The sequence below is a fragment of the Ambystoma mexicanum genome, chromosome 1p (genome assembly GCF_040938575.1).
Source record: "Ambystoma mexicanum isolate Mex_15411 chromosome 1p, UKY_AmexF1_1, whole genome shotgun sequence".
Taxonomy (NCBI): domain Eukaryota; kingdom Metazoa; phylum Chordata; class Amphibia; order Caudata; family Ambystomatidae; genus Ambystoma; species Ambystoma mexicanum.
In genome coordinates, this window is record NC_090921.1 from 1,281,696,083 (window position 1) to 1,281,768,171 (window position 72,089).

Below are 72,089 nucleotides of genomic sequence, written 5' to 3' on the forward strand. Positions count from 1 at the left end.
TATGTGGTCTCTGAGTTATTGGCTATTAGCATTGGCAGAATGGAGACATTGGGCTTCATTATAAGTTTGGCGGTCTGGAAATAAGGGTGCCGATAGCAATGTACCGGCACCCTTTCCGGACTACGAATCTGCTGGCAGGGGCACAGTACTCCCGGCAGGCCTGACCTGCCGGGATTTCATGCCCCTACAGGCAGTGCTTTCACTGAAAAAACGGCACCATTACCGTTCCGCCGGCGCTTAGGATATCCCAGTGGCACCAGAATGTCAGGCGGCTGAAACAGTGTTACGGGTCGGAGGAAGTCCGCCACCTACCGGCAGGTTCGAGCACCAACTTCACAATGAGACCCCTTATCTCATGGGGGTAAGACATACTATCAACATTTATACAGATAATAAACATTTGAAACATTTGAAGTCAGCAAAGAAATTCAGTGCATGACATTTGCGGCGTTGGTCTCAATATTTCACTGGTTATGATTACATTATTATGTATCATCCTGGAAAGTGTAACGGAAAGGTAGACGAGTTATCAAGGTACCATTGTACCCTTAGAAAGGATTGTAGGGGCAGTAGATGAAGTAATGGTGGAAGCAATAAGGCAAAGTATGACTCAGAAAGAGAAGGAGAAATTGTGCGCTCCGGACAATACTCGCTATATTAGGGAGGGTCTGCCTTATTAAGGTCTGTAAATTTACGTTCTCACATTGGACACACAAAATCAGATCATCAAATGGTTTAATGAGGAGCCACTAGCACGGAATCCTGGAATTCAGAAAACAGTGCATAACATACAGTGGTATTATTGGTGACCTGGGTTCATACAGATGGTGAAGAAACATGCACAAGGTTGTGAGATATGCGCACATAATAAGGCTATACATCAAGTACAAGCAGGATTATTAGAACCATTGCTTTCCCCATAGGAACCATAGGTGGATATATCTATGGATTGTGTGACTAGTTGCCTAATGTGCAAGGGTATGACACAATTTTAGTGGTGATGGATTATCTCACGAAAATGGCTCATTTTTTTACCCTGTAAAGTAATTCCTACTGCAGGGCGATTGGCAGAATTATTCATGGATAATATTGAAAAATTACATTGCTTGCCAACATCAGTAGTGTCTAACAGGGGGGTGCAGTTTACTTCTAGATTTTGGAAAGCCTTCTGCCATCAATTGGGCATCTGAATTAAGCTTTCAACAAGTTATCATCCGCAGAGAGATGGGCAGACAGAGCAGGTTAATCAATCTATGGAACATTATTTGAGATGTTTGATAGCCCAACCTGAGAGCAATTAGTTAGACAAATTATGGATTGCATAGTCATGTTATGACAACAAAGATCATGGGTCTTTGCACATGTTGTATTTCTTTTGTGTATATGAACGTTATCTGAGAATATTGCTGGATAAATTAACAGAAGTGACAATTGTATCGTACAGTGCAGGAAAAGGCATGGAAATTTAACTGGGTTAGCCGAAGGTTCATAAAAATTAGAAGAAGCTAAAAAAGCAGACAGGAAGTATACGGCCAGTAAAAGAAGGAGCCCTTCTGAATATAAAGTGGGGGATAAGGCCTGGCTGTCTTCTAATAATTTAAGATTGAAAGGGGCAAAAGTTACAACAGCGTTATGTGGGACTTTGTTCAGTGATTGATGTGTTGAAACCTAATGTGGTACGATTGCAATTAACTAAAAGCATGAGACTTCATCCAGTGTTTCATGTGTCAGTGTTGAAACCCGCTGATAAGAATGTCAAGACCCAGGCACCACCTGCTTGTAAGAGAGAGGAACATGATGAATATGAAGTGCAAATAAGTTTGGATTCAGAATGGAGAAGTCGGTCTTGTGATACTATATGGATTAGGTGGGTTATGGGGCTGGGGACCGATCATGGGAGCCATCGACCAATGCTAATGCACCAGTGAAAGTTCGGCAATTTCATAGGCGTTGTCCTGGTCAGCCTTAGCCTGGAAGAGGGGCCACTGTCAGGCATGCCAGCGTCAGAGTTGTTTTGAGCAAAGGGAAGTTTCGACTCCGACAAAGGAGTATAACTGCCAGAGGGCCTTGGGTGTGTGTGAGCATGCGCAACTGCCAGCAGGGGTTAAAAGAAGCCAGGGCCCAGTCACAGGTGCTTGTGATTAACACCACGGCATGTGTGAGCTGGCCTCTTTCATGGGGACCCAGGCACAGCAGTAAAGTGTGCAGGATAATTTCTCCTGGCTAACGAATGCTGTGGCGGTGAATAGCAGGATACGCAGCAGCATGCTGAGTAACGCAGACCCTACTTCAGCCTCGGAACTCACTCGCGGATTCAGCAGCAACAGATAAGTGCTTCTGAATTTGGATGTTATTCGTATGAAGTAACACAAGCAGTGGAGAATGTTTGTTTAGTCTTGTATGTTTGTTTTTAGTGCTTGGAGTACGGCCATGAATGACCAGTGAATGGACACAAGTTGATACAAGTGGAATAGCACAAATGAACATTAAGTGAATCCATGTTACATGAGACAAATGAAGAGCACGGAGCACGCTTATCACAGTGATGTTGTGCAGAGCATTGTAGTGTCATAAGTTCAGCAAGAAATTGAGTGAACTAGAGCATTGACTACATGTGAAAGTCAATATGTCAGGAATTGTACATGCAATGTGGTGAATTTGTACATGCAATGTGGGGAATACATGTGTACACTAACATGGGTGAATTCAGGAACATGTACATGTTGGTTTTCTAAGTATATGTACCAGGTGAAGTATTCAAGAGTACTTTCCATCATGTGTTCGAGGAGTGGAAGGTAGCATATGTTTATGAAGACTACAAGAATGCAGTGTTGATAGATTTTTTTCCTAACACCTCCTTCCTATCCAGAACCTCTTCCTAATCCTATTTCCAGTGTTCCTAACTTCCTGTGCCTATCCATAACCTCTACCTAACCTTTTGCCCCCATTGGTTGCCTCTAAGTGGCCTGTTTAATTAAAGTGGGCCCTCCGTGCCAACCAAGGTGGGAGGGTCTTGCTCATGCGGCTTCTGTGGTTAGCTTGACAGTGTGGATTGCACTCGTGACAGTGTCGCATAACCTTAATCCTTCAACTGTAGATACTAAAGTCAGGGGACACTGTTACAAGTGCTAATCCCCTATGACCCAGCTACACCCCTTCTTGGCCCTCCCTTTCCACCACCCCAAGACTCGACAATCCCACATTTATATCCTTCCCCTCTACCCTATTTTCCAGCTCTCACAAAGTAGGGCCTGATATAAGGTCTACCATCTGATAGCTTTCGCATGTCAAGCTCCACTGTTCATCGTACTAGTGCAGACCCCTTTCTTCACGTTGACCCAGTCATGGTTCATTGGAATACTCTGCTATGAGCACCCCCCACAGCATCCTGCATGTCAGCAACGCTCAAGCCATCAACTGCCCTTTGCTGCATCACCAGGGTCCCGTCCGGCTTCACAAGGACCTTGCTGTTTCTTTCTTTCCTCAGGACTCCCAATGGCTGTCCACTGTCACCTCTCCTTTTGGGGGAGATGTTCCACATTGTTCTGCCTACTGTTCTCTTTTTGTAGGTGACCCATGGTGTCCAACCAGTCCCACACTTCTTCTGGGCTATTAAAAAAGAAGGACCTGTTGTTTGTTAGAACCTTGAGCGTGGCCGGATAGAACATCATATATATGAGGTTCATATCTCTGTTTCCTTTTTGCTGCAACACAGCACATTATTTGCTGCTGAACCTCTTGGGTGAAGTCAGGGAATATTAGTATTCTGGCGCTGCCAATCTCATACACCTTGTCTCTAGCGTCCTGGGGCATCACATTCCGGTCCTGAAAATTGAGCAGCCGGGCAGATACCGCTTGAGGTTTTCCTACCAGGGACCGGGTGCCCATTCTTAATCGTAAACCATTTCAACAAACCTTTTCCATCCATCTTTTCCGCGATGAGCTTCTCAACATAGAGTTCCATGCTGCGCCCCTTATCTCCTTCGGCGATTCCCAGAATACGAATGTCAGATCTTCTAGAGCAGCCCTCGGCATCCTTCACCTTTGCCACCAGGACATGTGTGGACGCCACCAGCAGGGACACCACCACCCCCACTGATTACATCTTGGCCTCCAGCAAGGAGCAGAATCTTGTATAGCTGCCCTGACCTGCTCAAGCGATATTGTGGTTGCCTTAGCACCTTAATTGCAGGCTCGCCTTGTAGCAGCTGGGGCGTCCCAGCCTTTCAATTTTTTCCTCTCATGAAGCTGTACAAGCTCAATCTGCCCCCTCCATTCACAGTTCTGATGTATCCTGCAGTGGTGTGATCTCCCCGATATACGTGAATCTTGTCACAGAAGATCAGGTATTCTTGTCCCAACCACCCAATCTATGTTGCCAGTCTCGTCTCCTGTGGCCCTCACTTCTCTGTGCCTGACTGGTGTGGTCTACTCCTGTAATTGTCTCCTTCCAAGATGCACTGCCCCGTGGCTTGGTTGTGTATCTCCACTGTAGCCAGCCGGTGGCCCTCTCCTCAGTATTAGTTGATGATTTAAATGGGACATGGATCTTTTAGCAGCTACTTGAAATACAATCTCTTCAGGCTTCTTCTTCTTCAGGCCACCCATATTCAATGGGGCACATTCGATGAAAGGTGGAGGCAGCAAGGCAGGCAGAGGTCTTTGGAAACGGAAGGAGATGGGGTTCAAGATTCCAATTGATGACTCATCCTGTGGGCAAATCTAGGAGGGTGTGCTTCCAGGAAGGCTTCGAGTAGGCGCTGTCTTGCACTCGTGGTCCCACTTCAGCTCTGCCACTTCTCACCTTGCAGTGTCTGCTCTAGTCGTAGCTATACCGATGCAGCCCTTCTCTGCTCGTCGTCTTCTGGATATCTTCCTAATGCGGGGCCCGGCCGGCCTCCCATTGGCCAGTACCACAACGGCACTGTGTATCGGAATCCAGCACTGGAGGGAGAGCAGGGGACCCCTCTGCCCCTCCATGGTCTGTGCCTTTCTTCCTCCGACTGCCTCCTGCAGACCTCTCACTGTGTCAGCAGCAGGTGCCTTCTCTCAGCCAGGTAGTGTCCCGGGACCGATCATGGACTGTCCCGCCCCTCTTCACCGGTGCGGCGGTCCTCCGTTACAATGGCTGTCAGTGGAGGGGGTTCGTCATAAGGTCACCCCGGCTTCTCGGCTGGTCTCTGGACGCTGGGGCCTCTCTTGCCCTGCACGATCTGTGCACCTTCGAAAATCTCGGCCAGCTGAGGCAGTTCTTCAGGACCCCCCGGTCTGTCATTACTGCTTCATACTGGACTTTGGGACACGCAACCCGATCGGCAGACAGTATCCCCAACTGCCCATATCAATGAGGGGCCTTGGTGGGGATATGGCAGGATTTATGTGGGTCAGTGCAATACCTGCCTAACCTCCGGATGTAGCCTGTAGACTCAGGGTTTTTACGCTCTGCTCCGGGTCTCTGGGGAAGAGTGTGGAGTCTCTGGGTTTTCGCTGCAGCACTAGAGTTGATGCAGCTCTGGGGCTCGAACAGCTGGAGCAGTCAACCTTGAAGCGACTGTGGCAGCCCTTGCCGCACCTGCATGCCTGAAAACTCAGAAAAGGGTGTTTTTTAATTTGTAAATCATGGGGGTCTGTTTCTGTGATTTTCTATTTAAGGGTTACTTTTATTTGTTCCTGCCAGGGAAGAGTTGATCAAGGGCTTCATAAAATGTTAAAGAGATGTCTCAGCAGGACTATCCAGGCTGCAGGTATTTTCCCCACATTCTCTTTGTTTCTTTTAAGTAACCCATTTGGCACATCTTTTTGCAGCCATTAACAGACAAGTTATGTTATGTTATTTTGCATTTATATAGCGCCTTATGTACCATTGGTATGATCTCAAGGGGCTGGTAGGTTGAACCCCCTCGGGAACCGAAGTTCAAGTCAGTAGAGGGAGAGAGAGATAGTCATAAGGTGCGTGTGAGCACCAGATATGTGTGCAGCAGGTGTGGTATAGTGTGATAGCTGATTCTTAGCGGTAGGTGTGGTGGTTGGGACATCAAGAGTATGTTTTTGTTCTAGCAGGTTGTTATCCAGACCGATTCTGGCTGTGTTAGGCCTGAGGAGAACACCTAGGATAGAGGGTGCGTAACCAGCTGTGTTTAGTTAGGATGATGGGCTGTATGAGGCAAGTGATGGTATGAGAACAGCTATACCGAATGGTGTCATAGTATCGCTGTGTTCTAGTTGAGTGGTGGTGTAAAGAAGAGAGTAAGTGTGGAGATGTGATATGGTGGGTTACCTTAGGTGCTTGAGATCGAGCACGCTCCAATAGTTCCATGCACTCCAACCGTTTCATGCACTCCAACTGTTCCATGCACTCCTACCGTTCCATGCACTCCGACCGTTCCATTCACTCCGTTTTATGCACTCCAACCATTCTATGCACTCCAACCATTCTATGCACTTCGATTGTTCCACCCACTTCACCGGTTCCACCCACTTCACCCGTTCCACCCACTTCACTTGTTCCATCCACCTACTTCATCCGTTCATCCACCTACTTCATAATTTCTACCCACTTCAACCGTTTCGTCCAAAGACTTCTTTCGTTTCACCCATTTCACCCGTTCTACCCACTCCACCCATTCCACCCACTCCACCCGTTCCACCCAGTCCACCCGTTCCACCCAGTTCATCCGTTCCACCCACATACTTCCCCGTTCCAACCCCATACTTTGTCCGTTCCATCCACATACTTCACCCGTTCCATCCTTATACTTCACCCGTTCCATCCACATATTTCACCCGTTCATCCACATATTTCACCCGTTCCATCCACGTACTTCACTCGTTCCATCCACATACTTCACCTGTTCCATCCACATACTTCACCCGTTCCATCTATCCATTTCCCCCGATTCATTCACATACTTCACCAGTTCCATCCATCCACTTCATCCGTTCCATCGATCCACTTCACTTGTTCCATCCACATACTTCACCCGTTCCATCCACATACTTCACCCGTTCCATCCACATACTTCACCCGTTCCATCCTCCCATTTTCTCTGTTCCTTCCACATTATTCACATGTTCCTTCCACATACTTCACGCATTCCTTCCACATACTTCACCCGTTCCATCCATATACTTCACCCGTTCCATAAACCCACTTTCTCCGTTCCATTTACCTACTTCATCCGCTCCTTCCACATACTTCACCTGTTCCATTCACCCACTTCCCCCGATTCCATCCACCCATTTTGCCCGATCCATCCACATACTTCATCCTTTTCATCCAGATACTTCACCCGTTCGACCCAGTTCATCCGTTCGACCCAGTCCATCCGTTCCACCCAGGTCATCCGTTCCACTCAGTTCATCCGTTCCACTGTCATACTTCACCCGTTCCATTCAACATACTTGACCTGTTCCGTCCATCTACATCACCCGTTCCTTCGACCTACATCACCAGTTCCTTCCACTTACATCACCTGTTCTGTCACATACATCACCCGTTAGCTCCACACTCTATGCCCGCTCCACACTCTACGCCCGCTCCACACTCTACACCCGTTCCAGACCCTACATCTGCTCCACAACCTACATCTGTTCAACACCCTACATCCCCTCCACGCTGTCATCCACTCCACATCCTACATCCCCATCACACCCTACATCCGCATCACACCCTACATCCGCATCACACGCTACATCTGGTCCACGCTCTCATCTGCTCCACGCTCTCATCCTCTCCGCGCTCTGATCCGCTCTACGCTCTCATCTGCTCTACGCACTTCATCCTCTCCACCGACATTCATCCACTCCACTGACTTCATCCACTCCACCGACTTCATCTGCTCCACCGACTTCATCTGCTCCACTCACTTCATCCATTCATCATGCATTATCGGTTCAACTAATGTCATTTGTCGCAGGCACTCGATCCGTCCCATGTTCTCCATCTGTCCCATGCACTGCACCCGTCTCATGCACTTGAATTGTCTATTCTACTTGTTCTATTTATACCATGCACTCTTACATTCCATGCCATCAATCTGTTTCATGCACTCTACCAGTTCTGTGTAGTCTGTGCACTCATCCGTATCATGTATTCGTCTTTCTATCCTCTCCACTTTATTCCTCTCATCCATTTTGTTCTTCTCGTCCATTACATTCATTTCATCCGTTTCATTAATTTCAACCTCTTTACTGCTTTCATACAATGTATTCCTTTTATCCACTTCACTGTTTTGATCCACTTTACTCATTCTATTCTGTTTGTCCTTTTTAGTTTACATTAGAGGTTATTAGTTTTCGATTTTTCGCTTGGTTCTTGATGTTGGATTGTTAATTATGGTATTGTTATTTATGGTCTAGTAGTTTGGGTTAGTTGAATTGCTGTTATCCACTGTATTCCTCTCGTCCACTTTGATCCTCTTGTCCATTACATTTATTTCGTCCATTTCATTAATTTCAACCACTTTACTGCTCTCATACAACTTATTCTTTTTATCCACTTCACTGCTTTGATCCTTTTTTCTCATTCTATTTTGTTTGTCCTTTTTAGTTTACCTTAGGGTTATTAGTTTTCGATTTCTTGCTCGGATCACGATGCTGGATTGTTATTTATGATCTAGCATTTTGGGCTAATGTCATTGAGTTGCTGTTTTCCAGTTTGAGTTAGGGGTCGGTTTTAGGGGATGAGCCATGTTTTCAGTAATTTGCGGAAAGACATGAGGTCCTCAGTGAGTCGGATGTTGGGTGGGAGTGTGTTTCACAGTGTGGGGGCCAAGGCTGAGAACGATGATCCACCTAACCAGACTGAGTTTGTTTTTGGTATGACTAGGAGGCCGGCTGAGCTTGATCTTAGAGTATGTGCAGGGTGATAGGATTTTAGTTTGTCTTGAATATATGGAGGTCCGGTTTTATGCAGTGCTCGGTGAGAAATGCATAAGGTTTTGAAGGTCACCCTTCGGGCAACCGGCAGCCAGTGCAGAGTTTTGAGGGCTGGGAGATGTGGTCTCTTGGGCCAAGCGCTAGTAGCAGTTTGGTTGCAGCGTTTTGTGCTCTTTGTAGTTAAGTCAGTTTGTATGTGTGCACTCCGAGGTAGAGGGGGTTAGCACAGTCCAGTCTTGATATAACAATTGATTGGACCGCAGAGAGTCTGTTGGGAAAGGAGAGGCATGGAAAAATGCACCTAAGAGTTTTAAGGTGGTAGTGGCAGGACTTTAAGACGTTTTTTACTGAGCTAGAGGGTGTTGGTGAGTTGCCCATGGTAGATGGCCAGGGTAGTGGGTGTGGAAGAAGTTTGGTGTTGCCACATAACATGATTTCGGTTTTGGATGGGTTTAGTAGGAGGTGTTTTGTTGTCATCCAGAGATCTATGTCGAGGAGGCAGGAAGCGAGGTCAGGTTTGCAGTTGGATTTTGAGTTCAGGAGTTTTAGAATTAGTTGAGTGTCATCAGCGTAGTTGTAGCACAGGATGTTGTGTGAATGAATTATTCATGGGAGGGTGGCCAGTTAGAAGTTAAACAGAAGGGCTGATAGGCTGGGAGGAATCAGTGGAGAGTAGGGTTTTTTGGTTCCTACTATTGAGGAAGGATGCTATCCATTTGAGAGCGGTTCCACAAATTCCTAGGCAGTGGATGCGGTCAAGGAGGATTGAGTGGTTGATTGTGTCGAAGGCAGCGGATAGGCCAAGAAGGTTTAATGCAGCGCATCCCGCAGAATCTGCCATGTTTTTAAGGTCATCCCAGATTGAGGTTAGGGTTGTTTTGGTTCCGTGTCGGGCTCTGAAACCTGATTGAGCGGGGTCTAGGAGATTGTTGGCTTTGACAAAGGTATTTAATTGGGAGTAGGTGGTTCGGTCAACGAGTTTGGCAAGGAATCTGGTGTTTGAGATGGGGCGGTAGTTTTTGGGCTCGAGAGGGTCGAGAGAAGCTTTTTTTATGAGAGGTTTGACATGAACGGTTTTGAATGCGTCGGGAAAAATTCCTGAGGAAAGGGAGTCATTTATGATGGTTCATGTGTGTTCTTCTGCGCAGGTAGATGCGAACATTTCTTTGAGGGTTGTGGCTGGGCAAGGGTCCATTTCAGGCTTGTGTGTGGGAATGGCCCATTTCTCTGTCAAGCCACAGGTCACTGGGGCGAGCTGCTTAGCATTTAAAAGCTAAAACCAAAAAAGTGATGGGTAGAAGGTTTTGAATGAATCTGAACCACCGGCAATGTTCTGGGCAACCTTCCACTCCATAGTTTTTTAGCCAAATCAGTCAGGTACTGCCACCAATGGGAACAGTGTTGCCCGAACTGCTGGTCCAGGTCCCCTCTGCACAGAAACACAAGCAACCCCAGACATGTTTCGGCCATCGGCCATGTTGGGCCTCCTCAGTGAGGTGCAGCTTGGTTCCCTACGCCGCAGCAGGCAAGGGACCCACGTCTGGGTATAACCTCTCATATAGGGAGACAAACTAAAACCAAAAAAGTGATGGGTGGAAGGTTTTGAACGAATCTGAACCACTGGCATTGCTCTCGGCAACCTTCCACACTACCGTTTTTTAACCAGTCTGCGCCATTGCAAAAGGGGTCCAGACACATGTAAATCCATCAGGTACTGCCACCAGTGGTAGCAGCCCTGCCCAAACCGCTGGGCCAGGTCCCCTCTTTAAAGAAACACAAGCAACCCCAGGCATGTTTCGGCATTTAAAAGCCCAACAATCTGCATCTACGCTAAAGTAAATACCTGACTAACAATGCATACTAGTCTGTGCCGTGGATGCTTGGTTGACGTGAAAACAGTGTTTTTACCTTTTATGAGGCATTGCATATTTTGTTTACGTCCTGCATAACAAGATGTATGCGCGTGAAATGACTGAACTGCATTCTGATACTCGTTATAACGGGAAACCAGGGGTATGTTCCCAAAATCAACTTAAAGAGTCTGAAAGGCGGTCTCCGAATGGAATGGTGTCTGGGTGCGCATTTCAAAATGATGTTTGGAGGCCCCCTTGCGTACAGCTGAGAAGACCTGTATGCACATGTTAGCAAAAATTTCTTTATCTGGATTAGTGTAAGGTTTCCAAATGTTGTAAAAATGGTAAATGAGTTTTTTGAGGGCAGTTTTATTTGAAACAGTTTTGTCTACATAGCCACAACAACAAAGAAACACATAAACCGCACCAACAGCACACAAGGTCTTGCATCGATCCGATATTCACACCAAAGCTCAGTGCACGGTGAAACCCGAACTGAAGCTGCCAACAGCACATGGGCGTAATTTTAGGGGGAGACGGGGGTGTTTGTCCCCCCCCAACTTTCATGGCACACGATTTTGTGAGCATTCATTTGAATGGAGCATTTTTTTTCAGATGACATGTCCCCCCCCAACATTTTCAGCAACATTACTCCACTGCAACAGCATAACACTTTTCTCACCTTCCTATTCCCTCTTCACCAGACTAACCCACCCCATCTTCTTGTTTGCAGATCCGCCTGAGCGACTGGTGCACGGTACAAATACCTTTAACGTTAACATACTCCATCAAACATTCAACATAGTTTACCTTTTTGCCTTGTGGGCGTAGCCTTGTGTAAATGGGCGGAGTCTTTCATGGTTTTTTTATTTTCAAATGTAGACAGGTTTGGTCAGTGCCTTTGTGTTTCGGTATAGAAGCTTGTTCGGAGAAAATCCACCTTGGGAGTTCGGGGGAAAAATTGCTATCTTTTCCCCGCATTCGCATGGAATAGTTGTGTAAGCCCGATAGCTTTCACGCGGCGTGGTAGTGCCTTCTTAGTCTGCATAGTTCCCGCTCACTAAAGATCACCTGTACGTGCCATGGGAACGTAACGTGGTGAAGATAAATACCGAGATATGGGCGTGCGTTAGATTCCATGGAGCGTATCGTGTAAGGGACGTGCCGCAAGGTCCGTTTTTCTAATGGGAACTAGCCACGCCCTCGAGGATGGGTGCTAGTGAGAATGGCCACGCGGAGTGTGTTTTGTGTGGTTAGAAGGGGTGCGGGATGATGTTGCGCGGAACCGGGGGAAAGCGTTGGACCGAAGGGTCCGCACTTGCACCAGTGCCGGGGTGGTGGTAGATGTCAGGGCGTGAACCTTAATTATGGTGTCGGTGGGCAGGCAGGGACACTACCGGCACAGAAGGGTGAGCACTGAACAATTCAGGTGTACAAAAGCAGTCTACCTTTAAATCCCGTTGTAGTGAATTGGCTGGATCTGCCCGTTTGAAGGGACCGTTCTTGAATGTTTGTTTTGGCTGGTTCCGCCCCTCTCCAAGCAGCTCTCACCTGCTAAACCCCCTACCTGCCCATATAAGCCAATAGGCTTTCACCACCAACAGCCGACTTGGATGTTTTCACCCTATCTGGGGGCACGGCTTTGAGTCTTAAGTACATGCCCAATGCAAGTACTTGAGGAAAGAAGGCTTCTAGTAATGCTTACCATCACCTGCTTCCCTATCGAAAGGGAGCCTCGCCCCTCTTGATGATGTAAAAGAAAGTCCGCTCCAGTTCACAGCACACATCTGTGGCTTGGTTATGGTTTGAAATGCTTTTAGAAGTTTCGATGTTCGGCCCCTCTAGCAGAATACCTATCATGCCTGCATTACCTACTGGTAATCTTCATTGCTCCTAGTCCTATTCTTCCTTGTACTGGTACTTGCGTGACCACTTAAGTCCTGGCACACGGCAGAGGAACGTGGAGGCAATAACTTTTTTCTCCTTCGGAGAAGGTGTCCTTCCGGCTTTATTTCGGGGTATATTTGTTCATTGGCTCAAGTCAAGGGTAGAAAGTGTTTTTTGTTTTTCCTTCTTATCGAAGGACTAGATTGATTTTTGTGTTCCATTTGGCCCATGAGACTAATTTTGTTTCTGGACCAAAACCATCCACTTTCTGTATTTTTAAATCACTGATTGGTAAATTCGCCCGTTTGTAGTGACAGATGGTGACCTTAGCCATCTGCTCAATATGGTAACCTCATGCAATTTCCTCATCGTAAGATATACTCTTTTTAAATAAAATAATTGGCATTTTATTATTAATGCCAGCGAGTGGTTTCTAAGCGCGGGTTTGGGATTTCAGCCTCTGGTTTGTTGTCTTGATTCCAAGACAAACGAGTTGCCCCTGAGCTATCCTTCCTTCGAAAAAAAAATCTCTTCTACTGATGTAGAAGGCCAAGTCTCAATGGCCAGTGTTTCTTGGGCATCCATCTTAAATGTGTTGTGCATGAACTGGACCCCAGCGTGTCTAGGCATTTTGACAACCTATTTCAATGAAATGGTATTCAAAGTGTAAAATACAGAATTGATTATCTTAAGTGCGAGAGAAATTGGGAATGTGAATCTTTTTACAAGGTCAGTGTAAATCTTTCCATGGATATGTCCTTTCTTTATATCGTCTAAGTAAAAATTCCAACAAGTAACAGTGGCTGGAAACGCCTCCTTGTAAAAGCAGTACTACATACCACTGTTGAATTGGTCCTGCCCAATGAGACTTTAGTTTCTGCCTTTTTTTTTTTGGAACTTACATTGTAAGTAATGTGTACCCTAAAATGAACCTAACGGCAATGTTATGACGGCCCCTACAACAGAATCATTGTGTATATTACTTGGTGCAGCGCTAAGCCTGGCTGCTTGAGCAACCGTGTTGGAAGGAAAGGCTATTCTTTGGCTGCCAATCGTCACAAAAAACGGTGTCAAAGAATCTTTTTTAACAAAGTATTCTTTTTTTTATTGAACAGGCTTCTGGAAGCATAACTAATATAATAGTTAAAATGTTGATGCATAGAAATTGAACCCCAGACGCTGTTGCAGGCATATTCGTAGCCAATGCCTCAAATCTCAGCAGCCATATGGTAATGCTAGCAATTTGTCTACTAAGAAATGGTGTGTTGTGTGGGTGGGGGAGAATTGCATGTTTTTAAAAATATATATATTCTATTTGGCAAGTAGCTTGCAGCTTGAACCCCCATCTCCTCCTGGTAATATCCCCGATCTAGTTGGGTATCAAAGCCAAATATAAGCTTTAGATGGGGCCTGCCCACTGTTTCATGCCTTTTCCATTTTTTTTTTATATTTTATTTTTTTACCAGTTCCTTTGCCTTCACAAACATTGCTTGGTTTGTGTGGGCGTCCAGAGAAATGTTGCTCAACAGTATTAAATGTGTACACGGCCAGCTAACCATGATTTCATGTGCTCCAGTCCTTGATGTCGGACCCATGTTGGGTTCAAATTTCCGTATCTGATTATTCAATATCCAGTTATAATTTGGAGAGCACCACTTTTAAATGCCTAGAGAACCCCTGCCAGTCCATAGGATGCTTCTAGTTGGATGGAGGTTTGGAATGCCAACAGGCGATGTGGTGTTGCTTTTTTGTTTTGAATAAATGATTGCATGGTAGACTTCACATAAAGGTGATCTACTTGGATTTGAAAGCACCCAATGAAGGTTGAATTTGTTACATTTGCAGGGCACAACAGTCTGATCACTGCTGTAGTAGTCTCTTTATCCTGTTTACTATGCAAAGGAACACTTGCTATGTTGCCTGTGAAATTAGCTGTGTGAGTAAAGTAACTTCTCAAATAACGTTTTTTTTTCTTCTCAGATTACCATTTGGTGAAGATGAGTACCATGGCAGACAACCACAAGGAGAGCTGGGACTCTCTTGTCCTCGCAGCCGAACACTACCGCCGGCAAACAGGCAATGACTTTGTTTTAATGACTGCTTACAAACCAAAACTTCAATCTACCTTTGCCTATACGTCCCATGGCAGTGGAGCCCTTTCTGATGCTGCACAACGCTATATAGAAGATATCGCTGTAGTGCACAAGACCACTGTGCTGACCAATCCTGTCGCCATACAACGGGCAAACCAAGAGTCTGCAGGAACAGACAAAGATTCCTACTCTAAGAGCTATCCCTCAATCTATGGCAGAGGCGGATTCTCATCTGACGATGACACTTGCAAGCCTGAAACCTGGCTCTCTGACTACACCATGGAGCCTAAAGTCATTCCGGATGGATCTGAGGAAGAGAATAAGACCAAACTGTCAAAGACTGGAGGTGTAGCAAACCCTACTGATTCAACCGGTAAGTAAGGACACTGCTTCATTTTGCTAAAGTAATTGCAAGAAATGTTCTTGCTACAGTGTAGTATAACCATTTTCCTTCTAGTCTTTGGCAATAGTCTGTAAAATTGTTCTGCACAACAGCTGATGGCTGACAACTGGCCTTGCCACATAGATGCATTGCTGCCGATATTTCCCATTTGAGTTTCCAAGTGTGTTCCTGTCCATCTCAATACTGCACGTCCGGCAAACCATTTATTGGCTGTGGTGATTAGTTTGTGTCCTGATGGCACTATGCAAATCCCTATTGTCAACTTGCCCTAAAGGCTGCTGCAGTGTCGGTGTGGGTTTTAGAAAAGTCGAAAGTCAAGCTGCAGCATTCCTACTGTGTCAAGTTAAAGTTGACTTATAGTGCATTTGTAAAATGTGCAGGCTTATTATCCAACCACTGAATGGGTGTATGATTTTGGTAATGTAAGTTTTGGTAGGACAGCACCCTCTGTCGTTGATGTTCATTTTTCGAGGAAGGGACAAATATTTGGTGTAAACAGTGGGTAGCTTTAGTGCAAAGACACTCTCAAACCTGTTCCGGAGGGCAGGGGTCCAGATCAATTGACAGTTGTATGAACCCGCAGTTAGTCCTGTTTCTCAGTTTGTGGTTATCTTTTGAGGTTTTTGCACAGCTTGTGATTAATGGGAAATTATTAGTTTTAATTTAGCACAGGACGCTAGTCTCAGCATGGATATTGATTCTGTCGTTTGATTGGGGGTGCAGAGGTTAAACTGGAGGACAGACACAGCATTTCAGTGTGTTGGATGCTATATTCAGGAAATCCGGGCAGATACGTTCCCATTCCTAAGGTAACTTTCACTATCTAATTGCTGACGGGTGGAAGTATTTGGTGGGCTTGGGAGTCGGAAGCAGAACAGGTCTAGGTTTCTACCCATCCATTTGTCACAGGCCACACCACGGGTTGTGCCCCATGAGATGGAAGCTGGCACCTGCAGGATCTATATCTGTATGTGTGAATACACTGGTGCAATGATCACTGGTCTAGTATCTTCCCTCCCACCCTGACCAGAAGGGCACCATTCCAGTCACTGCTCCTCCTAATGTGTCCGGTGGGAATGGGACACTCCTAAATCCTTTGCTGACTGGGGCATTTCTAAGTCCTATGCTGATTCTGTCATGGCAGAATAATTCTCAAAATAAAACTAACCTTTTCAACAGCTGCATCTGTGTGGGTGTGAAATGGAAACTCGGGGGTGCCCTGCCGTGTCTGTCAAGAATAGAAGCTGACTTGGTTCTTATTTGGTGGATTTCCAAGATGGCAGTTTAGTGTGGAAAATGAAGGCGATCCACAATGCTGCGGTTAGGTTTGGAGCTACTTTGAATAGCATATTGGTGAATTATTCCTCCCATCAGGTTTAGCAACCAGATCCTGATAACTTAACCCATGTGCTGCTTGCCCAGCACCACCTCACTTGCCATTGGTTGCTAGTAGTGAGAACTTGCGTACAATTTCGTTACATGATCCTGGTGCAACATACTTCCTGTTATGAGGGCCATAATACAGAGTGTTGGTATCATATTTGTATTTTGTCACTTGTAACCCAGTACTGCATTTGGAGAGTATCTTAAATAACCAGCATGAAACATTCTTGCTGAAGATGATCACTGAATACCACATAATGCTTCAGCACCCCACTTCCATGCAGCTATGGCTTTTTTTTTTTTTTTTTTTTTTTTTTTTTTTTTAGGGCGAGTGGCTTGTCTAATAGTCGACCAATGCATTGGAACTTGCAGCCTGACCAATGGAGGTGATCATTGGAGCTACATGCTTCCTTGTCAAGATCTTTTACTGGGCTCTTTAGAGTCCTGTGTGCTAGTACATTGCTGTATGGTTGTAAAATGTTTTTAAATGATGCACTCCAGTAACCTGTGGTCGAATGGTGGTAAAAACCATTATGCACGTTCCACAAATAACTGCAAATAAGTTATTGGGGTTGGAAAGTCTTCAGTCACTTAGTTGTGGGTGAAGACCTACCAGATGGAAAGCAGGTGTGGCTTGTATTGGCTCGACTGGGAGTACCAGATTGAGTTGGGGGAGGACTCTGAGATTATTTTCTGAGGGGACCTAGTTTCTTACCTCCAAACCATCTTTCCAAGCATACCTCCCTTTTTACCACGACGGACCTTGGATGGTACAGCAGTACATCTGGTTTGTAATTGACTGTACACCATCCACCCTTAACCTCTGAATGCAAATGATCGTCACATCTAGTGTTCCTAAACTGCTTGACCAAGCTATATAATCGCATCTGAATACATACTTTCTCTATTTAGGGGAGCTGCTTTCACCACTAACCTGCCCACATGCATGCGCAAATGTGGATGGGTTTTGTGTTTAGTTAGTAAAGGAACCTTACACGAACAATACATCCTAAAGACCAAACAATGCATCAAATACGTTTTCAGCAACAGCAGCTATTCAAGATCATTTAAAAAAAAAAAAAAAGTTAATGTGAAACTGCTAAACACAATGAGATCTGACTTCTGGAATTATTTGAGACCAGAACACTGCTGGGTCAAACGGCCTTAGGACGGAGACGGGAAAGGAGATAATAAACTCGCAGTTCAAGTACATGGGCAGATCAATGTTAAATGATCTAAGGATTCAATCGCTCCCTCGTCCATGCAGAGTCTGCTAGTCTTATCCCTATCAAAACTCCTAGGCAGCAAACTTGGACTAAATTTTAAGAACGTAGTTCTACACACAGCCACAGGAAACTTTAGCACATGTGACTCTAAACCGAGTATTTAGACACCGTTTCTGGTGTAGAAATCAAATTATTCTCTCCAAATGATTGACTACTTGTTGATCCAGGAAGGTAAAGCAATCAATCGAATGATTAAGATTCAACAGCTTAGCCTTAGCCTGATTTTCATCTACCCACACCGGAAGACTGGTTGTTTTATTACTCTTTTCCTATGCACTAAGTTTACAGAATAAAGAAATTGCTTGCAGGATTTTGGCAATGTTTTCATCTCAATCTACAGCTGGCTTCATGGACAGGAGACCAAGCTCATGCCTAATAGCAGCCGTAACACACAGGCCTAAGGCATTACGCCAAACCATGCCCTCTCAATTGGGATGAAGAGTAACAATTTAATGTCATATAACCTAAGCTGACATAATCTTAACCTTATAAGTAACGACCAGTGACAAAGAAAATGGTCCCAATGTATATGCTGCAACTGCACTAAGAATACCCTGCACTTCCCCTTCTGATCTAAACGGGCAGTTTTGAATCTCCCACTATACAGTGAAACCCAGATAAACAAATCTTGTTTCACAGGAATACCCTTTACCCTCCACACAAGAGGAACAATTCTTCCTCCTACTGACCGTGCAAATCCATAAACTAATAACTTATCCAGAGTGCTGTAATCCCACCAGTCAAGTCCAGTATAATTAAATCAGCGTAAAGTAAATACAAGGACTGAAGCCCTATCCTCTGTGGAAAAGACCTCTCCCAGTCACCCAAGTCGGAGAGATGCAGGTTAAAGAGCGTTTGAGCCAACATGCACCCTTGTCTGAATCCATGATGCATGCATATCTGCTCCAAGCGCCTCTGGAATTCAAACTAACCTAGAAACTCATGTTGGTGTGAAGGAACACTAAAATGTCCAACAAATTGCTTTGAATACGCTATGCTTTTAGCTTCGACTGCTGCATTTGGATCTAAGTGGATGTAAAGGGGTTTATGGTTAAGACTGCTATGACTGTGTAACATGGAAAGAATGACTCCATTTACGGAAGGGCCCAAACCACCTGGAAAACCTAACTGATTGGGGTCCAGGAGACTTGCACTCCTAATCAATTCATTCAGGCACTCTTCAGACACTTGAGGCAAAGATCTTGAGTAAAGGAGCATGTGTCGCTCTCGACCTGCCACCCTTCTTATACATTGGGACAAATAGCCTTCCACTGTGGATTTCTCAGGTTTGGGAATGCTTTATTTACCCCAATTCCACATGATCCCTTAATCAACATAATAAACCATGTTGTGAAACTGAAATTCATGGGATTGTTGCTTGTCTGAAATAGCAAGGTCTCCTAATCCAGTGTTATAGTGTGGGAACCCCTCTACTGACGACCACGGGACAAATGCCCTGTTCTATCGATTTTCTTCCACTCTGCATGGTCTACAGCCATGTTTTAGCTCACTGCACCCTCCTTCAGAGAGGGAAATATCATTCAGATATCTGTTTGTCCCCCACTAGGGCCAGCACTGAAATGCTTGGCAATTCTCATCAGCCACCCCAGACACATGTTTCAGCCTGTCTGACGTTTATCAGTGAGGTGGAGCTGTGCCTCTCTAAGCACAGTGAGCAAGGGCTCCTTGTCTGAAATACCCTGGGGTACTTGTGTGGGGGAGGGGGCAGGGTCTACAACCACATTTGAGTTCACTGCAACCTTCAGAGGAGAAATATACATTTGCATACATGTCTTTGTTCCACAAGGGCAGTGTAGCACTGAAATGCTGTAATCCAGTGTCTTTCATTGTGCATGGCCTCCAACCCTGTAAGCAAGGCTGCTCTGTACAGTGGTGAACCTGCCTCTGGCTACTGGATAGGAAGGGGTGTCAAAGGTTTGCCAAGATTTGAAAACCTCCTGTTGGTTCAGGCACTGTCGTCTTGGCTGTCTGAACTGTTTCACCACGATCACCAGTTTGGGGGTTCCCTTGCCTGTGTCTTGGGACCCATGTGACTAGTCTCAAGTAATGCACCCTGTACTGTCCATGTCCATTACTGCAAGTCTGCTGCCCCATCCTTTCCACTAGACACATTTACTACTTCCAGCGCTTAGGCATCTGCATTGAAGTGATTCAACAGTGACTTCATGTTTTGGCATGGAAGGGGCAGAACCCAGGCTTATCAAATTGAAATCTCGAAATGTGCCCCTACCTCATTGCTTCTCAGACCTGCCCTTTCAACGCTAAAGGCACAACAAAACTTGCATGCAACTGCCTATAAACCTTCACTACAGATCTGACCTACTCTTCTACAACCTGGGGGCACTCTTCATCACTTGCACCTTATTGCTACAGCATATGCCACCCACATTATTTGTAATGCGCGCCAGACCCAAGGGTTAACCGGGCGCAGTGAGAATATGCAAAGCTTTCAATGTTACATGGAATTACAAGGTTACATCATTTACAATGGTAGCGAGAAAAGTATGTACAAATTTAGCAGGATGCAGATCTGATCAAAGTTTAAGGCACTGCTGTCGAGCGAAGCAGTAAGTTTGTTACTATAATTTACATTTATGGTATATCTCTAATACATATATACAGTTCAGATAAAGTAGCACAACAAAGGTGTCTAGCAATACATTACATATTTTTGTCATTGAGGTGTTTGATAAGATTCATTCTATATGAGAAAGGTTGGTCTGTTAAGTTGTGTGGCAGGGCATTCCACCATTTTAGCAGCTAGCACAGGGAAACTGATGCCGCCAATTTTAGCAAGTTTAAATCTAGGTAATACCAGGCAGTTGGAGTTGGGGGTTCTTGTAGGTCTACTAGAGACTTTTCTTTTTATTTTGTCCATCAGGTAGCTGGGAGCAGCGTTATTGAGAGCTTTGTGCATCAAGGAGATCATTTTTAAGTGGATTTTGTTGTCGGTGGAGAGCCATTTATATTGGTGTCTGATGGAGGAGATATGTTCCCTTTATTTATGCCTAGAGCAGCTCTTGGGTCATTGTTTTGTAGGATTTGTAACCTTTTGGTGATAGTTTTGTTGGCACCACTGTAAAGGGCATTACAATAATCAAGTTGGGATAATGAGGCTCTCGCTAGGATCATGCAATTATCCTTAGATAAGAAGTGCTTACCTGCTCTTATTAATTTACAGGTATATGCTGTGGTGGACGCTAAGGAGTTAACTTGTTTCGTGAAAGACATAGTGGAATCCAGATAGAAACCTAGTGTTTTTACTTCCCTCGGAACCTTAATGCTATTGCCGTCTGTTAAACATGGAGTAGTCCTTGCCTAACTTGTTGATATTGGCCGGCGTACCCAGGTTAATCAGCTCAGTCTTACCATCATTCAGGCAGAGGCCATGGGATGCCATCCATGCCTGAATAATAAGGTACACCCTATTCACCAACCGCCTGTCCTTACTGTGATCCCCAGAAAGCGGGAGGAGACTGTATCATCTGCATAATTAGTGTAGGTGATACCTAGAAGGTCCAGATCATCGAAGAGAGGTTTATATGTTGTATAAGGAGACGCAAGATCCTTGAGGGACTCCGCAAGGGATTGGTGAAGGGTCGGCTGCTGCCGAAGGGGAGAAGACTCTCCTTGTTCTCTCGCTCAAAGGATTCAATCCATTTAGTGGCATGGGTGGAGAAGTGTGCAGCAGTGTCCAAGTGTTTGCAAAGGACCTTGTGGTCCACTAAATCGAAAGCAGCTGAGAGATCAAGTAGGAGTGCTGCCTTACCTTGATCTCTCAATTCATCTATTTGGGTCTTTAAATCAATGAGGGCAGTTTCAGTTCGTTGGAGTGGACGGAAGCCATTGTCTAGCTCCCAATAGATTATGTAATTCAAGGTCTTTGACTTTGTGTATAGGCAACTTTGTCTAGTATTTTCAGTAAGAAAGGTACTGTAGTAATGGGCCGGTAGTTGGTGTGGGATAAGGGGGTCTAGAGTCCGCTTCTTGAGGAGCGGGAGCACCCATGATTGTTTGGTTAGCCGGGATGTTACCTGTGGTGAAGGAGGCATTTATCAGTTTGGAAATGAACGGTGAGAGGTCTCTGGCAGCGTCTTTTATTAGTTGTGCTGGGCAGATGTCACCTTTGCAATTGGAGGGTTTGAGAGAGAGGATGGTTTTCTCTACCTAAGGTAGTTTTAGTGAAGGAGAATTTGTTGGTAGTCATTGTCATTAAACCTTCCAAATAAGCCGCCACTTAAAGATTCTTTTTTTTAGTTGGATTTTGTTTTGCAGCATGGTATTTTATTTTCTAGGGCAGTTTAGATATCTGTAAACCAAGTCTGGTCCTTAATACAGGTGTCTGGTGTGGCAATGGGAGAAGTTCTTTCAGAATGGAGAAGAGTTCCATCATGCTTGAGTTAGAGTTGGCAATGCGATAGCAGATTTAATTTTTGTAGTGCTGAGAGATTAGTTAAATTAACTTTGTTCTCCTCAGTTGGACAGTTTCCAGTCTGATACACATTTTCTTTTTGTTAAACGTAAGGCTTTGAGTTCTGGCGTGAACCATTTGTTTAAATGTGCCTTAGGTTTGCTTGTTGGGCGACTTTGTCCATAGTAGTATGCATGATGCTATTGTATTCATGGACCAATGCACTAGGGTCGAGGTTGTCTGGCAGAGCATTCAAGGTTGGAAGGATCAGGGAAATATTATCCACTGTCATTCTTTTTATTTCTTGTGGGGCAGGATGGAGCCGCCTGTAAGGTTCGAGTAGATGGTTTGGTGGTTAGTAGGTTAAAGGACACCAGAGTGGTCGGTCCAGGAATGGGGCGTAATAGAGACGACTACGGCCATACAGTTGGAATCAGTGATCCAGTCAAGTATTCTACCCTTCACATGGGTAGGGTTGTTTAACTTTTTGGGTTAGTCCTAAGGTGTTAAGGGTATTGGCAATAGTTGATGCATGAACATCTGCTTGGTCGTTGAAGCCAAGATTAAAGTCCCCTAGTACCAGCAGTTGTGATGTAGTTTTGATATTGTTGGACCTAAGGCTGTGCAAATCCTCCTCAAAGGTTCCAAGAGGACCTGGTGGTCTGTAGATTAGGTGAATGGATAGAGTTTGGGTATTTATGGGGATTTTCGCAGTGAGGGTTTCACAAGATTGCAGAGTTGTGGCAGGGGCTAATCTTAATGAGTTTGTTTTGGATATAATGGCGATTCCACCTCCACTGGAACCTTCTCGGTCTTGCCTGGATATGGTATAACCATCGGGAATGGCCAACATAATTGATGGACCTGCCGCATTGTGTAACCAGGTCTTGTTTATAGCAAAGTTTAGATTGGCTTCTATAATTAAATCAGCAAGGTCGATGGGCATGTGCCACTAAGGATCTTACATTAAGGAGTGCTCCCTTAAAGGAATGTCCTTCAGAATCCATTTTAGTTAGGATAGTATTTGATGGGTTAGTATTTGTCTTGTGCTTGTAAGTTTGGATGTTTATAGGGAATGAGGAAGATTGGGACCATTACATATCCTGGTATGTTGGAATTTCCTTGTGCGCTTTATAGCGGGATGGAATCTTCTGGAAGGTTCATAAAGTTTGAGTCTGGCACGTAATTTGAGGTTTCTATCGTGAGTTGGAATAGGCTGAGAGGTATAGGCTAGTTGGCCTGGTGCATAGGGCTAGTATGGCCAGAGTAGTTGAGTACCTTGGGAGTAATGGGTGGGAGAGAGGGCGCAAGAACTGACTTGCATAGGGGGATTTCAGTATGGCACTTCTGGGGGCATAAAGCGTGGCCATGACCATTATAGTATAGATATTGAGTAAGCATGACATAGTGCAAAGCTATCACTGGTGACTAGCAGTGCCACTTAGTATGAGCAGGCTAAGATTTTTTTTTTTAAGGTGTTGTCTAACACTGCATTCCTTGATGAAACATGACCACAGCCAGTGAACCACACCTAGCCTCTCGTGTTTTCAGTGGCCTGGGAACATTAGCGACCAAGAAACTAAATCAACTTCCCTTGATTCTCCCCCCCCCCCGCCCCAGTCCTAAAACATGAAACTGCTTTACTGAGCCCTTACTTTCTACATTGCAGTTGCAAAATCTCTTGCTGTGAAAATGCCTCCTGCTTCTACCAGTGCACTAAAAGGAAAATCTTGGATTTTTTTTTCTCCCCCCTTCAAGAACCACCACACGACTGCCTATAAAAACTTTGCATCTCCTTTAATAACTTCCCTATAAGAAACATTCAACTCACATTGGAAAAATAAATCGCCACCTTACACAACCACACCCTTAAGGTGGATGTTAGTGCATGGGCGTTAGCTGCGGAATTGAGAGCAGGGAATAATTGTTTTCCTGTCCACCACACATATGCTTGGATACCAGCAAGTCACTTTACCTGCTTTAGCTTCAAGGTACTTTGACCAAAGTTCAGATGCTTGAATAGGCATACATCATAACTCTGCTCCACTGTAGCCCTATTGCATTCTCCCACATCAGCATCTAACCAGACTATAGTAATCATATCTTGGGCTCTTCCCTATGAATAACACTCCCAAGTTTCTTAGCTAAACAAATAGAAAGCAGATTGGCACACAGGAACTAGGTACTTCAAACCTTTGCCCATCAACCACTTTTTTCGCATCTGCCTCTCCCTTCTTACAGAGCAGAGTGCAAGGCCACCAATAGAGGCGGAAGGGTGCTATACAAGACCGCTTGTATTGCATTAATTGCATGCACCAACTATGGGGTACAGAGTACATAAAGTGCTTAAGCCACAATCCGAAATGGTGTAAAACACACTACCAGTTGTAATGGACTGGCCTCTGGTAAGTCAATTTATGTGGCTATTCGTTGCTGCTACGGTCTTGCTTGCCACAAAGTACACTGACATCTCCTCTTTCTCAACCGTACACTGAATGACAAACCTTGAACGCAGGTAAGCCATGATTCACACATACTGTTAGATTATATCTTATACAGCTGTTCCCAAAAGGCATACATAAATGACCAAACTGCAACAGAAATAAATCAAGACGGTAATTAAAGAATGTATCCCCATTGGGGCAAACGCCCTAATCTTCCCAGAAGTGGCTACAAAACCCTGAAGACAGCCAGGCAGAGAACGGCAGCCAACAGGCCTGGAGCAAAGCCTCCCCTTTGAGCCTGACCTTTTCAACTGCATTTTAAGCCCTCTGCAAAGGCGGGGTGGCATTTTTCTCGACTTCTGGTCTGAGTCCCTGTGCGTTGGCCGGATTGACCTACAGTAACCTCAAGGAGCAGAGATCTTACCTTTCTCAAAACCGCAAAGAAAACTCTAACTAATCCTCAACTTTGACAGTGTCCATGGCAACTTTGTCAGGTACCAGCCTCCACCTGCGGATCTGTCTTTTCGCGCATCATGTCCTTAGATGCGCAATGTAAACTAACATAAACAACAAATAACGTTGAAAACCTCTTTTCCAGTAAGATAATGCTAACAATGCTGAAAATCTGTGTACAGTTAAAGGTAAGTGCAGCTTTTACTGGGGCAATGTCCATTATGTCTCTGAGCGCACCAGAATGCACTGCGCACCAGTCCCATATTTATCTACAAGCCACCCTTGGACATTTGGCTTCCATAGCCCAGGTTCTGAAACCGACAAAGCATCTTAAGTTGGGAATGCATTGAATACAACAGCAACTAGCAATTGTAATTAGTATTGCACAAATGCAAGCAAAGGCTAATGTAGTGTCCACCAATATCTGATCCATGAAAATGGCCAATTCCCATTTTTGAAAATGGCTTTCAATGGATTGTGAATGATCACTCAAATTAACACATACCTTAACCCAGGTTATGTTTCAGCAACAGTCAATGGCAGCTCGATTTTGCAAAGCTGCTTTTCTAATTTTGCTATCAAGAAGCAACTCTAACGCTTGAGGTGTTATGGGAGTCCTTTCACTACTAAACATGCTAACTTGATTAAAGATGAATAGCCCCAGCAGCTAAACCCATACTTAATAGGCCAGCACTAACCTTGGCCTCTAACAAATGCACATGTGAATTGCAAGTTGGGGATAGCCCTACAGATTCAAAGGTTGATCTTTTGTTTCAATATACTGCTGGGTGTAAAGAAAACCTCATTATTCCTAATCATGTTGAGGCACATGGACCTCCAGCAGTTAGCTGGAATGTACGTGTATGTGATATTGCACCACGAAAAAAAGCAATCCTGTTCGAAATTTCACATGATTCAGATGACTGGCAGCTACCACTTTGTAGTTACAGGTCATAGTATTTTGTACATTGGTACATGTGCTTGGAACCTGTGCACACAACTTCCTCTGACAGTTTAGTTCATCTGTTGGCATTTGGCAATTTCTTTCGGCTCACAGGTCATACAATAGCTAACATTGCCTTCATTTGTTGGTTTTCTCCTTTTGCAATGCTTTCTTGGCAAAACTTTCAATACTCGTAAACTACAAATGACTGCGTACATCGGAATCCTGTACTGAAGAATCATAATGCATGACCCCAAATGTGCCTCATGATCGGAGCTGGCATTGGCATTGCTACAGGTAGTCCATGCTGATGCATGCCAGGCAGAAATGTGAGATTGTTCTCCATTTGGGCATTCATCAGCGAATAATTCTGCCACCCTAAGGACATCTCTTGCACAGCTGACATCCATGTAGTCTGTATTTGAATTAACGTGACTTTTGCATTCCACAAATCCCGTTCTTCCGCGTGGCTGGGTTTTTGGCATCTGATGAGAAATGTCCAAAATCAGCCAGTCTCCCATGGATAACTGGCACAGATGTGACATTTCGCAAGTTGTTGCAGCATGCTTTTGGATTCTTCCGAACAGTCTAGTTAGTCCCACAATTACACAAGCCAGACACGGGCTCTACAAAGCAAACCCAGAAAATAGGTTGGTGTTGATGATCACTCTCTTGTAACATTTGTCTGTGGGCACATCTCTCCTTGCCAGGCTCCATTACTAAGACTACTTAGTCCTTGCCAGATGCAATGACCTCTGCGGGTACTCGTGGGCCACTTGGTCTTTTGACCCACACTTTTGCACCCGGTACCATGCTGTCTAAAGAGCTGAAACCACAAACCCCACGAGTAGTTGTGGGGGCCAGGGGAGGCCTTACTCCTTTCTGACAATCAACAACTTGTATAATCAATTGGGCTACTCAATCTCTTAGGTATCTGTAACACTTGGTCTCCACTGAATTACTGGATTTCTCCTTGGTAGTCTGCCTCTATGCCCCCTCCTAGCAAATTAATGCCTTTCAGTGCGAATCCAAGATTTAGGGGCAATCCGTCCCATATGTTCTGGTGGAATCTGTACTCCAATCCTGTTTAAATCACCATTATCCCACTTGGTTCTAACCTGATCTCATGAATAGTCTACCCCTGCTGATTCTGGGATTGCTCAGTAGGGAGCTAAAGCACCCAGTTTAATTTTTCAGTACATGTTGGGTTGAATCTGTGAAGCAGGGGTCATTAATCACAGCAGTGTGGTCTTGTGGTTATTCACTGGTCTATTATTCAACACCTGTGCTGCATCAAACACTGGCTCATGCCAGCCTACTAAACTGCCATTGCCTGATTTGCACAGCTGCTCTTTAAACTTCATTCTCTCAATCAAACCCAATGCTTCTGGCTGTTAAGTGATGTGGTATACCCACTCAATGCTCTTTTCCTTACCAAATCCCTCAATCTACATGCATTTAAAGTGTCAGCCGTTGTCACTCTGAATTTGCAAGGGTACACCATAATACAGCATAATCTGATTTCACAACTTAATGGTGTTCAGTTGTGTAGCATGTTTACACATCAATATCATCAAATATCCAGAGTATGTATCCACAATGGTTCGTGCATATTAACAGATTTTGCTGATTGGCATAGGACCAATATCATCAATCTGCCAAAATTGACTGGTAACTTTCCTCTTTGCAACTTGCTCTGGACAATCTGAGGGATGGGTCTATGCTATTGGGGTTGACACACTGGACATTGCAAAATTGTTTTCACTACCTCTGAAGGGCTACTGATCCCTTGAGCTTGTGCCCACCTGAGTAGCTTTTTCTCCAAGGTGCCCACATTTCTAGTGCGCCCGCTTAGCTAGACCCTCCATATCGCACTGCGCCTTTGCGTCCACAGATGAAACTGAATAAAACCAACATTTTAATGAGTCTGAGGCACAATATGCAGCTACATGATAGTGACTTCCCTTTGTGAGCATTTCCACAATATCTTGTCAGTTCTTTTACCCACAACTCTTTTGCGTGAATTTTCCATCCATTCTTTTGCTATGTTGGCAGCCACACCGCCAACCCATTCACCATCGACCATGAATCTGTGTACAAATGACATTGACCAGTGGTCTCTTGTTTCAAAGCTTCGTAAACTGCATAGTTCTTCAAACTGACTGCTCGTTACTTTCCCTGATGTAGTCCATCTTGTTTCTGGGATTGTTTGACGCAGCTTTCCAATATCGCTCAGTTCCCGCATAGCGAGCCGAGCTATCCATAAACCAGGCATGCTGTTGTCCGCTCTGTCAGATCTCCACAAGGTACTTCCCATTTCTTGGGAGACTCACATATTTCAGTCCTTTCCTGTGGTATGTAATCTGTGGGCCAATTCGTCATGTAGTTACGCAACGCCACCCTTTCCTGATTTAGCCATGTCTTGAATGTACCATTTCCACTTGATTATACTGGCTTCTTGACCGTGTCCTATTCTGTCTTCAGAGCTCGACGCCCATGGCATAATCTGGATTTTGGGCCTGATCAAATTTGCGGAGTATCAGAAAGAGCCCAATAGCATGCCAGTACCTGCCTCTCAAATGGAGTGTATTTGTTACCAGCCCTGGGCAACTTAAGAATCCAGAATCCCAATGTAACAAGTTTTCTGTCCTGTTTCTGCCACACTCCAGTTAGCATAAATGTCTTGTGCAGACCCATTTGACTCTACTTTGCCTTCCTTCAATTGCTACAAATTTAGCACCTGGTGCACTGTTTTGCCAACTCGAATGCCGCACACACTGAAATTTCTTGTGTCACTTTATAATGGGGGTAATGGGGAGGTGAGGGCAGTATCTGCCCTAGATGGGATGTGCTGTTTCCAGATCCTAAATGGCCATACCTATGAGCTGCTGAGCTTGTGTTGTGTTCATCGGAGTGGTGAACTTCCTGTTGTGCTTTCAGCACCTTCTCTCAATGCCACTAAATTCCTTAGAATACCACTGTATTGGTATTCGGCTGGCCCTTGAATTTTGTTCAGGTTAATCTCTCACCCTTCTCAACCGTTCAATGATGACTTCTAACTGCACACTTAGCTTATCTATCCCCTGAATCAAAATAACATCAATGTACTGAGTTATGTATGTTGGATTTACATGGTATCTTGTCTTAGTATTCTGCCACCAGCTTGTGACAGTTGGTTGGGCTATGTATGTACCCCATAGGTAATTTTGTGAAGGTGTACTGACGCCCCTTCCAAGAAAATGCAAACTGCTCTTGGCACTCGGCAATTGGCACAGAAAAATGTCTTGGTTAAGTTTACCACTGCATACCAGGTTCCCTCAAACTTTTGTACATTCTCAAAGTAATAGCGTAGTAAATGGACTGGTGTACAAGTCGATGCACTCACTCAAAACTGATATGTTCTACCTCTAGTGCCTGTCAACCCTTCCAGAATGTCAAACCCCATGATGTATTCAGGTATTCGGACAATTAACCCTTGGTATTTCTGCCTTATGAAATTGCCTATTTTCATCTTCACTCCTATTTGTACTGGTGGGGTTTCCTTGCCCCACTACTCCCGTAATGGTGGAGTGTCCACCAGATTTCCATGAATCAGAGGCCTCTGCCCCAGTATCCATCAATGCTCACACCTCTTGGTAGTTCCAGTAACCAAGGAGCAGAGCTCTTCCCTTAAAAGGGCAAAGAAAACGCCTCTAACTCGTCCTCAACTGACCGTGTCCATGGCAGCCTTATTGGGTACTAGCCTGCACCTGCAGATCTCGGTCTTTTCACGCACCATATCCTTTGAGCAATGCAAACCAATATAACGAATAACGTTGAAACATATTAAGTAAAATGCTTAATCTGTACGGCAGTGCAGCTTTCACTAAGGCATGGAGCAAATCTACATTGTGGCTCAGAGCGAACCCGAATGCACTGCGCACCAGCACTATATTTTGGCTCGAAGCATTACTTGCCCACATTTGGCTTCTGACATTGATGGACTTGGACTGTGACTCCCCTTGTTTACTCTTTTAACTGTCCTTCCTGTTCAGGTTTGTTTTGTCCCTGGCTACTGTAGATCATTGGTCAATTGTGCTAATTTGTATTTGCTATGACCTTCTGCACTATGAACCACTATACTCCTTGAACTGCAGCTTAAAGTTGCTGTCGGAGTGGCACTGTTTGCATATGAACCACTTTAAAGATAGCTCACTTGACATGCTCAGATTCTTCTAGCATATCCAGGAAGGTTTTCACTTTGTCCAGTGGTACATGTACAAAGCTGCACTAGGCTGATCTTATAATTTCCTGCATTTGTCTGACTCATAACTTATGTTCTCCCTCTTTAGATATATTTTTTTTCTTCTTCTATAGCATTTCTCCCCTACTCACAAGTTGTTTCCAAGGGAGAAAGCTTCATGGAAAATCCCACTGTGGCATGGGTAGGTCTTGGATTTGGATTGTCTGGGAAGGACTGGTCCGTGGATGGCATGTTATTTTAACAATCTAGTTTCTTTGACAAATCTCTCATCGAACATCATACATATTTTTTGATGGGTAACTGTGGGTCAGGTGACTTGCTCTTCATTGCTGGATGAAGTGCCCATGGTGTCTAGTTCAGCCGATCTCTCAAGGCGTTAACCCTTGTGCTAGTGCCAAAGTTCTATTGACTTCAATCAACAGTACAATGGACAAGTGGCTAATGGTCAATGTGAGCGGTCGAAGATGCTGAATTGTCAGTGATCTACTTTACTGGGCAGCTAAGATTTCTTCAAACTGTCTCGGAAGCGGTATACCTGTGAGCGCAAGGCAAACCTTTGCAGCAAGTTACAAGGGTTGAAATTTAGATGGCAGGAGCTACAACTAGCTTCTAGGTATTAACCATTACCTGGTAGGCAGGAGCTTTCCATAGAGAACCAGAAGCTGGTAGTGTGCTGCAAATCTAACTTAATGTGAATAACTTCTATTTTCAATTTCTTAATGTTTCCTGGTTCTGTATATGTGGGCATGTTTGTATGGCACCAGTTTGCATCTGGAGCCAAATGTAGCTCTTCATGGCTCTTGGTAATCCGCCTCTGCTGGCCTAGGAGTAGGGGATAAATAGTTCCCGACTCTCAACTATTCCTGTTCATGTTGCATAGCATAGACTGGATAGTACAAGGACGGGGTAAAATATTTAAGGACAGTATAAAATATTTATTGCTCGCTGCTTTGTAAATGGTTGCAATTTGTTGGTCTATACAGTGCTCCATTAAAGCCTACACTTTATACCCAATTTAGGCCTGCTGCCCATTGCTGTCGATGCTTCTTCCATGCAGACTCTCACTGACACTCTTTGTAATCCAAATGTAATCCTTCCCCTTTCTCCTTCCCATGTTAATGGTGGAGCCGCTGGGAAGTACTTTTGGTGTATTTCCCATCCTCGTGGCATTGTCTACCAGAATGGCACTGTCATGGTCCTGGGCACTCAGCCCAACCTCCTCCATAGGCTTCATCTGTCTCAACTTCCTCCCTTGTCACACCTCTGACCCCTTTGCCACCGACTGGCATACCACATTCCTGTACCCCTCCCTCAGAAGACCTTCAAAGGTGGCAACCAGCTCCACTTGGCTACCTCAATTCTCGCTCTGCCATTAAACTCATCTGACATCTGCCTCCTCCTTGACTACTTCGACCTTGACAGCCTCACGGGGACGTGGTTCACGGTTTGCTCCATCACTACATTTGAACTCCTCTTTGAGGGCTACACTATCCTCTCTAAGCCCATGGCTAACCAGTCTGGGATAGAGTAGCCCTGATCTTCCCTGAATGGGTCTGCCACTATCATACCTGCTCAGTCCTTCTCTTACTTTCGAATGTTTCGAATTCTTCAAGTTGATCAAAAACAACTTTAAGAGTTGCTGACCTGTTTTGGACAGTAAGGGAAAGGGACACACTGGAAGTTCTGGTGCATGCAAGCGTTGCAGCAGGCAAGTGACAGAAAATGGCACTCTTTTTAACTTGGCACATCAAGCAAACTGTCAACATAGCTTTTTCAATACCTGACCAAGGACTAATCCAAGTAGACTCGCAGACCCTACTTGCAATACTGCTTTACTGTTAAAATATGCCGGCCCAATGCCAGTTACCCACTCTGTACAGGCCTCTCAAGCTAGTCCATGCTTTAAACCATTAAATAAGACAAGAAATGTACATCATACTGAACTCTACCAAACCTACTAAAGTTCCCTAATGGCAAACTACGCTGTAACACACCACAAACGTGGCATGCAATAGGGAGAACATGTGACGGTGAAGGGAGCCAATAGAAATGACAAATCACTGTACCCAGCTGGAATTCCAGGAAACCCCTAGAATTGCCACAGACAGAGCTGCTTCCACAGGAAGTTATGGCTGAAGAGAATGGTGAAACTCTCCAGTGATTGGGTATGAACACACTCCCAGTTTGTGAAGCCAGAGTAATGATCCATGTCCAGTTCAGAAGATGTGGGACATTAGGCTAGCCCCACACTTGAGCACCTATAGTGCAGCTAGACTTTTGAAACCTGACAACTCTAGCTGTTCCAGACTTGGCCCCCTGAATCTGGACTCTTCAAAGTGGACCAGACCTGGCAATGTTATGGCCCAACTTCCTTAGCTTTGAAAAGATGGGGTGTCCAGACATTTGGTCGACGCAATTTGGTCAAAAACCAAATGGTTGAATTTTTTATTTTTTTATATATATATATTTGGGTTTTCGTTTTTAAAAAAGGGTTTTTTAGAAAAAAAGGGGGTTGGTGGAGGGACCCCCCAAAAAAAAAATCGACCAAATTGGTTCGACCAATTTTTTTCGATCAAATGTCTGGTAACCAAAAGATGGAATATGACTTCTGGTATTCCGGACTGGCTTATAGCTTGATGTGTACACCCTGCACCTCTTCAGGGATCTGCAGTCAGTATGGGGGGTGGAAGACAAGGGTGTTTATCCCTCAAAGGGAACCCACCATTGTGGAACGGGATGTAACATGCCACCTAATGTACCCTGAACATCAGTTACTTTAGATGACAGCCTGGGTGAGTCTTGGAAACTGTTAAATCTTGGTTGGTTAAGGGGAGGGGGTATTGGTAGAGGAAAGTGACTGCCTGCTTAACATCCTAGGAACTGGGTCACCTGAAGTGAGCTGCACGTATCTGTTACAAAGGTGTGGGAGCCACTCTGAGAACCTACATGGGTCAAATACCCTGTTCTATGGAATTTCTACCACTCGGGAGGGTCTACAACCACGTTTTAGCTCACTGCACCCTCCACAGTATAGAAATATCCTTTTGCATATCAGTCTTTCTCCCACCCACAAGGGCAGTCCAGCACCGAAATGCTAGGCAAATCTTCTCGGTACAAGAGTACCATCAGCAACCCCAGATACCTATTTCAGCCTAGGCCTCATCAGTGAGGTGATACTGTGCCCCGCTAAAGTCCGCATCTGGATTATTCTGGTTAACTTGGAGTGAAACCCCAAGTACCTAAAATGTTCACTAAGGGTCTTGTTTTTTACCTTAACACAGACATGAACTCCTTGCTCACTGTCTTGGAGAAGCTGTTTCACCTCACGAGGCTCAACTAGGCTGACAACGTGTCTGTGGTTGCTGATGGTACTCCTGTTTAGAGATTTGCCTAGCATTTCGGTGCTGGATTGCCCCTTGTGGATGGGAGGATTTATATGCAAATAGATATTTCTCCTCCATGAAAGGTACAGTGAACTAAAACGTGGTTGTAGATCCTCACGAGTGGGCACTGTCACACAACAGGTTATTTGGCAGTGTTTGTTCTCGGTAGAGGGGCTTCAAGATCTTGTGCACTAATGTGCTCTGCCTTTGGTCCACTCCCTTCTAAAGCTTCTGTAGAAAGTTTGGCACTGCTGGGGCAGAAAACCTTTCTGTTTTGGCCATTAGTGACCTGAGGGCCATTGTAAACCCTCCCACTAGGAGCTGTTGCCTGAAAGGACCCACTAGGTCGCGGGCCAGCTTTCACCAGGGGCCAGCAAGGATGGGAACCCAGATGAAGTTTGTCTCCAGCAACCGCCTGCCGTGAAGCAGGCAGGACACTGCAGTGGAAAGGGTTGTCTGCCATCAACCACTAGCTACTATAGTCCCTGCAAATGATCCTGATGGCGATGCTTTTGACCCTGATGTACAATGTTAAAGAGCCTGTCTTTCACATTGGGAAGTAAATAAGCCCTTTGCTGAACAGAGGTCAACTTTTTGGTTGGTGAGTTGTTCATAAGGTTGGCAAATCTACACAAATTGCAGCACTGGAACATGCATCCTTGTTGGCTACCTTTAGCGCCAGTCTTTGATCAAGGGCAATCAATGCAATGTCCAACTGCTTTCTCAGACTGAGGCATGCAGGCCATGGCAAATCAGATTTATGAAACCTTGTATTTGTAATTTTACAGTTGGGCTGAATCTGGTAAGCCTGACTGGTGCCCTCCTCCCACCCCCTTTCTTTAGCAAACTAATCGCCAGCAATGGTCACTCGCTACCTAACATTTACATATGAGTTCTTACTCGCCAAGAGTCTCACTAGCCAAGCCTCCCTTCATTCTACTGCACATGGGCTTGCCAGCTCTTGGTAAATTTGGCCTAAAATCTGCCATAGGAAGGAGAAGAGATGTTCTTGCCAGTCTGGGCTGCAACCCTAGATTGCCTTGGAGATCCAGTTGAGGATGAATGCAGACCACTGATAATGACTTGGGTAATCTAATTCTGCATACTGTTTGCACTCCCCCATTCCATGTACTGTTAAAAGCCCATCTGCTTGGCCATAGTGACCTGGAAATTTGTAACTTATGCCTTCAGCGTCCATCCATTAGGAAATTGGTTGATGTGAAACTGAATGCCATTCTATGGAAACTAGAGCCTTAAAAAGGATGGCAGAGGCTTTGATTGCTTTAGTTTCACCTGATGAGAATAAAATGGTGTTATGACTGACCATCTTGGTGATCTTCTGAAGGGAAGTCCTCCATGTGGCCATTCTGGCTGTGCATGCCAATACTGTGGGTGCCAGCCATTCCTTGAATTTGAATATTTCGATGTCTGGCCTGCACATGTGCCTTTACAATGTGTCATGTAAGCAGAACAGCCCCTTGGGGGAACATGGTTTACCCAGAATTGTTTCTGGCTACACTAATGGTGTAAGCCTGTCTGTTTACCAATGGTGTTGAGAATACTTTCGAAATTGCCCGGTTATGTTGCTCAGCAAGGACTGCTGCCCAGTACCGAGTATCTGGAGTGTTTTTAGTTTGAGCTTTTGTGAGCTGCTCCTTGGTGCAGGGTGATTTGGAATGCTGCCCAATAGCTGAACACAAGGGGTACTGCCAGTTGTGCTGAGCTGCTTGTAGTGAGCTTGCCATGACTACAGGTAGATGTACAAGTAAGTGGTTGGTAATGATTCTGATACAAGACACCCAACCTCTTTAATTCCACCTCAACACACCCGCACTACCTTGAAAAGATGTAGGTTATTCCTAATCCTGACCAGATTCTGCCATCAGTTCCTTGCCTGCAACTTTGACTTTTGGGTGTCCCGCTTGACAACACTCCTAATCATTGGTCTTTTTAGTCCTCAGCATTGAAGTTACATGGGGTTCTTGGAACCTAGCTGCTGTACCTAGCTGCTGTTTGTCTTTCTGACAGACTTGGTGGTGATTCTTGCAGAGGTGGTGGCTCGACCTCATGCCAGATAAGTTTATGCATAGTAAGTTGCTACCGCACCTGAAGCATTGGTGCCACACCTACTCTTGTTTGCATCAGGTGTGCAGAAACTGTTTTGGGATGGAACGTTGTCCACCAGAAAAACCAGGGATATGATGGGGTTTCTATTTATATAGCGCCTTAATCCAAGGCGCTTTACAGTTTAACAAGAATACATCAAACATGGAACAGTAGAAGCAAACAATATACAGAATCAAACAGTATGTGGTACCAATTTGCATACGAGTAGGAGGGGGGATGGGGAAGGAAGGATGAGGGTGAGAGTAGGGGGTAAAGTGAGTAGTAGGAAGAGAGGACATGGGAAAGAAGGGGGAAGATTAATAGCACTAAGATGGGGTACTAGAGGGAGAGAAGGGGTTAAAAAGGGAAGAGGGTGTCAGGGAGGGGAATGAAGAGTGATTTCAAGGAGGAACTGAAGGAAGTATAGGTAGGGATGGAGCGGATAGAAAGAGGCAGGGAGTTCCAATGTAAAGGGGTAAGGAGCGGAACCAAGAAGGGTTGCTCTTTATGATGTACACGTGAGGGACTGCAACTCCTTTAAGATATAGTCCTGGCTTGATCCAGATCGATTGCCAACCAGACACTCGTGACCATGATCCTGGAGTAACACCTTGGAAGGCTCCATTTACACAGGCCGTTGGTTGCGCAGCGGGTGGCCTCACACTTGATCTCATAGAACTTGGGCCTCTCCATGGCCTTCACTTTGGAAGATTTTCAAGATGAGTGATTTCTGTAGAGTAGTAGAAAATGGAGCTGCAGTGAGTGAGTTGGGCACTGACTGATCAGGATTGCTTTCTTTTCAAAATGTTTGCCATCTGAAGCTTCTAGATGTAAAGGTCATTTAGCTTTTTGGTTGTTACGGAACAGTTGATAACACTGGGCTGCTGGAGGAATTTGGCGAGAGGCTGCATGTATTGCAGTGAGGCTGCTCATGACTCCATGCTTACTCCTTCGTTTCTGGGAGCTCCCCGTTCTGCCGCTGTAGCAGATAGACCTGGCCTGTTTGAGGGGCAGCCAGGACCCAACCCCAGAGCAGGCAGGCTGGGTGGCTCCTGAGGGCTTCTGTCATTACTTCGTAGTTCCACATTCAAAGGTGCTGTTTTTGTTTTGCACCAGATGCTCATTTCTGGAGTTCACCAAGAGCTAATTCTGTGGACTACCCACCCGGCTGTTGCTGTGAAGGTCCAGGATGCTGGTGACTGGTTCTGACTGCTTGCACTTGTATGTTTGCTGAGCAACCTGTTGTAGTGTTTTGGTTGTAGGCACTCCAGAGGAATGTGCTTGGTAATATTGATTGGAGCATGGTTGTTGTAAGGGGGGCAGTGTGGCAAGTTGGTGGGTCGGGCAGCTAACCCAATACTGGCCATGAATGCTTTGCATTCGCATGGCTACTCGCCTGGCAATCTAGGCCCACAGTGACTCTGCAAGACTGGGTTTTATGGTGCTATGGCTCCCCAGGACCAGCAACGCTGTTTCCGTTAAATAAACTAGAAGTGGAAACTGGTGTTGGATCAGAGCAACTGCTTCTGTTCTAGAACCTGCCAGAGTCGGAAGGCTAGTGTCTGGATGTAGTCGGAGCCTTTTCTAAAATGTTTCTCGGAAAACCTCCATGGCCAATGTGCATGGCCAATGTGCATTCTTCATTTATATATTTGGTAAACTGGGTCATACATCTGCAGACAGTGACTGCTAATCCCAAAATATTTGGGAATTGCATGTCCTAACTATTGGTGACCTGTTTGTAGTAACAGTTCAGGTTACACGCTAGACCCCTGCTTACACTAGCTAGTAACCATATGTTACCACAGCACTATTTTCCAGACACAAGGGTCTTTCAGATACCAGAGCGGTTCTTTCAGACCTTGATATGGTGATGCTGTTACAACTGACGCAACACCTTGACTTAGTAAATGCCACCTGCTGAAATGTTGGCACATAATCGAGCTATGACAACCATACGTATGGTGTTTTGTCCTGTGCGTCAGTTTATTGGTCAAGCATTTAGAATTGAAGCATTGCCTGTGGTTACCTGACAGGGTTTCTTAATCTTTAAAATCTGAAATATGTAGCTGCACTGATCTGCGTAAGGCAGATTGGGAACCCCCGACACGGTCTAGGGATGCAGGCTACCTAAACCAAATTAGTAAGTCCTTGAATGTCCCCATGTCATGGAATACACATGGATTAGTTTTGCATGGGGATTTGGAATCTACATGGAATCTTCTGCTGTTTACATATGCTGTCCTTCAAAAGTGAAAACGTTGACTGGGCATTGACGAACTAAGTCTACAGATGGCATCTCTTGAATGGTCATGGGAATGCATCTGTCAAAGTTCCTCCATGGAAGGTGTCCGGTCCTGAACTGGCTTCTAAGCTTGATTGCCACTTCCCAGCCAGACCAAAGGCTCATGGTAGACTGAGCAAAGAGTTACATCTGACTTGTAGACTAATCCCTGCTGCTGGAAGGGTACGCTTTCTGTCACAACACCCTAATGCCTACTGCACCCCTTGAATTAAGTGGCACCACCTGCACACGTAGAGTAATGTTTAGCTGTCAATACTGTCTGCATCTTATCTCTGTAGAGCCTACAGGTCCAAAAATGGGATAATTTCAGAACGTTTGACGGGAATTCTTCTTTCCTTGTGCTCTAGGGCCACATTGCTTTATACATGTTTCAAGTTTCAAGTAATCCATACTTGACCAAGCTGTTCCTGGGGAAGAATGGCATGATCAAGTTTTTTAAAGTGCTGTACAAAATCACTTGCAGTACAGAAAATTGAAAAGGCAAGAAATCAAAGTAGGACTGGAGAAGATCCTTAAGGACAGAGCGAAAGATAGAAGTAACCGTGTGGAGAGAAAGGAAGGGTGTTCTCCAATGCAAATGAGCCACTGGAGAAAAAGAATGAAAATGAAACTTGAGCACAGGGTTGGGGGGGGGGGGGACAAATGAGCACAGGGAAGATAAAAGACTAGAAATGAGCGATACAGAAGAGCAAGACCATAAAGGGATTTAGAAATCATAAAGAATTGAATTTGAGACTAGAATGAAGGATACGCAGCCAAGTAAGGAAGGGAGAATGGCATAAGGTGAAAGCAAGCATAACCAACCAGAAGTAAAAAATAGATTTAGAGGAGCCACGCAATAGAGGACTTCAATAAAAGCCATAAAAATGAGAGCAATAGTTTAGTTTCCTCAAATATAATAGGGCCTTTATCAATATTGAAAATGTTTTTTGGGGGGGACAGAGCAGAAGAATCGAAGACCAAGGTTATGAACAGTAATGGAAAGATGGAAGCAGGAGGGATAGTAATGGCTGGAAAAGATTTGTCTAGGATAATTTTTTGGTCATGAATTGCACTGTCATCCAGGATTTGATGGCTAAGATCCTTGATATAGGGTGTAAAAGAGGAGAGCATCAAAAAGCTGGGCATCAGCATAGAAATGAGATCCCAAAAGAAGAAATGGGAAGCAAGAGGGGAGGTATAGAGGCTATAAAACAGAACCTTGAGGAACACCATGTAAAGAGGATAGTGTCGCATCTGGAAGCACACGATACAAGTGCAGTTAGACAGATGAGAACGAAACCTATCCATGGAGACCAGTAGAGCAGCCAGATGTAAAGCTTGGTCCAGTGTCGCATGCAGCTGATAACAATAAGATTAATTAATGCTTCGATTAGCATGCAGGTAATGGCGAGTCAGACAGAGCAGTTTCAGTAGAATGAAGGTGGAAACCAGATTGAACACAAGGAAGAATAGTTATCAGATATAAAAAAAAAACTTCAGCATAAACAAGACGCTCAAACTTGGAAAGATGAAGAGATGTTTGAAATTTGAAGGACGAGTCACCATTTTTCAGTCGGCCCTTGCTCAACTGTATTGATTTGAGAAATTATTTTAGATTAATGATGTTTTAGACACTAGTACAGATTTGTACCATTGATCAAAATGCTGCTTTTAATGGGAAATGCGAGTGGTCCTGCAAGCTGATGTGCCTTTTGAATACTGCAGCCTTATCCTTATTCTGGCTATTGCCTCATCCCTTTGCTAACTCCAGATTTTGGCACAACACGTTTATTGCAGTTGCTGGACGCATGCAGCTTTCTTGTACGTGGTGGCAATGCAATGTTTGCAAAGAACAATTTTTCAAGGCTTCTACTATATTGTAGTAGGAAGTGTCTGGATGAACAGAGTAGTCTAAACGCATGTACCCACGCTTGCTCTATTTATTTGGTATCACGATCACTTGATGATTCTGCCCTCACACAGGAGATGTTGGAAGTACGTCAGGTCCTTTTTGTAGCAATTGTTTTCATTTTGAGCACAAGCAAACCTATTCAGGATGCCTTGTGCATAACATCCTGGCCATGGTGCCTGCATCTTGGCTACATTGTTTGCTTCGTTTGACTTTTTCTGACCATAGCCTTTCTTTTCTAGTGATGTTTATGATGGATGAAGATGCCACTATTCAAGAATGCGAGTCCTTTTTTGAGTCTGATCAAGAGGAAAGCACGGATGGTAAGTCTAAAGGGTGGGGAGGATATCTTGCTTTGTATCCATGGAAGCTGCTAGTTTGTGTTGCCCATTGCAAGCCCTAGCTGCTACTGTTATGGAGTCTTTATCACCTTTCAGATGGAAGCGTGAATGAGGAGGTCCCTGGTAATCCACCACAGCCTGCATACCAGCAGTATGCGAAGTCCCTGCCGTTGTCTGTGCCATTTTGGGCCTTTAATGAGAACAGTCACAACAAATCATCAGATGATGAGAGTGGGAAGGTGAGTGTTCCCAGGTGATGGCATTGGCCTTTGTTATGCTTCTGTCACCTTGCAGTCGTTTAAGGAGCTGATTTGGTGGGTGTAGGAGAGGGTGACCATGGTGGGCAAGGGTGGTCGACCACCCTTAAGAGGGGTGAGGAGTCTCCTACTGTCTTGGCTGGGTTTATGTTCATCACAGAAGCTAGTGGGTGGGCATGCCACTGGAGGGCAGGATCTGTGTGGCCTTCATTTGGGAGGGTCAAGAGTTTGGCAGAGGGGGCTGTTTTCCTCACTTTTAAGACCATAAAGGCCTGAGGATTAGTGTTCAGTGGGTGACCTCAGGTCCAAGTGTGACCTAATATCCAGGGAGGGTGGCTCCAGTTGCTGTTGCACGGGCAGTGTACTGGTGTGGTCGAGCTTCAAATTGGTGATCCACCTGATTGCGAGAGGTGCAACATGGGTGGAAAAATGATACAGCCTGATATTAGTCCTGAAGCTTTACCTTCCATATCAAACACCTGGTTTCACCAAGTCTCCTTGTGTGCATAACTTGGGCATCACGCCGGAGTTAGTTTATTTGAATTTAGTTTCCTTAAGCTGCATAGTTTGTTGGGCCTAGTGATCCGTATGGTGACATCACTTGTGCTGAAGGGTCTACAAACCTTTCCATAGGACTGGAATGATTTGGAAACTCAAAATTGGACAGATGTCTTAATTTCTGTTGGATGTTCAAACCAGTGTTTGCTTGGTTGGTTTATGCAAGGTAACTGCCATTAACCTGCACAAAAAAGCTTATTGATGGGTTTTCAATTTGCTGATTTGGACTACACTACCGCAATCATCAAAATGCACTGTATGGAATCGGTTACTTGCTATTGAAGTACATAATTCCAGGCATTTTCTTGGTTCTGGTGCTGTTCCTGCTTGGACAGTTGCTAGGTCATGTTCTTGGTGAACAGTCTCCTTATTTCATGGATCCGGAAGTAAAGTAACGTTTTGGGTAGGTGCAAGTGATCCAGTCTGCAGAGTGAGGGGCTGCTGGCTTGTGAACTAAGTGCCCTACAGCTTTACAAGTAGTCCAGAGACACGGGATTAAGTCGGGTGAGACAACCCACTATCCAGGTGAATCTTACAGCATGTGGCCTTGCCTCTGCCCCATTCTGCAAGGGTATCACATTGCACATTACTTCAGCAGAAGTTAGCTGACTGTCCAGGTATCTCCTTTTACTAATTGTATATTGAGTGCTTTTTGTAATTTGTTTGCTGTACTTTGACGTCTGATCAGGTAACATTTTAAGTTGGTTCTAAAATGTAAACTAGGGTTACATAGCCCCTACAATTGCCAGTCCTAAAACCTTTCCATTGATTTGACTCGGCGAAGGTGAAGATTTAAATTCTCAAGCCATAATTGATATCTAGCAGTAATCTTGAGTTTGGTTATTTAGTTTTGTGAATCTGGGTCCAAGCATACCACCTCATTCATCTACAAAGAGCACAAAAAGCTGAAGCCAAATTGCTTCTAGCACTTGGCCCAAGCGATCACAGCTCTCAGAACTCTCAACTGGCTCCCGGTGGGACAACGGGTGACTTTCAAAACCTTATGCATCTCCTCCCAAGTAATACATAAAATCGGACCTCAATACCTACCATGCACTGTAAGATCCAGCTCTGCCCTCCTCCTAGTGATGCCAAACACCCAACTCAGTCAGATTAGGAGGATCATCATTCTCGGCCCCCACTCTGTGGAACTCACTCCCACCCCACATTTGACTCACCGAAGACTACATGTCTTTCCACAAACTACTGAAAACGTGGCTCTTCCCTTACAGAATCGACACTTGGAATAAATCGCCACAATAAATAGAAACCCTAGGTTGTTAGAAAAAAAAGCAAAGGGAGTTGCTTGAACAGATAGACTAGAATAGTGTAACTAAAACAGACTAAATGGAACGGATGGAGTATGCTGCTATGTACATTGCCTGTCCTACTCTCGTGCCTGACGGCAAGTGCGTCACTGATAAACCACCATATCACACTACAACACTTATTCTCTCCTATAAACCATCATTCAACTAGAACATAGCTATGCCACATTCGGCCTAGCTGTTCTCATACTAACATGACCCCACAAACACCAGCCTAATAAAACACAGCTAGCTGAGCACATTCTGGCTAGCTTAGGTGTCTCCTCAAGCCTAACGCATCCAGAACGCTCAGTCTGTGTCCACCCTCCAGAATGAACACATCCAACTGATTTCCTCAGCACCACACCTACTGCTATGAAGCGGCTATCGTGCAACAACCGCACCAAGGCATAAATTAAGTCTTCAAAAATTGATTAGCAGAGTTTGCTAATCAAAAGGTGTTTGATTAGCAAACAGACCCATTTGATTAGCAATTTTGTACTATTAATGTCACCAGAAGTTGCTTGTACCCAAGATGTGAAATGAGCAACAATACAGCAGTTTTGCGTACCGTTTGAAATAAGACATTAGTGAGAGGAGTCAGGCCTTGCAAATTCTTTAAACTTCAGCTAGACCTGCAGGTCGGGTAACTTAGTTTACCTATTCAACCTAAAAGAAATGCACTTGACCCATAGCAACGGAGGACAACCAATTTAAAATGTGATTTCTGTAAAATGGTGCATTCACTACAAACCCACTTAATGTTTGGCACATTGCTGCCACCCAGAGGCCAGCCATGCATAGTGAACCTTTTATTTGGCATTTATTGCAAACAAAGAGTTAAATAAAAGTTTCAACCATATCTTGTAAATGGTACACGCCATTCATAAAATCTACTCGACTGAGTGGGAGAAAAGACTTTGCGAGCCATAGGTGAGTGTCTGTAAAATGTAAAAGGTTAGCTGCATGAATGGACACATGTAAATATGATTTTAAAAAAGGCTCTGAAAACAGTTTGGCCACCCGTCTCCTGCAGATGGTAATATATAATGGTCATAAAGCAAAGCGAGCTCTAGTGTCTAACTACAGTGTTTGGTATTGCTACTATTGATCACTACTTGGCGTAAGCATTTAGTTTGCTTTGTGTATTCATTATGTAAGAGGAAAGAAAGACTAAGCAGAATGGATTGCATAGCAGGCAGAGAACTAGGTGGAATATTGAAATTTGTGGTCATCTAACTTTTCAGAGTGCCTGGTATAAAGCAACAGGGTGAGGAGTATGGGTTCAGTCATGGGTTGCGTACCAGTTGCAAGATGTATGAAACCTGCATGTTGCATAACTAGGTATGCCATCAAAAGCATTTCCTCATGTATCATGTGCATTTTCAAAAGTTCACTAGTAAACATGATGTATCTTTCCCAACAAAATTAATTATAGTGACACTATGAAATTCAGATACACTAAACTTTACTCTAAAGCATGGAGATGATAGTGTTTTACAGTATCAATACTGTAATTATGCTGGAATTGCATGAGTCTTTTTAAAAAGATATAAAGTTGACACATACTGGTTTTTGTCAGACAGGATATAGAAGCCTTAATAAAAGTATCATCCCGATTTTACTTTTTTTAAACTTTTGTTTATTGGCAGAAAGTTGAGACAGGCACAGTACAGATTACATAGCAATAAGCGAGCAACATAACATCATTCAAATACAGTACAACGTGACTATATCCGACATCCCAGGTTGGGGTCGGTGGACGGCTTGGAGAGGCGCAAAAAGAAAGGAAGGAGAGTCAAACTTCACATGGTATGTTGGGCTGTGTTGGTGGTGGGGGGTAGACCTCCATTCCACTTCGTCTCTATTGTTCAGGTAGCTACAGAATTTTGACATCACGTTTTGGGGCCTGATGACATTGGTAGGGATCCAATGTATTCTTCTTCGCACATTTGTACCAAGTAAGGGCTTTCAGCCACATCATGAAGGTGGGGGGGGGGGTGTTATGGCGCTTCCAGCATTGCAATATACATCTTTTGGCAACAATGGCACTTACATTTAAGAATTTTGACATTTTCCTTGCATTTTCTCCAACCCAGATACCAAACAGGTCTAGTGGGTCCAGATCCACCGGGGAACCAATCATTTCGGAGAGCACCTCCGCCACGGCCACCCAGAACGTGTTTAGCGCAGTGCAGGTCCAGAACATGTGTTTGTGATCTGCTTCGCTGGATTTGCATTTAGGGCATGTGTGAGTCGGGCTGTGTGTAAATTTCGCTACTCTGTACGGTGTGTAATCGAGCCTATTGAGGAGTTTGAATTGTATGCAGCGGAATCTGGCGCTAAGGGAGACTGCGCGTGTGTGTGCACATTTTGCTCCATATTTCATCAGTTATTTCCGTGTCAAGCTCCCTAGCCCATGCTTCTCGTGGTTTGAGAGATGTGTCCACTGTTTTCTCCAGCTGCATTTTGTACAAAGTGGATATTCTGCCCCTGCCGCTTGCAGAGTTTGCTATATATTGGAGTTCAGGTGAGTCTGGGGGTTCGTCTGGGTACGAGGGCACAAAGCTTGTACCACTACTCTAAGGCTGTAGTACTGTAGCACCTGAGTGTTCTGGTCGCCATGTTTGAGGGGTAACGAACGTACCATCTGGGAAGAGGTCAGTTAGGGCTCGATAGCCCAGATTTTCCCAGTGTCGCAAGAGGTGTTGGTCGTGTGTGTGTGTGTGGGGGGCGGGAAGTCTGGGAAATTGCCATATGGGAAGCCACTTATAGTATGGGTGTTGCTCTTGCGCAGGATGCTATTCCAAGCTCTGATCATGGTGGCCACCGGGTCGGCCTGGGCGTCCGTTTGGAAAGTGCGGTGCAGTAATAAGGTCATGATACCCCCGCCAGTTTCTCAAGTTTTACATGCAGGGGCGGATTCTGGAACGTGTACCAATGGGTGGCGTGTTGGGCCTGTGCTGCGTTCCAGTACAGTTGGAAGTCGGGGGGGGGGGGGGTGTGTTGGGCCTGTGCCGTGTTCCAGTACAGTTGGAACCCCCCCCCCCCCTTTATCATAGGGTAAAGTCATGTGTTGCCACTTCTTACGGACCGAACCAGAGTGCCAGAGAAATTGGGCCACTCCAAGTGGAGCCTCTTAAAGTATTGCTTCCCGGGCCACACTGGTATGTTAGCAAAGATGTAAAGTAGCTTGGGGACCACTATCTTTATTAGGGAGAGTCTGCCCGCAAGGGATGGCGGTAGATTGCGCCATTTGGAGAATTTGGACACGACGAGCTGTGCCATAGCCTCGTAATTGTCCGCTAGTAAGGAAGATTTGGTTAGCAACACTTGCACCCCGAGATACCTGATACCACCCGGGGACCAGCGTAGGGGGTACTCGCATGCCAGTTGTTGAGTTGCTATAGTAAGGGGAAGATATCTGATTTAGAATAGTTGATGGTGAAACCGGAGTATGTGCCTCGGAGTATGTGCCTATTTTGGTAATGTCGCGGATGAGCGGGTCTAGATATGTGGAGGGGTTTCTGACGTACAAGAGTACGTCATCCGCGTAAAGTGAGACTATTTCCGGCATGTCCTTTAACCGAATGCCTTTATTGATGTGACGCCCTCTTACATGATCAGCCATGGGTTCGATAGCGAGCGCAAAAAGGATGGGGGAGAATGGACATCCCTGATGAGTACCTCAGTGTAGCGTGAAAGGAGGAGGGAACAGTTTACAAGCACCCTGGCTAGTGGACCCGTGGATAGCAGTTTTATGTAGGAGATCATATTTGGCCCTACTCCCATTTTCTCCAGCATGCCCCATAGGTATTGCCATGAGACCATATCTAAAGCTTTCTGGGCGTCTAGTGTTACCGCCACTACATCAGCATTGGGATCAATTCTGGACATCACGTTAAGTAGGCGGCGGATGTAAGTGCCGTGGATCGAGCGGGGACGAATCCACTTTGGTCAGCATGGACCATATGGGGCATGAATGGGAGAAACCTGTTCGCAATTATCCTGGCAAAGATTTTCATGTCGGTATTAATAAGGGATAGGGGCCTGTAGGACCCGCACTCGTCTGGGGGGGTTCCCAGGTGGGGGGGGGGGGGGTTCCCAGGTTTGGGCAGGACTGTTATTAAGGCTTCTCTTAAGGAGGGGGGGTGAGGAGGATGTTTAATCAAAGTGATTTGGCCCAGACCCTGTGTAAAGCAGGTGCTAGTGTGGCCACGTGCTCCCGATAGAACTCAGAGTTCAGCCCATCTGGGACAGGAGCCTTGTTTTTGGGAAGGTTTGAAATCACCTGGACTAGTTCATCCAAGGTGAACTGAGTGTCAAGTCGTTCCCTGGTGTCCTGGGAGATGAGGGTCATAGGAATGCTTTCCAGCAGGTCAGCCAAGTCCTGGGCTGAGTGTTTAGGCTGGGGACAATATAGATTGGCATAGAAGCTGGCGAATGTATCTAGAATGGATTGGTCCGACCAGTGCCTTAACCCTTTTTTGTCTATAATGTTATCAATTTGGGTCTTACCACCCTCTGCACGCACCAGCCTGGCCAGGGTTCTACCCAGTCTGTCTCCCTCCCCATATTTGCGGGCAGCAACTGGGTGAGCATAATATCGCACCTCACTCGGGGCATGTGACTCAAACTGTTCCTGTTCTGATCTTAGCTAGGGTTACTGGGGTCGGTGTGGAGAGGTACTCATCTTCTAGGGCTTTAAGCTTGGTTTCAGAGATCTTTAGGGCTTGCCTTATAGATTTCAGGACTCCGGCTTCCCTAGAGATGCACATCCCTCTGATGTAAACCTTAAATGCCTCCCATCTGATCCCTTCAGGTGTGTCAGACGCTCTGTTATTTTCAAAGAATGTGGTTATGTCCGCTAGGATCTCAGCTTTAAAGACAATGTCAGCTAGGGCGGCAGAAGCGCCAGGCGGATCGTGGCGACATTGTGTTGCCGAATTGGATCTGTAGGAGCACAGGGAAGTGGTCAGATAGCGTGAGCGAGGATCCTGACATATAAAGCCCTACCCACATGGTTACAGATCTATTCTTGATGAACTGTCATGTACCGTTGATTAGAAAGTGTAGTATGAAGTTTACCGACTTGTGGATGAGGGTCAGAACTCCCCTAGCTTGGGTGGAGTATTGGGAATAGTATCTGAGGCCCCAGGCCTGTACTACGTTTGATGCTAAGTGTTTCAGGGCGTGTGTCTCCTGCAATAGGAGGACCTTAAACCTATGTCTTTGTGCATAAGCCGCGATCCTGCGAGGCTTCGTGAAATTAGTCAGCCCCCGAACATTCAATGGTCGTCATTTTAATCGCCATATAGATAACTCGCGGGACATCCCTAGCAAAGGATCTGTCTCTGACAAACGCCATGTGTGCTGCAGTGGCATAAGAGTGCCTCCCTTTAGAGCCGGTCCAAACTTTCCCGCCATTTTGTATATAACATACCCCAACTTCTTCACCCCCTCCCTCACTGCCCTGCACAAACTAGCAGTGTGTAGATACCCACCCTTGAAGTAAACAACTGCGTGCCATCCCCAACTCAGCAGCGCCTGAGAAATTGCCAAACCGGGGCTAAAACACAAACATTTAGACTTGGAGGGTATTGCAACTGCAGTGGGGGCTGCCGTTCTGCCCACATGTATTAATACAAGTTTCGAAAATGCAACATAAATCTGAAGATCGGCTGATGAAAGTAAGGTTGCAAAGCGAGATATGCATAATCTAGGGAATCAAGGACATAGCCAGAACTGCCATGAGCCAGTACATGACGGCAGAGCTTGGCATACAGTGTACAGGCCCCATGTGTGGCATTGTTAACAGGCGAGCTAGAGGCGCGGCTGATTTTAATTATTTGAATAAGAAATTCTTGCCTAGCACTCCTACATGTCTTTGGTACTGGAGGAGATGATTACTGCTGCACGTTCCATCCACTAGCACAGTGAACAGTGGGTCAAGAGCACGGAGGGCAAGAGGACTGCAGGGCAAGGGTTCCATGTAATAATGTCACCACAAAAATCTCGCCATGCAAAAATATCGCCGAAAAATTGCCGTTTTTTTGTGGCGACATTATTGCATGGAACATGCAGGGGACAGCCCCGCAACCCCTAAACTTTTTTTTTATGTTTTTTTTTGCCCCTGTCACCATAGATATGGTCACCCATATAATATCGCCGCAATATTATTTACGGCGACCATATATATGGATATATTACCTGATACCAGGGCAAGCTGTGCTTTCATTGAAGAGAGCAACTTAAATAGCTAACTTTGCTACACAAGTGTTCATTTGATTAGAAAACCTACAGAATTACATAGCAAATTCCTGTGCTACACTGCTTATTTTATGCCTTGAGCACACATCCAGTGCGCCCATGCACCATACCACATTCTCTCTACTGACTTGAACTGCAGTTCCCGAGGGCGTTCAACCTACCAGCACTTTCAGGTCATACCAATGATGCATAAGGTGCTATATAAATGACAAGTAACATAGTCCTGGAATCCTACCGACATAGCACCCTGCCCCAGTATTCATAAGCTGTTATTTTGTGCCTGTATTCCCCAGCGTGTGAATGTTTGCTTGGAAGAACAGTATTGTTATGCAGGATGGCAGGGCATTTCAAGTGTCTTCTGGGGTGGGCATGGCAGGAACGCTTGTGATTTTACTGCTAGCTTGGACTAAGTCTCCAGGGGTGTGAAGTTTAGTTGACAGACATGTTTTGTTCAAGGCTTCTTTGTAGGGGGTGCATGAGGTTTTGAAGATGATCCTGGGGAACGGGGGTGGAGATTGGTGGAGGAGCCAGTGAAGTTCACACAATGTAGGGGAGATGCAGTCACATTTTATGGTGCCTGTAATGCAGGGGGTGGGGGAGGTGGCAGCAGATGTTGCGGCAGGAGGGTGTTTCTCAATCGTTTAACACAAGGGCTTGTACCACCCTGCAGAAATCCTACATGGTGGTGTAGGTTTTGGAAGGGTTTGATTTTGCTCCTACTTATCCTGGTCCTTATCAAAGACTGTTTGGAAAAGCAACAAACAGTTGGGCACTTGGAAATCATTGTGCTAACTATACTCGGAAGCAGGGTTACAAAGGAAAGCCTGCTGCTGGTGACCGTGCATAAGTGAGATCCGGTGCCCAGCTGCCTCGGAAAGCAATAGACTTGCAATAGACACGCTGGCTCTCTGTGCTGGCTTGATGGTATTATTGAAGACTTGACCCATATGAAAAATTAGGGTAACGTAGCCAACATGTGTACTATCCTGAGACCCAGAGGGTGAAAACACATCAAAAATCACCATGGATGTAAAGTCAAATGTAAGGAGATGAAATAAATTATCAGTATTCACGAACTAGGGATCAAGGACGTGAGGAAATGCCTGGTCCACCTTTTGGGCATTTCCCACGTTGGCGTTTGTTGGTCACTGGCACCTCATTTCATAGCACTTTTGGGTATAATACAAATCTACAAAATTTTTTTTTGCCTTTGTTCATCCCTAGTCTCCTTACTTTGTTCTTAATGTATCCATGGGGATTTCTTTGATCATTTTTAAAAAAAAATATTTAGTTTGTTGGCTTCATGATGTGGTTCATATTAGTTGTACATCAAATGCTTTAGTTTTCTTTGTGTAATAGTGTAACGATGCGTTTACAGTCTAGCATGTTGGCTGTGTTAGCCTAATTGTTCATGTTACATCTTGAATAAATACCATCAAGCCAGCCCAGTGATCACAGCATTTCTGTCACTTTCAAGTAATCTGGGGATATTAAAGTTGACCCTCCTGCAAGGGTCCCAATTCAAAGCCATGCTGATGGTTATAACCCAACTAGTTCAAACCTAATGGGGTGGGGTGGCGGGGCTCGGAGGGGGGGGGGGGGGGTAAACCAACAGTCACTTACAGCGCTAAATGCACTATAGCTTTTATATAGGAGAATCTGGTGTTGTGATTCCCCCACCCATAGATGTTAGTTGGTCAGTGTCCAGCTTCCCTTCTGTGACCCTCTGCATGCTGATCTAAAATGTCTCCTGTTTAACAACCCAGAGTATTTAAAACCGTCTCCACATCAAAATGGGAGCTACCCACATTTGTCATTACACCTGGTTAAATGACCTGGCCTAGAGTCAATCTGCACATAAAGTGGACTGGAGATTCTGGGGGGAGCGAGAGTGTAGGGCTCCTTGATAGCAGTGCTACAAGACATCACGTGACTTTGGAAATGGGAAGCCACATGTCTCCCTGGGAGCAGACTAGTCCTAGGTTTGATGTGTTCTGCAGGGCTTATTGCGATTGGGCAGGCCTTGAAGCAGCTGTTTTAACATTTGGCATGTGAGTAAATCCAGATTGCCTGACTGTTCATGATGTGAAAACCTAAAATTGTGATCTAGTGTGCGTTGGTTTTAACACTTCTCCTGCCTTCCTAGGTACCATCCCCGAACTTGGAGCGAATTGCAGCCAGCATGCGTGCACTTGCTGTAGACCACACCCAGGTGTTTGGAGACCTCCCACGTCCTCGGCTTAACACCGGTGACCGACCACGGTTGAGCACTGCCAAACGCCCGCAATCTCGTGGAAATGCAGCCGACTTCCGAAATAAAACCCTGCAAAAGTTTTAAGGCTTGCACAACACAAGTCCTTTCAGCTCTGACCTCTCCCCATCCCCTGAAATGTTCAGCAGATTAAGCTAATGTCTTGCACAGCGTGTTGTCGGGTGGAGGATAATTGTCTTCATTGCTTTTTATTGTAATTTCTCCCATGACTTAGTTTTGTTCTTGCAATTCCTTTTTTAATTTTTTATTCAGCAGTATTAATTATACCTCAATGTTTAGGGGGGTGGGGAGTCCCCTTTAGTTTTGAGAAATTTGGTACGACCCTTTTTAATCATTACCCCTCAATAAAATGAGGAAAGGAATGTTTTGTCAGTTCTTTGACTGTGGTTCCTGGGCAGCTCCTGTCCGACCACACTGCTCAGTGCCTTGCTTGCTAGACTCCTCCAAAGTTGTTTGTGCCTCGTGTCCTTAGTTTAGACTCTGACCTATGTAGCACCTGTTCTGAGGCTATAGGCGGTTGCATGCCCCATCTGGGCTATTCTCCAAGTACCAACCTTTGACTGAATCGTAGAATTTTAAAGCGAGAGGGTTTAAACTTGTAGGAACAATGGCTGACGCGGTCTAGTGGTGGGAAACGTTGCTGTGGTGAATGGACTCTATTAGCTGTATGGCTTTTTACCTGTTTTAAAATGGTGTTTGACCATCTGCAACTCCACTTCAGATAAGACAGGTGGAGACAGTCAAGTGTTGGTCTCTTGGCAGCTGTGCCAGCAAAATGCATAATCCGCACCTGACCAGTGTACCTCAGGATCCTGGATGTGCATTCGAGGCGAACAGCATGTAGTCTTAAGAAGCCTTGTTCAAGACATTCCTATCTTTTTTTTTATTTTGTATTAACTGTTTTACTTGGAACAAACATCCACTGTGACCTCCTAGAAACACACCCTTGTGCAATCCTTTAGGGCTGGGCAGTCTTGTGCAATAGCAGAATCTTGCTGCCAATTTTAATTGTGCCCCATAATTTGGCTTTTTATTATTGAGCCAGAATGCAGTAGCTTGACACCACGTGTCGCCTCACACTCCTTTCGTCACTTGACACTGCACAATGCTGCCACATGCATAGTCCTCATTACTGCACTGTAACTTCAACATCCATACTCTGGTGGGTCTAGTTATCACCCTAAGCTCATACTGTTTCTGCACCAAGACTGCGCACCCCTCAGCACCGCTGTACTTCAGTGTCCTACACAACTGCCCCATTAGTATCACAGGTAGTGCCCATTTCACAGCTTCACTTAATTCCCTGACATTTCTTCCAGGGCTCTAAGGCCATGAACCCACGTGCCTTAACATGACTGAATTGGATGCAAAGCATGTCAAGCTTCTGTGTGATCTTAATAAAGATGTTTTCATAACAGACTTTTGTACTTTTATTTGAAAGGAGGCAGCTGATAACATTGTGGGTATGCATAGTTCTAAATGCTAAACTTGGATGCACAGTCCCTATAGGCATGAGTTGATGAAGAGAACTCCTGCACTGGGAAATCTTTGGGTTATTCATCAACCCGTTGTGGAAATGGGCCACTGATCAAGGCTGCAGTCCTATGGTCTAGTTGGTTGTAACCACTTGTGGCGTCTGTCCAGGAGGTAGTGTTCCTCTTGTGATTTATGGCCTTAGTATTAATATCTCATGGAGTGTTGGAGGTTAAGACCAGGGTCTTTCATGCAGTACAGTGAGCCATGACTTTACTACTGTCCCAGACAGTCGTCTGGTTAGTAGACAATTGAGTTCTCATTCTTTGTTTATGTATTGCAGTAGTCTGGCCTCGAGGATAAAGCAGATGTGTGCTATTACCTAGCTAGCCTGGCATACTTGGCTTCAGCTAGTCTAGCTATACTTTCTTGCAGTGCCATGATATTTTTGTATTGGGCTTAAAGGGTAGGGCACGTTGTTAGCGTGGCTTCCATTGATGCCGCTAGTTTGTGTGTACTTTACTGTGGCATGGCATTTTAACTGGCTAAAGCTAACTGGAGTATGTTATTATATGGTAATAGTGGCATTTACTGATGCACTATGGATATGTATGGGCACAGCCTGCTTGAAAATGTTTATACTTGCATATATTGTGGGCAAAGCATCAGGAAAATGTTTTAAAAAAAGATACTGTTCGCTGTGACACTTGCATGGATTGAATTGTTTTCATGTGTTCGTTACTTTGTGGCTTTTTACCCCATTTTCACAAGAAAAAGCACCCATCTTATTCTTGAAAGGTTCTCTGATGTATTCCCCAACTTTTCAGGATTGGTTCAGGCTTCCTCTTACAATCAGTTGCTGTGGCATATTCAAGGTGAACATTTGCGCCCCACCAATTAAATTCACCAGCCACCACTGATATTTGTTCCTCTAACTTCAAAATTAGTCTACAAATGCACCCCACTGTCCCTGTCAAGGTCCAACCCACAGCACCCTAAGTGCCATCCCAGACAAACTTGCATGTTACAACTCGAACATGACAGTTCAACTGTTTTCCATAAAGTGCCCACTCAGTGTTTAAAGAGAATCCACAATATTCCACCCAAACCTGTTTTAAAATATGAAATATGAAGTTTGTCTGTTCTAGCTGGTATTCATGACCTAGTTCCTCGTCCAAGTGTCATAATAAGTGTTACCCAAGTTAATGGTAATATAAGTGGTCTTGTATAGCATATCTCTGTAATGTCTGGTAGCCTTATATGTGGTGTCACCAAAAGAAGAGGGGGTTTTTGTAGGGGAGAGGCAGATACCAAAAATGTGGCATTCACGGGTACAGACAGTTAGTGCTAGTCCTTTGCCAGTATGGCTCTATGTGGTTGTGACTGTACGTGTTCTATCCAGAAGGAAATTCATGATCTATTCATTGCAGTGCTGGGAGAAGTCCTGGCAGAGCACAGCATGTGATAGAGCTAAAGATGTAGCTGGCTTATTTATTGGATGTTCTTGCCTATACAGCAAATGGTGTTTCATTGTGCCACAAGACAAAAAGGAGCGGCATAGGAGAAAAGTGGTTTATAGTGATAATGTAGAAAACAATGTTGAAAGTCATTTTTCAGAAAAAAACATTTTTCAATACTTTTTTTTTTTTAAATGGGGGGGGGGTAAACCCCAACCCCCTTTTTATTTTACCCATTTTTTATACTTACCAAAGCCAGAAAATGCATATAAATAAAAAAATAATACATTCAACATTTTATTTTTCTGACACTTTTTTTTTTTTTGTCATTCGACATTATTTTTTATAAATTATGACTGACCACCGAGAAGTCCTACTAGGCCTTGTTTCATTTGGATCGTGCAAGTGGAGGGGAGTGCTGATTGTTGGGCTTGGATAATGCTAAGGGAAGAGCTGGGGAGGCAACCGAGTGCAGGGGGAGGAGGGCCACTGGGGCTAGGCAAGTGCTAAGGGGAGGCCAGGTGGGCAAGTTCCAGGGGCAGGGGATTATGGGGTGTGGACCATATGCTAAGTGAGGACTGGGTTGACCAGGCTATGTAGGCATATCCTACCAGGGTGAAGGGGGGGTGGCCGGCAAGTCTGTTTAGGGGGGGTTCCACGTGATTTCGCCGACCTATTTTTGGTCGTACTTTTCATCGCCAGATTTTACATTGCCAGAAACCCAGTTTTTGTTTTATTCTGGGGGGGTTGCCAACCCCCAGATCCCCCTTACTATTATAATAACACAACCCCAACAAAACGCCCCCAAAATAAAAAAATAAACAGGATTTGTGGCGATGTAAAATCCGGCGATGAAAAGTACCACAACCAAAAATAGGTCGGCGAAATGTGTGTATACCGTTAGGGGTGGACGGGGCAGGGGTAGACTGGGTGAGGAGGGCCTGGTACCACGTAGAACTAAGAAGGGACCACTCAGCAAGTCATGGTGGCAGATGGGGGCATTAGCAGGGGAGAGGGAAGGAAGAGGAGAAGCTTAAGCAGCTTCTGGAACTGCAGGAGATCCAGATCAAGCCTGAGAATGTCAGGGCGACTGTTCCATAAGGAGGATCCTGTGGAAGAGATTTACACCCCTCTTCCCCCCCCCACCCCACCCTTCTGCTTAGAAAAGTGTATGATCTGCAGAAATGTGAAGCTGGAGGACCGAAGGGCTCTAGTAGCAAGGTATTTTGGGAGTTGGATGTAGCGGGCTGTGTGGATGTTGCAGAGGGTCTTGAGGTTGATCCTCACAGCCGGTGGAGAGGTTTTAGTGCTGGAGAGATGCAGTCCCTGGGCTTGAGGCCAAGTCTTTCAGTCCTATGTTTAGATTAGTTGAAGGGAGCATAAAGGCAGATTGAGGAGGTGATTGTAGCAGAACTTAGACCTTGAGGTTCTGGCAGAAGGTGAAGGGGAGAATGCATCTGCGGAGGTGCAGCTGGAAGTGGGCCTTCTTGGCAAGATCTGATGTGAGTAAAGTAGGTGAGAGGAGTTGATGATGCCAAGTTTTTAGCTTCACAAGTTGGTGGGGTATTCATGGCGGGTGGCAAGCGAGTGGCGGGGGGGGGGTGGAGCAGGGGTCCCAATGAGAAGGATCTCCGGCTTAAGTGCACCATGCCTTAATAGCAGTTGGGAATGAGGGAGGAGGAAGGGGAGGGCAGCTTGAGGGAGAGCGGTCGTCTGCTTTACACAAAGTGAGGAAGGTGGAGAACAAGGGGGCCAGAGGGGCAAGGTGGATGTTGAAGAGCCATGGTGAGAGGATACAGCCCGGAGGGACGCTGCAGATGGTGGAAAAAAGAGGCCAGTTGAACCTGGGAAGGCTTTTTAGAGGAAGGATACTAGTCCAGTGACTGGTCCATGATGCCAAGGGTGGCATGGAGCTGATGAATAAGGGTAACATGATTTCCTGTCAAAGACAGGAAAGATCATGCATGCAGAGATGGAATCTAAGAGTAAGTATTCACAGGTGTTCAGGAAAGCAGTTGCCGTACCTCTGGCTGCTTTGAAGCCACACTGACGGTCGTGGAGACAACCAACAGATCAGTGTGGTGGATCAGTTGTGGGAGCTTAGGCATGGGAGAGAAGGAGCGAATTTGCTGGTTGCAAATCTCATGCAAATACGTACAAAAAGTATTTGCTGTAACATGCACCGTTTTTGGCCAGAGGCTGGGTTGTGCTGGGCGTATTCAGGGTGAGCGAATTTCTAACCCATAGTGAAAATCAAAAGTAGGCACTCATGAATACACTGCTCACATCTTTAGGTGTTGATAAAACTCAGGTATAGGATATTTGGTGTCAGGAGTGATGTCCCCAAAAATAACTAAATGCACTTAAACGTGTGGATTTAAGTAGACAAATTATTTCACTTTTGATGTTCTTTGTAAGCTGCACACTTCAATAGTGTGCTGGCATGTGAGAAGCCTGCCTGTAACATTTATTGCCCCACCACCACCTTAATGACCATCTATTCCCATGGAGTCTTTCAGGCTAAAAGAGAAAAACCGGTTCGGTAAATGCATAAATGACTGCTAGTCAAAGGAGTAGACTCCTGGAAATGTTGTTTAACAAGTGGGGGCAACGCATCTGCAGCTTGTGATTGTGCTTATGGCCTGCATGCCTCTGCATGATAGAGTGCCGTTGCTCCATTGCCAACTCCTGCTGCGCCTGCAGGGTTGCCACCTCTGAAGCAAAAAAACTGGATTTCTGGTGATGCCCACATTTTGATAAATCCCACCTACTTGAAACTCATTTCAAAACTGCCAGGTGAAAGAAAATCATGCTATCAGGTTTCTTCAGATCTCTCAAACCTTTTTTTTTTTTTTACACCTTGGAACAATGAAAAGCTGAGCTAGCTCTGACAGAAATGGATCTGCTGATGCCAAGCAAGACCTGCCTTTGGTTGCAATAAAACTAGAATTTCTGATTGCGATGTGCAGGGGAGTTGCTAGGTCTGGAAAAGACCCGGGGCTAAACTGGTGTCGGAACTGTTGGGACTGGGGTTTAGCTGGTGTTTTGGCTGTAGCTTCTGAGATTCTGTCCGGGGCTACAACCAAACGATCGGGGGCTATAGCCCCCTTAGCTGCCCCCCCCCGCGATGTGTACCTAACGCTGCTCCTAGTTACTTCTGCCATTATCACATCTCAGGGTAAAAAGGGTGGGTAGAATAGCATGCAAATCACTTAATCAATTTAATCTGGGCAAATCTAAATATATAAAACAAATCTTCCTTTATTTGATGGAAGAACAGGGCTTATGTAGTTCACATTAGATGTGACACAGAAGGATAAACTGATTGTCAATGATCACACTTGGATATAGCTAGGATTTGAGACCGTCCACTGAAGTGTACACATAGTGTATGTGCAATATGGGAACATTCCTTTCACTGAGTAGAAGTGTGCATTGCAAAGCTTGATTGCCTGAGGGGATCCAATAGTTGGTGTTCCCCTGCCCCCACTAAAACAGCTGTGCTCACCAGAACCTGTAGCCCCCCTCGCCCTGGAGAAAGTCTTGAGAGACCCAAAGTATCGGGGCCGATCCTGGGGTTAGGGAGGTCTGTATAGAGCTGTTTAGATTTTTAAAAGCTGAATAAGGTACTTGGATTTAAGCTATTTTCAAACCCTATCAACCCTTTAGAGGCATAGGCCAGTCATAAAATCCTGCTAGATATTTTCCACCAGAATCGTATTTATTTTTGAGAAGTGGAGCAGGGTACATTGACTTCCCAATACCTCCTAGCCTTTTAGAGAAATGTGCTTTATTCAATCACTCAGTTATCTGTGTTAAACTTGGTAATATTAGAAGTGCAGTACTATAGACATCTTGCGCCCTTCAGCAACAGTGAAGTTTAGGGTTCCCAATTGACATGCAGATCAATAAGAAGCATGCTTGATGTCTGCTGGGAATCCATGAATGATGTAACTCTCACAAGAAACTGGTTAGCTTGATCCTTCTACAGAGAAGGGGCTACATTCCAATTAAGCATTCAGAAGCAGTGCCATAACATGTCTGACACCCCCTAACCCACCCTGTTCATTCAACAATTGTTTCCTTCTTGCACTGGTAGTTCACATTTTCCCAAATGTGTGTTCTGCAAAGCGAATGTAAATTGACACTGGCTCAAAAGCAAACACTGGCCATTAGTTGGCTTCTTTCTTGCTACTGCCTCGTAATTTGGTTTACAAAAAAACCTTCCCTCCTTTACAATCTTAAAGGAGGGCAGGTGGCCTGGGGATGATCGGTCCTCAAAATTGGTAGCGGTCATAGAACTATTTTATGACGTGGGAGGGAGGGCATGAGGACTCCCGCATATGAGATGTTAATGACTAAGGTGGTGATAAATGGAGGAGGGGGGGGGGGTGTGGGAGTGCCCATGTCAAACTGGATGTGGGGCAGAGTACAAAGATGCCACAATACGGTGTTGAGAAATGTATGGTTCCAACAAATACAGCTGTATAACCCACAGAGCATACGAGACCCCAAATAAAATAGCCAAGTTCGGTCGGGCAGAAGTGCAGGCATGCCTGAAATGCAGGATGGTTAATGTAGAGATGGTGCATATGTTTTGGTCATGTGTAGAGGCAAATTTTAGGATGAGGTAGCGCAAATCATGAGTGGAAATTACTTTGGATGTGGGATCCCCTTGGGTGTGTCTTTTGGGTGGCTTCCCTGGGCCTAGAAGAGCCAAGCAAAGGATTTAGCGTACATACTGGCTAAGCAGAGGATTACATTGAGTTGGAAAGTGCAGGTGAGACCATCCGTTCAAGGGTGGTAGAGAGCAGTGTTCCCTCTAAGCTGTGCGCTTGCCCAGCTTCCTTCTGGGTGCTACTCAGATTTTTAGCTGCGCACACAGACAATTCTCATGTATTCAAAAAGATTTAATAAGGCACAAACCACAGCAATTACCTGACATTTTCTTTCTCTTAAAATAAGCAACTTGTCTTGATATTCTGCTAATTTGCATTACTACGATGCACCTAAAATCCCTAACTGCAAAATACAAGAGGTTAAAAACTAATATGAAAAACTGGCTCCATGAAAAGAAGAATCTAACCAAGATATGCCTGCACACATTAACCAAAGATGTTCCCTCCCCACCCATGACTCCTAAACCTCTACCACACTTACTTTATGAATCTAACTTCTGCCCCAAAGTACATTAAGATACTACCGGACAACCTTATCTCCTCCTCTCTTGGCTCTACGAAAGGTTAGCAGACGTGTACCTACATCCACTTGTTATGTTGTAACATAAATAATGTTCACGCACCAGAAATTGTTACCCATTGTGCCTTACCAAAAGCGTCACTAACACTATATAATCGAACTACCAGCTCAAATATCTGATGCTGACTAAGTAAGCAGGCTACCTGGATGTTTAACCTTATCCCATACTTCCTTTTCACAAATGCCACGCAAGTGCTTTGAAGTGGCCCTCTTGTAAGTTAACGCATTTAAATATTAATTTGATTCAAGGTTTTGAAAATACAAATGTGATGCTCATTGTTTCCTACTTTAACATTACTAACATTACCCTATAGGTAGAGGGCAACATTGCAATATCATTTACTTAGCCTACAAGGGATAATGGTATGGACTATGCCTGAGATTACTCGTCCATAGTATCAGGGCATGGGATATTCAGACAGAATGCTTTTCACACAATCTGCATTGTTTCCAGGTGTTTAGAGTTCCTTTGGGCATAGACCTTCACACATTATATGGCAACTTGCTTCTATACAAAAACAGTTTCACTGAGCACTTGTGTAATCCTACGCAATGATATACGGGTGTGATATGTTGCAAAAAACCTTGTATGCACAGCGAAAGAATTGTGTACATGCAGTCATAACCTTCTTAAAATGCACATCATATGCTGAGAAAAAATAAAAATATATGCTGAGGCATTTAAATATGCCTTGCTTGCCAAGCATTGTGGGTCTACAAATATCCCAGTAAGTCTTAACTGCTACAATCGCACACATTTTACAAGGCTCTAACAACTAGTATTGGAGGCAAGCACAGGGGCCTGTGAAGGGTTTACGTGAAGCATGATGAACAAAGCAGCACATTTAAAAACCAAGGCAGACCTTTCAGGCAGTACACTGAAGGAAATGTGTTGCATGTTTGCTAAAGGATAGACCATTCTAGTATCCATCTAGACCACCCATTTTTATGTTCAACTGCTGACGGCTTTTCAATATAACCGTGTGTTCAGTCTCTAACATCTTCCAGCATCTTATTTAACTGATCACAAAGTATTAAAGAGGGATCCATAGTTACAGAAGAAGGCACTCTCAATCAGTTGTATCTCTGATGAATTGATGCAATAATGTGGGATTTTTACAGGGCTCCATAATAAACCTCAGTAAGGCTCTTGTTTAATTTTATCTAGGCTGTGGTGCGGAAAGGTGGGCCCAACTATACACTTAGTGCCCTGTCATTTCACTCCCTATGTCAGGGGTACAAGCAGGTCTCTAATCAGATTGTGCTCCTAACTTGGAGACAAATGAGATTTCAGGGGGTAAAAAAGTAATTGGCTTTGCCACTAGGGATACTTTCTGCTTATTAAAAGATGTTCTTTCCCATTAAAATTCCTTTGAGACCGGGCATTCATATAATAGTTCCTTCCCATGCCACTGCTCTACTGGTCCCTAATTTGAAAAATATCAGTGGAGCTTTGTGGGTTGAAGCAATATGTTCATTGTTTCTCATTTTTGTTAGGCACATTTTTTCTTTTAGGGAGTAAAAATGCATGGTGCATATGTCTCTTAGCTCTAAGGCTGGTGTTATCAGTACCCACAGGAGAACGTAATGTGGATAGCAAGCAGAGGAATTTTGGATCATCGTATTCTAAGGTGCAATTATGATCCTTACACAAATTATTAGAAGTATGTTCTTCTGGTCCTTGAATTACTTCATTAAAGTGGCACTTTAGTTCCTTTCAGCATGTTTTTGACACATTGCTTTTAATTGCCATTAATCCATCAGCAAATGTATTCTGTCTGAGTTTCTTGACAGCCACATCAGTTATGACAAGAGATTTGTGTTTTGTAATACAAATGAGTGATTTTCCAATGGCGTAAAACATACATGGCCTCATTGACTTGGTGTGGTATCCTGCCGTAAACCCACCAAAATACTGCCCAAATGAATTACTTGATCCAGAGGAATTTCCACTGAATTACAACTGGTGGTGGTGGGGTGATTCTCCATTAATATCGAATCCATATTGAGTCAATTGGAATCAAAGTGGCTTTTTTGGTGGGATTACTGCAGTGGACATTCTGACAAGTTTGGCGTTGAGTTGGAGGATTTACCTCCAGGATTTTCCTGGAGGCAAACCCTCCACTTCAGGCCTGAAATTGTAATTTGGTGTGGTAATGGAGTTACAGCCAACTTTACATTGACAAACTCGTAATGAGGTTCACATTTTTGTCTGCGCAGAAGTACGTTTACAAGGTACTGTGGCAGATACCTTGGACTGGTTGAGTTTTTTTTTTGTGTATAATCACATGACATTTTATTTTAGCCTGTGTGTTTGGAAAAAGTGTAAGATTTTTAAGGAATTGCAGTGGCTGGGATGAGGAAATTCCTTTCCAAAGTCTTTGGAGGATAGCTCAGGGGGAACCTGCTCGCCTTGGAAGCAAGACGACACAGAGCACCACAGGTTCGATCCCCGGGTCTGCGCTTAGAAACCTCTGGGTATTACGTGCGTTATAAATAACCTATCATATCGTCTGTGACAGTGTGCCAATGCCTCCCCTGAGAGAAAAAGCTATAACTCGGTCCAGTCAGAGCTCCAGGTTGGTCAGGACTGCTGTCCCTGGGCACCTGTCTACCTTGTTGATTGACGGTCCCAATTCAGTGGTGGTCCCAGGGAGCCCTGGCAGTGTCCCAGTCCTTCTCCAGAGGGAGAAGCTGTAACGTAGGCCAGCCAGACCTCCAGGATGGTTGGGGTGATGTCCCTGGCCGGCTGTCTCCCATGTGGGTTGACCATCCCAAGTCCAGCAGCAGTTCAGGAGAGCACTGGCATGGTCCCCAAGCTGTAACTCGGCCCGCAGAGCTGTGGTTTGGGGATGGTTGAACCACATGGGAGACTGGTGCCCAAGGCCGGGGACATTACCCCCAACCATCCTGGAACTCTGACTGGTCTGTGTTACAGCTTCACCCTCTGGGAAAGGATGGGGACCCTGCTGAGGCTCCCTGGGACCGCTGCTGGGCTTGTGGCTGATCAAACCCACATGAAGGACAGGCACCCAAGGCCAGGGACATCACTCTGACCATCGTGAAGCTCTGACTGGGCTGCATTGCAGAATTTCCCTCCGTTAAGGGATGCGGACCCTGCCAGGGCTCCCCCTGTGCTTGCAAACGGTAGACCCACATGGGAGACAGATGCCCAAGGCTGTGGACATCACCTCCAACCATCCTGGAGTTCTGGCTTGGCTGCTTTCGGTTTTCTCTCTGGGGGTCCTTGGTGGGGGGGAAGCTGTAACACGGGCCAGCCAGACCTCCAGCTTGGTTGGGGGTTGATGTGCCTGGTCTTGGGTGGCTGTCTCCCTTGTGGGTTGACGGTCCCCAAGCACAGTGGCAGTCAGAGTGAGCCCTGACATTTCCTGTAGGGGAAAGCTGTAGTCCAGGCCAGCCAGAGCTCCGGGATGGTTGGGGGTGATGTCCACAGCCTTGGGTGCCTGGCTAAATCCTACTTTTTGGTGCGTAATTCTGCCCAATTGCGAAAGGATGGCGTTGAGGTCTCTTAACAAAATAATTTACTAGCTCCATTGAGTAGGACTAAAGGCCTATAGTTTGCATCAGGATGATTATAAAATCCCTCCATGTCAAGGGAATGGTATGTGACTCGTAGATAGTGTCAAAGGGGGTGAGGAGAATCGAGGAAGCAGGGTAAGTTAGGGTACTTTAGTTTATTATTAACGGGCCCGCCCTGCCGGAGCACTGCATCTCTTCCAACAGCTCTCCTCACTTTGTCACGTGAACCGAGCTCCAAAGAAAACAACCAGGAGAACGGTTTGCGTGCCACACATTCCACTGGCGAATCTCTCCCTTCTTGTATAAACAAACAAATTGCAATTTAACTTGAGGAATAATAACAGTAATAAAATCAATTTAAAACACACACGTTAGAGAATATACACATCACCTATTATTGAAGTAATCTAAGAGAATTATATGTAAAATTTCAACAATAAATCTGGACAATTATGACAGCCTTTCATCCACACTGGGGTGGACCTGGATCTCTGAAAACCAACCAGATCTTTCTGATCCTTTAGAACATTTTGAGCTCCTTGAACCTTTTGGTCCATTTGAACAACTCCTTCCTCTTCTCCCTTCCTCCCACCATTAACATGTTGCTTATTCGTTCCTGCCCCATCATCCATACCATATGCTTTGGCAATTTTGCCCTTAGACCAGACTTCTCCACCTTCTAATATGACCACACTGTTCCTGACTGCAGATATTCTCTTTGGACCCGTGAATTTGCTTTCAAAACATTTGTTCACCAATCTTGGATTTTTGACATACACCATTTCACCCACTTTCCACTCATAATCCTTAACTTTTTCTCGAGTATCAAAACCAACTTTATTTCTCTCCTGGCTCTCCTTGATACTCTTCATTATCTGTTCTTTATCAACTTGAACTACTCCAGAATTTCCCAACCACCCTGGACACAATTTTGTCCCTGGTTCCCTTCCCTTGAGTGACACAAATGGCGAAACCTTTGTCACTGAATGTGGTGTGGTTAAGTAATTCCACGTCATAATCCTCAACATTTCCCTCCATGGCTGCTTCACCCTCATAGCTAATTGCAAACTTTCCTTCAAAAAACGGTTGACTCTCTACAAGACCATTAGCCCTGGGGTGATACAACGCCATCCTTGCATGCTTAATTCCATATCCATTGAGATGTTTTCATCGCTAATGAAACAAATTGAACTCCATTGTCAGAAACAAGCTCACTGGGAACTCCTTCCTTAAAGAATACTTCCTCTAAAAACCCAATGAGTTCTCTAGCCGTGACTTCCCTCACTGCCTTCCATTCAATCCATTTTGTATGAAAATCAACTGCCACAAACAAAAATCTCACTCCATCACCTAAACCCATGATAGGCCCCATAATGTCCACAGCAACCTTTGACCATCGTTGTTCAGGTACGACATTCGGAATTAGCGGACCTTCCCTTACAACTTTGGTCTTGTCATACACTCCTTCATCCACCTTTCAGCCATTTTGTCAATGCGTGTCCACCAATAATTGTGACGAAGTTTCCTCTTCCCCCGGATGCCCCTCATGAGCCAATTCCAAAAGACTCTCCCTGATAGCTTCAGGAGGAACCACACATCGTCCTCTTCTCAGTCTGTCTCCCTGTAAATTTAGCTCTTCTTTGACCTCCCACCACATGTCAAACTTCTTTTCCAAATTCTTCTTATGTGGCCAACCCTTCACAGTCCACTCTTTGATAAGTTTCAAATCTTCATCAGAATTTTCAGCCTGCAACCACGTCTCCCGAGACACCGCCAGACCAACTTCAGCCACTACCGATTCCTCAAAAGTTTCCCTTTTAACATTCTCTGTGTCAACCAAAGGCAATCTAGAAAGGCAATCTGCCATCACATTTTTCTTTCCTGGCAAAAAACTTAGTTCAAAATTGAACCCCTGAAGGCCCAAACCCCACTTGCTTATCCTGGGCGACCCTAAGGCCCATCTTCCACTCTCGAACAACTGAACTAATGGATTATGATCAGATCGCAAAACGTCTGCCCCATAAATAATATTTGAAATGCAGAACCGCCCAGAACATTGCCAAAGTCTCTCTCTCAATGACTGAATACTTGGGCTCCGCCCCTCTCAACGCTCTAGACGCAAAGGCAATAACTCATTGTTATATTTGTCAAACTATACCAATGTTGCCCCTAAACCCAGTAAACTGGCATCCAGAACTGTTCTGTCTGCGGGATCAAACCTCCCAATTGACGGTGCCTTACAGATGCATTCTTTAATGTTATTAAAAGCTGCATTACACTCTGTGGACCACTCAAACCTCACTCCTTTCTTGAGTATCATTCTTATGGGGGCTGACACCATGGCAAAATCCTTAATAAACCTGTGGTAATATTCGGCAAGACCTAAAAAAGACCTCACCTGGTCTTTATCTGTGGGAATGGGAGCCGCTTTCACTGCCTCTACTAGACATTTCTTCGGTCTCACACCAGACTCATCTATTTCATGTCCCAAATACTCCACCTTTTCCACCGCAATCTTGCATTCATCTCTCTTCACAGTCAAACCAGCCTCTGACAACTTGCTTAACACTTGTCTCAGCACTATATCATGTTCATGCTTCGAATTAGCAAACACAAGGATATCATCTTGAAACACCACAATGTTCTTCATTCCTTCCATGATCGTGTCCGTTACTCTTTGAAATACGGCCGCTGCCGAAGCAAGACCAAATGGAATCCTACAGTATCTAAAAGTACCAAAAGGAGTGATCAACGATGTCAAATGCTGGCAGTCTTCCTTTAAAGGAATCTGAAGATATGCCTGAGAGAGCTTGATCACAGAGAACACTCTTGCGTCCTTGAGCGTCGAAAGCTTGTCACTTATAATCGGCAAGGGATGCCTGTCTACTAGAATGATTCTGTTGATGTCTCTCATATCTACGCAGTCTCTTATTTCTCCATTGGGTTTAGCCGCTACTACCACTGGCGACAGCCATTCGGAACTCTCACTTTCCTCAATAATTCCCTTCTGTAGTAGATTCTCAATTTCAGTCTTAAATTTCTCTCTCAAGCCATGCGGTATTGGTCTCACTTTATGTACCTTAGGGATCGCTCCCGCTTTCAGGCGGATCTCATGCTCAAAACCCTTCAGCATCCCTAAGTCCCCTTGGAACACGAAAGGAAATTCTTCTTCCCATTTGTCACGGATTTCAGCAACTGAAAGTGGCTCCTCTGCGCTTGCTTGTATCCTGATGCCCAGTTTACACTGTTCTTCCCTTCCTAGCAGTGACAAACCCTCTTGTGTCACATACTTCTGAATCACAGCTTCTACCCTTATATTTAATAACAGTCTGGAACTTCCCCAGCACTTGAATCTTGACGTTTCTGTAGGCAGATGGTTCTATCGTGTGTACCATCAACTCACTTACTTTCCTCTGCAAACAAATTTCATATGTCTTCTTCGAGATTAGAGTCCATGGGGAGCAACTATCTACCTTAATGTCACCACTCTTCCATTCATTAGAACCATCTGCAGGAGCAGATCGCCTTGCAGAAACTTCTGAGATTTCCAACACGTGCCTTGTTTGAGCCACTTGAACAATTTCTGCATTCTCTTCCTGTTCTGAGACTCTTGTAGCTGACCCTATGCATTGCACTTGACTTGACTCTCTGCATATTCTAGCGAAATGTCCTTTTTTCTTGCATTTCAAGCAGAAGACATTCCTTGCAGGACAAAATGTGCTGGTAGAGATATGGCGATTGCTGCCACATTTATAACACTTGACTTCTTTGCTCCAATTCATCTTCTTAAATCCTCTCACTGTCGCCACTTCCCCATCTAGCTTATCATTCTTCATGGTGGACATGTATTTGTGAGCTTGCTCCATTCCTCTGGCTGTCTTTATGGCCACTTCTAGTGACATATCTTTAGTCAACAACCTCTCCTGTATCTTCAAGTTATTAGTACATCGTACTAATTGATCCTGAATGAGAGAATCAGTCAACATTCCAAATTCACATGTGACTTAATGATCTCAATGCTGCAACAAAGTTCTCCACTGGTTCTTGGGGATCTTGTACTCTCTGAAAAAATGTATGTCTTTCAAAAGTTATGTTTTTCTTCGCCTCAAAATGAATTTCCAATTTTCTTACAGCCAGAGTATATTCATCTGTTTCTCCTTGACCTTCCAAAATGGGCTGGGGTAACCCATCATAAACACCCCTTCCTTCAGTGCCTAGATTATGCAAGAGAATAGCTTCCTTCCGGCGGCAAATTTGTCACCTCCGATCGCTACAAGGTAGGTGTCAAAGATTTTCTTCCACCTGTCCCACCTTATTGGAGGTACACCTGGCTTGTGCAAAAAAGGTGGAGGCGGGGCCATGCTGGCTGCAGCCATGATAAAAAAATGTACTACTGGCTTGAACAGATGAAATTAAAACTGGTTAGGAGCCTTTAACTTTTCAATAATTGTGTAAAAGTGCACAACTATTTAAATTCTGAAGTTTGTAGCCTCTTTAGTCCACTATGGTCATCCGTGACATGACTTAGCTATATGCTTCTACATATCAGCTTCTAGGCAAATGCATAAATGTCTTTATCCCTTTTTTATTTCTCTTGTTGGGCTTGTATTTTTACTTTTTTAGCCTTACTTCCAGGGATCTCGAGTGGACCGCCCCCTCTCCTGTCTTCCTGTGGCTGCCTCCCTCTGCCCCTCCTCACCTCTTTAGCTGTAGTTTTCGCCGCTGCTCCCTGCTATGACTACGAGCGAGGGAACCAACGGAGCACAGCTGGCAGCAGACCCAAAGCGGCTTGGGGAGCAGTGCTCTTAACTGCGCTGCCGCTCCGCACTGTTCTACTACTGGGCCTGACGACGTGTGAGCGGGAGGGGCTCCTGAGGTGCCGCGGCTGCAACCGCTGTTCTCCCTCGCACGATCCACAATGCGCTAGGTCTCCGCGGCGGGCCCCCTAAATCCTTGTCCTCGTCGCGAAGAAGCGAGGAAGCAGGGTAAGTTAGGGTACTTTAGTTTATTATTAACAGGCCCGCCATGCCGGAGCACTGCAGCTCTTCCAACGGCTCTCCTCACTTTGTCACGCGAGCTTGTTTGTTTGTTTGTTTGTTTATTTATTTATATTGCGCACCAGACCCTTAGGTTACCGGGCGCAGCAACAAGTATATGCGAAGCTTACAATGTTACAATGTTATATAAATGAATTTACAATATTACACCATATTGCACAAATTACAAGAATGTACAGATAAAGATTTGCCGTATTTACATGAATGTACAGTTAGCAACATACAGGATTTGCGGTAATAAGCATAAAGGTTGATGTCACGTCAGGGTGCATTGGGTCGGACTACACTTGTGAGTGTTCGGGTGTTAAGTCGTTGTTGGCGATAATGTGTTTGATAAGGTTCCTTCTGAAATGGGGGAAGGGTTGGTCAGCTCTTAGGTTAGGTGGCAGGGCGTTCCACAGGTTAGCAGCTTTCACAGGGAAGCAGGCGCCACCAATTTTGGCGAGTCTGAATCTAGGTACTGCCAAACAATTGGAATTGGCGATTCTCATGGGTCTATTAGAAGTTTTTCTTTTTATTTTGTCCATTAAGTAGCTGGGAGCTGCATTATTTAAGGCCTTATGGGTTAATGAGATCATTTTTAGCTGGATTTTATTCTCCGTAGAGAGCCATTTATGTTGCCGCCTAGTCGAGGAGATATGCTCCCTCTTTTTTATTCCTAATGCAGCTCTGAGAGCATTATTTTGTAGAATTTGAAGTCTTAGGGTAGTGGCTTTATTGGCGCTACTGTATAGGGCATTACAGTAGTCTAGTCGGGAAAGAATTAAGGCTCTAGCCAGGATTAGGCAGCTGGTATTGGACAGGAAGGGCTTGCCTGCTCTGATCAATTTACAAGTGTAGGCAGTAGTGGAGGCTAGGGAGTTTACCTGTTTAGTGAAGGACAGGGTAGAGTCGAGATAGAAACCAAGTGTTTTTACTTCCCTCGAGACTTTAATGGCATTTCCGTCTATGCTGAAGGCTGAGTAATCCGGGCCCAATTTGTTAATATTAGCTTGTGTGCCCAGAATGATCAACTCTGTCTTATCATCATTCAGGCAAAGACCGTGAGTGGCCATCCATGCCTGAATGATGAGATACACTCTATTCACCAACTCCCCATCCCTGCTGTGATCCCCAGAAAGTGGGAAGAGAATCTGTGTATCATCTGCATAGTTAGTGTAGGTGATACCGAGATTGTCCAGATCGTCGAACAGAGGTTTGGTGAATATATTGTAGAGGGTCGGAGAGACGCAGGATCCCTGAGGGACTCCACAAGTAATAGGTATAGGGTCAGCTGCTGCCGAAGGGGAAAAGACTCTCATAGTTCTCTCACTTAGAAAGGATTCTATCCAACTGATGGCTTGGGTGGAGAAGTGAGCGGCAACGTCCAGGTGTTTGCAGAGGACTTTGTGGTCCACAAGATCAAACGCAGCTGAGAGATCTAGTAGGAGGAGGAGGGCTGTCTTGCCCTGATCTCTCAGTTCGTCTATTTGGGCCTTTAAGTCAATCAGGGCTGTTTCCGTTCCGTGTAGTGGGCGGAAGCCAGATTGTCTAGTTCCTAGTAGTTTGTGCAGTTCAAGGTAGTTTTGAATCTGTATATAGGCCACTTTGTCCAGGATCTTTAGCAGAAACGGAACTGTAGTGATTGGGCGGTAATTGGTGGGGATAAGAGGATCTAGAGTTTGCTTTTTAAGCAACGGGAGCACCCAGGATTGTTTTAGATTAGCTGGGATGATGCCTGTAGAGAAGGATGCATTGACCAGTTTGGAGATAAATGGTGATAGGTCTCTGGCAGCGTCTTTTATTAGCTGTGCTGGGCAGATGTCACCTTTGCAGTTGGATGGTTTGAGGGTGAGGATAATTTTTTCAATCTCAAGTGTGGAAGTTTTGGTGAAGGAAAATTTGGTATGTTGAGGCATGTGGATCGCCTTAGGTGGTGACAGTGTAGGGAGTTTAAGCGAGTCTTTTTTCAGTTGAATTTTGTTTTGGAGGGTAGTGATTTTATTAGATAGAGCATATTGGATGTCAGAACACCAGGTCTGATCTTTAGTGCAAGTGTCTGGTATGGCAATAGGTGACTCAAGTTCCTTTAGGATGGAGAAGAGTTCCTTCGTGCTTGATTTAGAATTGGCGATACGATCGTTGTATGAGTTTTTCTTAGCCAGACAGACTGCGTTTTTGTATTGACGGGAGATAGATATTAGGTTAGCCTTGTTCTCAGCAGTTGCACATATTTTCCAGTTGGATTCATATTTTCTCTTGGTGAGGCGTAAGGCCTTGAGTTCGGGCGTGAACCATTTATTTAGATGGGCTTTGGGTTTACTTGTGCGCATTTTAAGTGGGGCAATTTTGTCCAAGGTATCAGTCATAATTTTGTTATACTCGTGAACTAAAGTGCCGGGGTCTAAATTGTCAGGCAAGGCGTTTAAGGTTGGAAGAATAGCAGGTATGACATTATCTATTGTCATCATCTTTTTGTTTCTTGTGGGGCATGAAGGTGCCATGGGGACGACTGTAGCGGACGGTTGGGAGGTTAGGAGGTCAAAGGACACTAATGAGTGGTCAGACCATGATAAAGCCGAGATAGAGGAGATGGAGCTGAGCTCCAAAGAAAACAACCAGGAGAACGGTTTGCGTGCCACACATTCCACTGGAGAATCACTACAGGGGGGCCTTTAAAAAAAAAAGGAAGCCAAATGTCAGGTCAGGCACACTTCACTGGGCCCAAGCCATCCGTGCTAGGGGCCCTAGAGGCCTTTGATCTAGTAATAACACAGGAGATATCATATTTGCTCCAATGGCAAGCGCTTGGCGCAACGTGGCCCATGATGTTTGGTCCTTCAGTGTGAACCTGTTGGGAAGAGTATATTTGTTAGTTTACTAATCCACCCAAACACATGAAATATGTTGCTGGACCTTACCTGTCTGTTATTGGCCCAATATTCGGCAGTATTACAGCTCATTGGTTGTTTAGAATAGTTTTCTTGTCATTTATGTACATTTGTGATTTTAGGGACTTGACACCATTTTTGTGGGCCTGTAAAATAGCCTTCTTGTTGATTGTATGTTTGGAAAGAGGAAGACCCTGTTTAACTAGGTCTCTTAACATCTTTTTAACCTTTTACATTCGACCATTCTAATGTCAAAAATGTGGGTGAAAGGTTTGTATGTTAACATACTACCTTTCTTAGATAGTTTTGTCAAACATTGTCAATGTTAGGTTAAATGTGTGTGGAGAAAGTTAAGAATAGAGAGCCACCGTTCGACAGAGCAAGGTTGTTTATGGCACTGGATATTAAACTTGTGACATGAATGGTCATTCCATTTGACAGTGAACCTGCAACAATCAGAAAATAACAGGCATGACAGGGTTTAAGTCAAATGAAAATATAGAAATGTGCATTAGTAAATGCAAGAGGATGTGATCGCCTATTCCAGGCGTGTGTAACAATAGGGGAGGGGGCGGGGCGGGCACACAAGCTTCTCAACTCATCAGAATGGTAGATGTAATCGATCAGGGACTGCATGTTCCCATTGTGCCAAGTTGAGTGTTTGAAGCCTCAATGTCCTCTTGCGATGGAACAAGAGACACGTACCCTCCCTCAGTCAACCCCTTGCAGTATATTGGTTGAGACAGTAGGAAATGGTACAGTGGAAGAATCTTTCAACTTAGCACCCGCTGCCTAGTTTAAATTGAAATCCCCCCTAATATTGCGTGTGGAAGGCCTTGTTCCAACCATTCCTCCATTAACAAGGCCAAAGCAGCTTCAATAGCGGCTACTAATGACCAAGAGGGGTTCCAATATAGATTAATAATGAGCATTTCTGAATTGTCTTGTTCAATAGAAAGGCTTACAGCTAAGAGGCTCTCGTGGGAAGAATTAATATTGCATGTTTTATTTCTCATATTGAGATCTAATGCAATGGACAAACCCCCACTAGGATGCCCCATGGTGCCTTTAGTCGCTGATTTCATAAGTGTTGTGAACCCCTCCTAGGTCCAAATTTTCCATGGCTGTAGTTCATCTAACCATGATAACCTGAAATATTGTTTAAAAAAAAAAAGTTGGAGCTCAAAAGGTATTTAGCCAAATTAGCCTGACCACAAGCATTCTACGAGGAGATAGCAAAGGGAGAGGGGTTAGGGATGCGGATGAACCTCCCTCATGGTGGTTCATTTGAATGCCCCCCCTCCAACCAAGCCCAGTCTTGAGTCAGTTTAGAGGTTGCACACGCTTGCTAGAAGATAGAACATTAAAACTTCAACCCCTTGTCAAAAGTGAGCCAGGGCTAGCTTCTTTTGAAGCTGTAGATTAAACAGATGGAAACATTGAAAC

General features: G+C 44.9%; 1 protein-coding gene across 3 annotated transcripts; it reads left to right on the plus strand.

The window, feature by feature from the left end:
* Window positions 1-11,867: 11,867 nt before the first annotated feature.
* LOC138452908 (proline-rich AKT1 substrate 1-like) lies at window positions 11,868-52,404 on the plus strand. 3 transcript variants are annotated; one of them, XM_069605255.1, is made up of 5 exons: window positions 11,868-11,901; window positions 14,598-15,083; window positions 40,225-40,305; window positions 40,420-40,562; window positions 50,862-52,404. In XM_069605255.1, exons 2-5 carry the CDS (start codon window positions 14,615-14,617, stop codon window positions 51,051-51,053), a joined length of 885 nt encoding a protein of 294 aa, XP_069461356.1. In that variant the 5' UTR covers window positions 11,868-11,901; window positions 14,598-14,614; the 3' UTR covers window positions 51,054-52,404. The 3 variants fall into 3 exon arrangements, with proteins under 3 accessions (XP_069461356.1, XP_069461359.1, XP_069461358.1); XM_069605258.1 differs by lacking the exon at window positions 11,868-11,901 and adding an exon at window positions 11,907-12,139; XM_069605257.1 differs by lacking the exon at window positions 11,868-11,901 and adding an exon at window positions 13,791-13,846 and having other exon boundaries at window positions 50,862-51,881.
* Window positions 52,405-72,089: the final 19,685 nt, after the last annotated feature.

Excerpts from the sequence above, each read along its gene's own strand:
- LOC138452908 (XM_069605255.1), top strand. The coding sequence starts at position 14,615 with ATGAGTACCATGGCAGACAACCACAAGGAGAGCTGGGACTCTCTTGTC. Across the intron at positions 15,084-40,224 it reads AAACCCTACTGATTCAACCG|TGATGTTTATGATGGATGAA; the intron begins GTAAGTAAGGAC and ends TTTCTTTTCTAG. Across the intron at positions 40,563-50,861 it reads CAGATGATGAGAGTGGGAAG|GTACCATCCCCGAACTTGGA; the intron begins GTGAGTGTTCCC and ends CTGCCTTCCTAG.